This window comes from Miscanthus floridulus, chromosome 13 (genome assembly GCF_019320115.1).
Source record: "Miscanthus floridulus cultivar M001 chromosome 13, ASM1932011v1, whole genome shotgun sequence".
NCBI classification, from domain to species: domain Eukaryota; kingdom Viridiplantae; phylum Streptophyta; class Magnoliopsida; order Poales; family Poaceae; genus Miscanthus; species Miscanthus floridulus.
The window spans coordinates 26,430,732-26,500,620 of record NC_089592.1 but is presented as its reverse complement, the minus strand read 5'-3'; the positions used below and the strand labels follow the sequence as shown (position 1 = coordinate 26,500,620).

General features: G+C 47.4%; 1 protein-coding gene, 1 long non-coding RNA gene and 1 pseudogene across 4 annotated transcripts; all 3 read left to right on the top strand.

Moving 5' to 3' along the window:
* The first annotated feature begins 5,560 nt into the window (after positions 1 to 5,560).
* Positions 5,561 to 9,022, top strand: LOC136498866 (uncharacterized). The gene is made up of 2 exons (XM_066494582.1): positions 5,561 to 6,770; positions 8,551 to 9,022. Exons 1-2 carry the CDS (start codon positions 6,285 to 6,287, stop codon positions 8,557 to 8,559), a joined length of 495 nt encoding a protein of 164 aa, XP_066350679.1. The 5' UTR covers positions 5,561 to 6,284; the 3' UTR covers positions 8,560 to 9,022.
* A 25,023-nt stretch (positions 9,023 to 34,045) lies between these two features.
* Positions 34,046 to 35,161, top strand: LOC136499626 (uncharacterized; annotated as a pseudogene).
* Positions 35,162 to 35,587: 426 nt separating this feature from the next.
* Positions 35,588 to 38,003, top strand: LOC136501579 (uncharacterized). Of its 3 annotated transcripts, XR_010770318.1 has the most exons (4): positions 35,588 to 35,839; positions 36,215 to 36,360; positions 36,598 to 36,754; positions 37,753 to 38,003. It is a non-coding gene; the product is annotated as an uncharacterized lncRNA (long non-coding RNA). The 3 variants fall into 3 exon arrangements; XR_010770319.1 differs by having other exon boundaries at positions 36,629 to 38,003; XR_010770317.1 differs by having other exon boundaries at positions 36,598 to 38,003.
* Positions 38,004 to 69,889: the final 31,886 nt, after the last annotated feature.

Here is a 69,889-nt window from a genome sequence, read left to right as displayed (position 1 = left end):
TCTCGCAAAGTACAACTAAATTGTACAATTAGTTTTTGATTTCGTCAACATTTAGTACTCTATGCATGTAACGCAAATTTGATATGACGGAGAATCTCTTTTTTTTTTGCATAGTGTAGAGTTGGAGGTGAACTAAACATGGCCGAAGTCGGGCGCCGGCCGGATAATGACTGTGTGACGAGTCGCCGACCCGTACGTTGCTGCCGTCGCGTCGCGACCGGATAATCGGACTTCCGCCTGGAGGTCGTCGGTGTAGATCGCCGATGAAGTTTTGGCCAGGATGCGTAGCGTAGGTGTGACGGGCCTGCAGCAAAGCCAAGTGGATGTCGATCGCCGCATTAGTAGTGTAGAGTATGGATTATAGATGAGGAAAAGATTGGGGAGGGTGAAAAATAAATACATGACATAGATTTGGATACGAATTAATGTTGATAACATCCCTAGCGGCATATATAAAAAGAATTCAATTTCAGAGTAAATGGTTAAAAGTGGCAGCAGCAGCAGCTAGGTCATGCTGGACCACAGAGGGAGCCAACAAACCAGGCCGTGCTAGCACAATTGTGCCCAGGTGACAAAGAGAGAGTAGACATTGTAGTAGAGGAGTTCGATTCCCCCTGTTCTTTTATTTGCGTGCATCGTTGTGCTGCGGCGAGGTGGGACTGGCCCAACTGGGCGCGGAAGGCTAGTTGGGCCACGATCTCTCTATGGGCTGGCCCAATTGGGACAAGTTTTTGTTTTTCTCCAAGTTGGTCCAGAGGAGCTCGTGCGGCCGTCAAATGCATGGCGGCTGGCGGGTGCCATGACTCGTGCGAGCGGGACGACTACACGGGGGTGGAGCAGAGACGGGGTAGGCGCGGTGCGGGTTCCTCGGGCTGAGTCGAGGGGCGGGAAGCGCGGTCTCCCGGCCAGAGCGGAGGGGAGAGACGGGAGGAAAGGGATGGAGCTGATGGGTGCAGCCGCTGCGGCAGTGAGGGAGAGTGAGAGCAGCGCGGTGGGCGCTAATGTGGAGGACGCATAGGTCGACCTACTGCACCGTGCGATGGCCTGATTGCCTGATCGCTGTTTCCTTCGTTGTTCCTCCCTGATTGCCTTGCATGCGTGCTCCCGCTGCAGAGGACGACCTTGAACCACCACCTGGTGACTGGAGCGGCGGCCTGCGGACGAGCAGCCTCCAGCGAGTGCGCCAGGGCTGGCGGCGTCAGCGAGCGAGTGCCACCAACAACATCGATAACTATCGCTAGCTGCCACCCCGACTGCAAACAAGTTTTTACATTCGATGCTTCTAGTAACTTGTGAAGTGATATCATGACGTTACAAAGTGTTAGACACAGCGGCGCCGCTCTTGATGCCATTGGTTCCACCGCAGGACACGACGACGCTTCCTTCTAGCTCGCGGCGTCGGGCGTGGCCGGGGGCGGCGACCGGGTTTACGGCCGGCCACACCTTTGCCTCGCCGCTGATGTTGCCGACGAGTTGTGCTGTGATTTCCTCCACGCCGGCGGCAGCCTGGGGCGGAGGTTCAGTGATGACGGCCACCTCGGGGCATCCTCCAGCTCCAGGTCCTCCACCACCCGCTTGCCTTTTCTAGATCTAGATGAGACGAAAGAAGAGGAGGGGGTGGCGTTAGAGGCGATGCCATGCTGGTGGAGGAGGGGGCGTGCCCAGCGTCCGCTCTCCGGATGGCCTGCCTCCTCCCTAGATCTGGCCTCCGTGGTGCCGTCGCGGTTGTGGGGAGGGGGAGGCACGATGGAAGCAGAGGAGGAAGAGATGAGGTGGTGATGGCGGCGGAGGGGAGAGAGAGTGGGAAGGGAGGGGTGGTGGCCAGATTGGAACGCCAGCCTGCAGATCCGGTCGACGCTAGGGTGGATTCGCCCTTCCATGCCAGATCAAAACGGGGGGTCAGGGGAGAGGGGACGGACTAGAGAGAGAGAGAGAGAGAGAGAGAGAGAGAGAGAGAGAGAGAGAGAGAGAGGAGGGAGGCGGCTCCTGGTGCGGGGGGAGAACGGGCCGAGCCGCTGAGGGCTGGAGCGGACGAGCGGACCTGACTCTTCAATTTTACTGGGTTTGATAATTTTTTCAGATCCGTGCTCCTATAGCAGCGACTCCCTTCCCGGAAACGAGTCACAGATAAGGGTCCTTCTTATCAGAGACTCATCTAGCTGAGAAGAGTCCCTGATAAGTTGTCATCAGTGACACATTTTTCTTTTGAGGCAGTGGGCGACACCTAGCAAGTGATGTGTTCTATTTATCCGTGTCACTGATCTCACATCAGTGACGTGTATCAATTCCGAGTCACTGATTAAGGTGTCATGTTTTGGCATAGTGTGACTACTCTACAACGCCGCCGATGACCACTCGGGCCAGCAGGGTGACGCCCATCGGCGCGGGCGTTAGCCCACAGCAGGATGACCACTTGGGCCGCGCCACAGGCTGCCTACTAGCTTGAACTGTCTTCTTCCATGCGATTCAGACATGAAACTAGCCTCAATACAATAGACAATAGCACATTAATTGCAGTTGCCAATGTAGGAGGCGTGAGCTGCTGCTTCTTGGACGCGGTTGGTCATCATCCTAACTCGTCTTGGTGACTTGGTGCTTCATAGTTCAGTAGTTCTGGATGGGAGACACGTAGTCGGCGTGGGCGCCTGTTGATGCCATCCAGAGCTACGTCGACACCACGTTCCTGGATCCGCTCCTCCTCCCCTTCGTCATCCCCCCCGAGCCTCCTCCTCCCAACTCCAATCCTCCCAGATCCGCTTCTTCCACCCCAGCCCCGCCGCATCTGAGCCTGGATCCGGCACCTCCGTCGTCCAGGCTCTCCTCCGATGGGTCCAAGACCCCTACTCCTGCCCAATCCCTAGTGCGCCCGGTCCCCGCACCCCAGGTCGCGAGGGTCGTCCATGGCGTGCCCGGGCTGCCCCCGCGCCGACGCTGCTGGTGGCCGCTAGCCCAGCACCTGCGGCACCTTCCTCCACCTCTCCTCCCTACCCAGCAGCCTCTCTCGTGCCGCCAACAACGCCGGAGGCCTATAGGGGTGGGGGAGCTGGGGAGGCTGAGGCCCAGCGATGGTGAGGTCGGCGACGGGGCGACGGCGTGGCCCGACCCCCACGTTGGTGAGGGCCCGACTCCGTGCCTCGACGTCCTCCTGTAGACCTCCGACACCGCACCGCCGCCGCCGCCACAGCCACCTCGGCCATGCCCCCCGCGGGGCCATGCCCCGTGGGTGCCGGGGCTTGTCCTCCGCGGGCCGCCTCCCCGACACCGCCGACGACTGCGTCGGCGCAAGCGTCCCTGCCTCATCGCATGACGTTGGAGGATGAGTCGCTGGTTATCGTTGAGGACGTTGCGGACTGTGACGAGGATGAAGACGATGACAACGATGCGGCTCCGACGTTGGCTGCGCAGACTCCCTCCCCGTCGCCGGCGCCACAGGTGTTGGGCTCCATGGCCTCCCTCCTCGCGGACGCCGGAGTCGTAAAGGGCGCCTCTTGGATGCGGGCGGTCTCCACGGGCAGGAGCTCCTCCCTGTCCCCACTTGCCTCAGCCTTCTTCCCTGCCATGCAGTTCGCGGGCAGGTCCAAGGCTCTGCGGTGGATGGAGGACTGCAGCGATCCTGATCTCGATTGCACATCCTCTACTGCCCAGTCGCCGTACCTGGAGGCCACTCGTCGAGCTGTCAAGGTGACGACCTCGCCCGTGCCTGAGGGGGCCAGCCCTGCCTCACCTCCGGTCGTCATCACCAAGAAGAGCGGCGCCGCCGTTGTCGAGCTAGGACTAGGGACGCCAACGGTCCTCCAACGTCGCCCCCGCACCCGGCTGCTAGGGTGCCCGCGCATCAGCGGCTCAGCCCACGGCCAGTCGTACGTGTGCCCGTGCACCAGCGACTCGGCCAGCGCTATCAGGCGTCGCCGCTGGATGGCCGCCATCGTCGGTTCATGAAGAACGCCAGGCGACCTCCGACACCTCCGTGTGCTCATCCTCCAGAGTGGCTACCTCGACACCACGTTCCTCGAGTGGCTGCACCTGTTGATGCCGATGGCTTCACGCTTGTCCAAAGCCGTCGGCGTGGGCGCCGCCATGCCCCGCCTCACCCTCGTCGCCAACGGCCTGTGCCGCCTTCGCTCCACGGTCTCTGCTTCAACTGTCTGGCGGGGGACCACATCGCTGCCCGGTGCACCTCCCCGTCCCGCTGCCTCTTCTGCCATAGCACAAAGCACCGGGCAAGGAACTGCAAGCACTGTTGTCCGCCTGGGCGCCTTTCTTTGGACCGTGTGCGGGAGCGTACGCACCCGCGCCAACTCCGACCTGGTCGCTAGGGCGTCGACAACGGCGACGGTGGCCAAGGTGCTCTTAGCGCGCCAGAACCGTGCCAGAACCTATGTTCGCAACAGGCGGCCCCTATCATTGTCAGACAGATTCTTTGCCTGGCCCCTTCAACGCCGGCGGTTGTGGGTGGCGGCTCACGGCCTTCCCCGCACGCGCCACACGGTGGCTCGGATAGAGCCACGCAGGGGTCTGTGGAGGGCGCCAATGGCATCCGTTATCGACGACGGCGTCGCCGGAGCAAGCTGCCGAGGGACATAAACATCGCCGTGACTCCTGACTACGCCGACGCCGCCGCCACCTTAACTGACCCACTCGCGCTGGCGCTGCATGAGGGCGCGAGGCCTCCCGTATGGATCGACCCGATGCTCGATGAGATCGCTGCCAACCTTGTCGCGAGTCGGTCAACAGCCGCTCCAGTGCTGCGCCCATCTACCCCTCTGGAGGCCCAGGCAGCGCTGGCGGACACACGTTCGCCGCCACGTTTGGTCCAGCTCAGCTTCGCAGATGCTGAGGCGCCGGGGATGGATGGTGAGGACGCCGCGGTAGCGGCCACTGACATCATCGATGTCGGGGCACTCTTCATCAACTCCCTTCGCCTGCCGCTACAAGAGAGTCTCCTGCACACACCACCGCGCCCACGCGCCGCACGCTAGCCTGGTCCCTCGCCGCAGTGACAGGCTCGCGGCCAAAGCTCCTTTCCGCGACCCAGTGGCGGAGCCAAGGGGGGGCTGGCAGGGGCCATGGGCGCGGTGGTGCGGGGGGAGAACGGGCCGAGCCGCTGAGGGCTGGAGCGGACGAGCGGACCTGACTCTTCAATTTTACTGGGTTTGATAATTTTTTCAGATCCGTGCTCCTATAGCAGCGACTCCCTTCCCGGAAACGAGTCACAGATAAGGGTCCTTCTTATCAGAGACTCATCTAGCTGAGAAGAGTCCCTGATAAGTTGTCATCAGTGACACATTTTTCTTTTGAGGCAGTGGGCGACACCTAGCAAGTGATGTGTTCTATTTATCCGTGTCACTGATCTCACATCAGTGACGTGTATCAATTCCGAGTCACTGATTAAGGTGTCATGTTTTGGCATAGTGTGACTACTCTACAACGCCGCCGATGACCACTCGGGCCAGCAGGGTGACGCCCATCGGCGCGGGCGTTAGCCCACAGCAGGATGACCACTTGGGCCGCGCCACAGGCTGCCTACTAGCTTGAACTGTCTTCTTCCATGCGATTCAGACATGAAACTAGCCTCAATACAATAGACAATAGCACATTAATTGCAGTTGCCAATGTAGGAGGCGTGAGCTGCTGCTTCTTGGACGCGGTTGGTCATCATCCTAACTCGTCTTGGTGACTTGGTGCTTCATAGTTCAGTAGTTCTGGATGGGAGACACGTAGTCGGCGTGGGCGCCTGTTGATGCCATCCAGAGCTACGTCGACACCACGTTCCTGGATCCGCTCCTCCTCCCCTTCGTCATCCCCCCCGAGCCTCCTCCTCCCAACTCCAATCCTCCCAGATCCGCTTCTTCCACCCCAGCCCCGCCGCATCTGAGCCTGGATCCGGCACCTCCGTCGTCCAGGCTCTCCTCCGATGGGTCCAAGACCCCTACTCCTGCCCAATCCCTAGTGCGCCCGGTCCCCGCACCCCAGGTCGCGAGGGTCGTCCATGGCGTGCCCGGGCTGCCCCCGCGCCGACGCTGCTGGTGGCCGCTAGCCCAGCACCTGCGGCACCTTCCTCCACCTCTCCTCCCTACCCAGCAGCCTCTCTCGTGCCGCCAACAACGCCGGAGGCCTATAGGGGTGGGGGAGCTGGGGAGGCTGAGGCCCAGCGATGGTGAGGTCGGCGACGGGGCGACGGCGTGGCCCGACCCCCACGTTGGTGAGGGCCCGACTCCGTGCCTCGACGTCCTCCTGTAGACCTCCGACACCGCACCGCCGCCGCCGCCACAGCCACCTCGGCCATGCCCCCCGCGGGGCCATGCCCCGTGGGTGCCGGGGCTTGTCCTCCGCGGGCCGCCTCCCCGACACCGCCGACGACTGCGTCGGCGCAAGCGTCCCTGCCTCATCGCATGACGTTGGAGGATGAGTCGCTGGTTATCGTTGAGGACGTTGCGGACTGTGACGAGGATGAAGACGATGACAACGATGCGGCTCCGACGTTGGCTGCGCAGACTCCCTCCCCGTCGCCGGCGCCACAGGTGTTGGGCTCCATGGCCTCCCTCCTCGCGGACGCCGGAGTCGTAAAGGGCGCCTCTTGGATGCGGGCGGTCTCCACGGGCAGGAGCTCCTCCCTGTCCCCACTTGCCTCAGCCTTCTTCCCTGCCATGCAGTTCGCGGGCAGGTCCAAGGCTCTGCGGTGGATGGAGGACTGCAGCGATCCTGATCTCGATTGCACATCCTCTACTGCCCAGTCGCCGTACCTGGAGGCCACTCGTCGAGCTGTCAAGGTGACGACCTCGCCCGTGCCTGAGGGGGCCAGCCCTGCCTCACCTCCGGTCGTCATCACCAAGAAGAGCGGCGCCGCCGTTGTCGAGCTAGGACTAGGGACGCCAACGGTCCTCCAACGTCGCCCCCGCACCCGGCTGCTAGGGTGCCCGCGCATCAGCGGCTCAGCCCACGGCCAGTCGTACGTGTGCCCGTGCACCAGCGACTCGGCCAGCGCTATCAGGCGTCGCCGCTGGATGGCCGCCATCGTCGGTTCATGAAGAACGCCAGGCGACCTCCGACACCTCCGTGTGCTCATCCTCCAGAGTGGCTACCTCGACACCACGTTCCTCGAGTGGCTGCACCTGTTGATGCCGATGGCTTCACGCTTGTCCAAAGCCGTCGGCGTGGGCGCCGCCATGCCCCGCCTCACCCTCGTCGCCAACGGCCTGTGCCGCCTTCGCTCCACGGTCTCTGCTTCAACTGTCTGGCGGGGGACCACATCGCTGCCCGGTGCACCTCCCCGTCCCGCTGCCTCTTCTGCCATAGCACAAAGCACCGGGCAAGGAACTGCAAGCACTGTTGTCCGCCTGGGCGCCTTTCTTTGGACCGTGTGCGGGAGCGTACGCACCCGCGCCAACTCCGACCTGGTCGCTAGGGCGTCGACAACGGCGACGGTGGCCAAGGTGCTCTTAGCGCGCCAGAACCGTGCCAGAACCTATGTTCGCAACAGGCGGCCCCTATCATTGTCAGACAGATTCTTTGCCTGGCCCCTTCAACGCCGGCGGTTGTGGGTGGCGGCTCACGGCCTTCCCCGCACGCGCCACACGGTGGCTCGGATAGAGCCACGCAGGGGTCTGTGGAGGGCGCCAATGGCATCCGTTATCGACGACGGCGTCGCCGGAGCAAGCTGCCGAGGGACATAAACATCGCCGTGACTCCTGACTACGCCGACGCCGCCGCCACCTTAACTGACCCACTCGCGCTGGCGCTGCATGAGGGCGCGAGGCCTCCCGTATGGATCGACCCGATGCTCGATGAGATCGCTGCCAACCTTGTCGCGAGTCGGTCAACAGCCGCTCCAGTGCTGCGCCCATCTACCCCTCTGGAGGCCCAGGCAGCGCTGGCGGACACACGTTCGCCGCCACGTTTGGTCCAGCTCAGCTTCGCAGATGCTGAGGCGCCGGGGATGGATGGTGAGGACGCCGCGGTAGCGGCCACTGACATCATCGATGTCGGGGCACTCTTCATCAACTCCCTTCGCCTGCCGCTACAAGAGAGTCTCCTGCACACACCACCGCGCCCACGCGCCGCACGCTAGCCTGGTCCCTCGCCGCAGTGACAGGCTCGCGGCCAAAGCTCCTTTCCGCGACCCAGTGGCGGAGCCAAGGGGGGGCTGGCAGGGGCCATGGCCCCCCCCCCCCCCCCCCCCAATATTTCACAACAAAAAGAGCCAGGAATTATCCTTAGGGGGGTCGCATGATGAGTGAGCACTCGTGCGCCAGCGTCCTTGCTGTTGCGTCGGTCGCGCTGGCCGCTGCAACGCTGTGCGTACCTTAATCGCTACTCCCTCCATAAAAAAAAGTCACTATGAAAATCAGGCTGGTCAAACTTTTTAACTTTAATTAAATTTATAGAAAATATGTGCAATATTTATATCTCCAAACAAGTTTATTATGAAAGTATATTCAATGGTCTACCTAATGGTATTAATTATGTATCATAAATATTAATATTTTGTTAAATATATTTGATCAAAGTTAAAAAGTTGTTAAGCGAAAATAACTCTTTTTTTTGGAACAGAGGGAGTAAGCGAGAAGTCCGCCTACCTGTGCGAGGAACTCGTGCGACGTCCGTGAGGAGGTCGCATCGGAGGAGCGTGGCGAGCGTGAGCTAGAGGCGCAGCAGCCTACTGGCGGTTCGCCTGCCGCCCCATGGCCACGAGCAGCCCTGACTATGTCGTGCGTGCCGCGGCCCACTTCCTCGATCGAGTCCGAGACAGAAGAGAGAGGACAGGAAGGTGACATATGGGCCTCACGTGTCAGCATGTTTTATGGGTACGGGTTTAGATCCACTTTGTCGACGAAATATGGTCGGCAGTCCATCTAGGGGTATGCCCATAATGGTAGATTGTCAGTAGACGGTGCGCAAGACACGAACCGGATGGTTACAGAGACACAAGACACAAGATTTATATAGGTTCAGGCCGCTAGTGTGGCGTAAAACCCTACGTCATGTGCTCTGTTATTTGTATTGATTGAGTTCTAGATGATCCGTTGTAGATGGATTGTCCTCCCTGAGGGAGACCTCTGCCTCTCCTTATATAGTCTGGAGGAGGAGGGTTACAAGTAAAGTATCCTATTTGGTACTATTACAATATCTAGTACAACTTGTAATCTTGTCGTGCACGCCTCGATCTTACGGGCCGGGCCACCTCGGATGGTGCGGCCCATGTACCATCTTGTGGTACCTGGGGGTATATCCCCCACAGCTAGTCCCCGAGCGCCATGTATTTTGATGCGATACGCCATTTTAACCTTCTCCGAACAGTGAGGCTTGAGTTCTTGACATCTCCGACCATCGTTGTCGCCGGAGAAATAGGTTGTCCGAAGAATGTATGGTGCTCTTAAGAAGAAAAAAAAAGATTTCCGTCCTGGGAAGTGTGCCCACTTGTATTTCTGAAAAGAAATGTAAGTGCGTCTTGAAGCGTAGCGTTCTTGATCATCAGAGGCGTAGGGGTCGAAAAACAAACACATTCACCGCAAGGTGAAGTGTGCCCACTTAGTCCACGAGCCTGGTAGTAGGTGACGTAGGCACGTGGTGCCAGGGTCTAAAAAGAATTCCTAGTTAAGTTGAGAACCCAATCGTCGTACAGGCGATACGAGATGCACCGGCAGGTGCATCGTACCGATGTAGTCCCTGAGCTTGCTGGAAGGCGAGATATGAGCCTTGTAGCAAGGTCTAAGTGAGAAAAAATATCCCAACTATATGCGAGTTGCCAGTCACATGTAGTCGAGACGCAAAGTCCCCGAGCCGTGGTCGGAGAGTGGTCGAGGCAGTCCCCGAGCACAGGTCGAGGAGCGAGCGACGAAGTCCCCGAGCCGTGGTCGGAGAGTGATCGAGGCAGTCCCCGAGCACAGGTCGAGGAGCGAGCGACGAAGTCCCCGAGCCGTGGTCGGAGAGTGATCGAGGCAGTCCCCGAGCGTAGGTCAAGAAGCGAGCGACGAAGTCCCCGAGCCGTGGTCGAAGAGTGATCGAGGCAGTCCTCGAGCGTAGGTCAAGAAGCGAGCGACGAAGTCCTCGAACATAGCTCAAAATTCCTGCAATATAAATATGTAGAATGGTAGTACATGATGTACAAAATAATAATTTATGGAGAAAAAATCAGCGATGAAGAAATGACGCTCAGCAGTCATGAGCATGATGTGATAAAGCAGTTGGTGCTTTGTAAACATCAGTGTTAATGTGAAGTTTGTGTTTATACTTAATATAAATTGCCCGACCAGTTAGTATGCAGCTGAGTCTCCAGCCCTAGCTAGCCCGTTAACCATAACGCGGGGCGTGGAGTCCGTGCACGTGTAGGAGGAACAAAGCGTCGCTAAGGAGCCGCTGCCGACCACCCATAACGCAGAGGGCACACGCTCGTGCATGTGTAGGGAGGAGCTGGAGACAGGGCCTTTTCTAGAGACATCGAGCATCAACATGACTGGTCGAGGATTTACATTAAGTATAGCTGTATGTTATATTTAAGATTGTATACATGGACAAACGTTATTTGAAGAATAATCATGATAAGGACGTTGTGGAGAAACGTCATAATGAAAATTATATTAAATATAAATATTAGAAGTGTACTTATCTTTGGATAGAAATCTGGTCAATGGCAATAAAGTTGTCCGATCCTCGTACTTTTCGGCCTGTTGTGATGGTGGTCGCGGTTGTCATAGCGTCGTTCTTCGTGGCGATCATCATTGCGACGTGGTCTGGTGGTCTGGTGGTCGAAGCTCGGCGGAGCCGCTCGGGACGTGGTTTGGTGGTCGGAGCTCGGCGGAGCCACTCAGGACGTGGTCTGGTGGTCTGATGGTCGGAGCTCGGGTCGCATACAGTTGGGATATTTTTTTCTCACTTAGACCTTGCTACAAGGCTCATACCTCGCCTTCCAGCAAGCTCAGGGACTACATCGGTACGATGCACCTGCCGGTGCATCTCGTATCGCCTGTACGACGATTGGGTTCTCAACTTAACTAGGAATTCTTTTTAGACCCTAGCACAACGTGCCTACGTCACCTACTACCAGGCTCGGGGACTAAGTGGGCACACTTCACCTTGCGGTGAATGTGTTTATTTTTCGACCCCTACGCCTCTGATGATCAAGGACGCTACGCTTCAAGACGCACTTACATTTCTTTTCAGAAATACAAGTGGGCACACTTCCCAGGACGGAAATCTTTTTCTTTCTTCTTAAGAGCACCATACATTCTTCGGACAACCTATTTCTCCGGCGACAACGGTGGTCGGAGATGTTAAGAACTCAAGCCTCACTGTTCGGAGAAGGTTAAAATGACGTATCGCATCAGAATACATGGCGCTCGGGGACTAGCTATAGGGGATATACCCCCAGGTACCACAAGATGGTACATGGGCCGCACCATCTGAGGTGGCCCGGCCCGTAAGATCGAGGCGTGCACGGCAAGATTATAAGTTGTACTAGATATTGTAATAGTACCAAATAGGATACTTTACTTGTAACCCTCCTCCTCCAGACTATATAAGGAGAGGCAGGGGTCTCCCTTAGGGAGGACAATCCATCTACAACAGATCATCTAGATCTCAATCAATACAAATAACATAGCACAGGACGTAGGGTTTTACGCCACACTAGCGGCCTGAACCTGTATAAATCTTGTGTCTCGTGTCTCTGTAACCATCCGGTTCGTGTCTTGCGTACCGTCTACCGACAATCTACCATCATGGGCATACCCCTAGATGGACTGCCGACCATATTTCGTCGACACACTTGGACTAGCTTTAAGACCCGAACTAAGTTTAAAGACCAAAATAACACAACTTTTAGTATAGGGACCGAGATGACACCTTCACAAGTTTAAGGACCAGCCATATACTTTACTCTTTATTAATCCACTAGTTAGCGTGCTCGTGCGTTACTACGGGATTGTCAACATTTTGTACTAAAAACACATGGATCGCATGATAAGATAACAATACTGTAAAAATTAGATACCAACGTTAAAGTGGCGTTTAATCCAAAAAGCAAGGTTTATGAATTTAACACAGTCACGGAGTGCACGCCGTCGCAGGCTCACAAACTCTACTTCATAGACCTTTCCGTGATGCGGCTAAGATAATATTTTATATCGATAGGAAGAAATCTCCGATATCCATTTCTTTTGTGCTCACAAACTAATGACCCTGGTGCAACAAAGAGAAATACAAGGAGCTATCCTCTTGAATGCGCGGAACCAACACCACTATGATCGTGCCATCCTATGACCACTGGTATGGTGTTGTTTAGCACTGTTGTTCATTATTATCGCTAACTTGCTTTATTGGTTTTATTCAAGTAATTTGTGTTTGTAATTATGCATGTGCTAATTTGGTTGATCCCACATTGGCACATGATAAAAGTGAGGGAAGTCGACAAAACTCATGGTTCTGAGAACATACACGTGTAATAGTTATGAATAGTTACAAAACGAAATATTATGAATAAAACACTCAAAGTGTCATTTTTATAACAATAATATAACACATGTTCAATTTTCATTATGCCATCACACAATAACTGTAGAAGGAAACATAATTACAATTAATCATATCACAATCCTACCTCAACTGTTCTTGATTTCTCCTGCATGTATATCTGTCTTTGGACTTTTAGTAGGCACCACAATCTGTATGACAAAGAATATGCAGTTACTAACAAGATGCAGAAACATTTTCAACTTGCAGAACAACTATAAGTATCTCCTGGAATAATAGGTGGATTTTGAAAAGTAATGCAGGTTCATCAGTTGAGCCACATCATAGAAGAGGCATCACAAAATGAGTCTAAATAACAACCAATTTGTTCAGACCCATGTCAGGTTGATTGACAAACAAATAGCAACCTGAAGAGGTCTGAACAAACATGCACACTGGACAAAACTGAAGAAACCGTTTGCTTGTTGAAAGATGGAGCATGACATATGTGACTCTTAACGTTTGATTTATTTTTAGCGTTTTGGAGTATTTTATATTAGCAATGAGAAATAACCATTATATCCCGATTCTCAAGTCAAACTGAAAGAAAATAATGTTGAGGACAACAGTTCACAAGTAGCCACAAGCGAATGCATCCTAAGTAGAAACAGGCAACCAAGAACCCACACCTCATCCCAAGCAGAAGCAAGCCGTTGCAAGGGGGTATATATATATATATATATATATATATATATATATATATATATATATATATATACACACACACACACACACACACACATATACATGTCTATCCTAGTACAAGCCCCAACACAATCTGGTAGCTATATATATACATACACATCTCGGTTTGGCATAGTTTGTTCAGTGTCCTTGCAAGAAAATAAATTCTTTATTAGAGAAAAACCCAGCAAGTATGAATGCTTGCTAATTCGCATACTAACTATATTTGTGGCAGCACCCATTACTACACAAACTTTAATGGAGGCGGGCGTTTTTGATTTTCCACGGCGGGCAAAGCCGTCCGCCGCGGCCTAGAGGCCACGGTAAATCGTGGCTTAACCGCGGCGGGCGGCTTTGCCCGCCGCGGTTAACCGATTTACCACGGCGGGCGGTGTAACGTGCCCGCCGCGGTAAATATACTTTTACCACGGCGGTCACGTTGAACCGCCCGCCGCGGTAAATTATTTTACCGCGGCGGACACGGTACAGCGCCCGCCGCGGTTATGTTCGTTAGCCGTGGCGGGCATTATTATTTGCCCGCCTCGGTAAATTATTTCCTGAATTAAAAAAAATACAGCAGCCATATAATTAAATTCAAATTCAAATTCAAATTCAAATCACATCCAGATTTTACAGATTAAACTTAAAAAGTATGCAGGCATTACACATGAGATAATATACATATATATACATTCATTTAGTCGTTCTTGTCATCGTTAATTCATTACATTTACATATTAAAGTCGTTATACATGCCCTAAGGAGTAATCTTGCGGACGCATCATCGTGGGCCATTTCCTCAGCCTCTCGTACTCCGGTAAAATCGCTAGCTGGCTGTTCTCATTGAAGAACGTGCTCTCTTCAAGCACGCATTTGTCTAAGACAAACTTACATATGTCCGCCTTTGTCTGCTTGAAGGAGTGTTGGGTGCTCTGCACGTCTCTCCACCAGTTCAATCCATTCTTGAGCACCCTCCAACTGCTGCTGTACTGCTTGCACTCCCTCAGGTACTCACAGACGTAGAAGCCACATGTTTGTGATCCTACCGGTTGTTTGGCACACTGCATGATCGATACACAAGCATTAGAATACAGGCATTAGAACGCTTATGAACAGAACGCACAATTAAACCTTTCAAATACTTACCGGAAAGTTGCGTCTGATTTTGATGCGGTTCTTATGCTTAGCCTTAAAATTCTCTGTTCTTCGATCATAGCATTCAGGATCCTTCACGTACTCCTTATAAGCGCTATATGAAATGTACTAGTATTAGGCAGGGCAGTAGACAGTAGAGTGTAGGTAGTAGAGTGCAGGCAGTGGATTAATGGGCATAATGGCAATTGGCAATGCCAAACTGCCAATGACAAGCAAGAGAGGCAAATGCCAAAAAAGTTCATCATTGCATATGCCAAAAAAAGGAACCAGCCCCATTAAACAAAAACTTTCTCAGGTAGAGGAGGAGGGAGTAGAGGAGTAGAGGAGGAGGGAGTAGTAGTAGGCAGTATACTAGTAGTGTTCACAGGCAAAAGCTATAGCGTCAACTGCATATAAGCCTTCATGTATCTCCTAAGCATGCAGATTGACAACAATGAAAACTTTCTCAGGTAACAGCTACAACATACATCTTCGACTATCAAAGCACATATCCAAGGAACTATCAAAGCATGCAGTTTAGGTGACCCTAGACATACAGATCCAAATTCAATAAGCCCAGTTTAGGTGATTATTCAACTGAAAAGATTCTAGAGGGGCAAAGCAACAAAACTGTTTTTTATTTGATACGATTCATATCTAGTACAACTACAAACAGTTGGAATTGGAAATTAAGGAGTAAGACAGGAGAGAAATGTACCAAATTGTAGGTTGCAGCTGTACCAGAGCAGACGAATAGGAGTGCAACCTTGAAGGCCCGACCGCAGGAACGGAGCTTCGGCCACCAGCCTACGCCCTACAAGCCGTGGGTGGTGGCGCAAGACAGCCGGGGCCGGGGGCGGTGCAGCACGCCGCCGCTGCTCTGCCTACACCTTTCCGGCGGTGACGCCGGCCGGGCTACGTGAGCACGGCCGTGGGCGAGAAGGGAGCACTCGAGATGGTGGCGGCGGTAGGATCCAGTCACTGCGAGTGGAGTCGTGGTGGCAGCGTCGGCAGCAGCCGAGTCGAGAGACTCGAGAGCAGGTGCTAGGGTTCCGGTGACGGGGCGCCGGAGGAGCACGGGGGCGGGGCGTGGGCAAGGGAGAGGAGGATGGGGGCGCGGACCGGGCACGGGGAGGAGAACGGGGGCGGGGGTCGGTGCGCGGAGGAGCTCAATCGGCGGTGGAGATGGCGGCGGCGGCGTGAGATTTTGGCAGCCCTTCGGGGTAAAACTGAACCACGCGAAAGACTTAGAATGTTGAGGGTGGGGACGGCTTATATAGGTTGCGATTAACCGCAGCGGGCAACGTAACAGCCCGCCGCGGGAAATGTTTACCGCGGCGGGCGGTTACGTTGCCCGCCGCGGTTAATCTATTAACCGCGGCGGGCTCTGTTATATGCCCGCCGCGGTAAAGATCATCAGTTCAGAATTCATTAGCTATTTTAAGTCTCATGAAGATGAAACTAGTCTATACTAACATAATTCATTAGCTAATTCATTAGCTATATTCATTAGTCTATACTAACATAATGCATTAGAATTCAAAATCGAATACAAATATAAAAATAAATATAATATCAATGATATCCCACCATATCCGATATATTTGCATCCCTAACAAGTAATAGGGACATTCGCACCAACACTCAACAACCACCTATCTAGAAGCGCTGAGTGATAAAAAGAACCCTTGGCTTTTTATTACTTGACTTTTATAGCACACTTAAGAATCTTATCCTCTTTTATAGAGTATGCATATAGAGTATCTGGGATTGTTACATATAGAGTCTCTAGGATACATTATTATATATATGTCTCTTCAGGCGGCTTCTTCTTCTTTCCAAACACCACCTGATCCATGTCCTTGACCATCTCATACACCTTTGTCCCCCAACTAGTCTGTGTCGGTTGATCACGCTGCGGCTCGTCCTGATTGTCAAAGTATTTGTTCATAATACTTCTTCTATACCTGTGATTTTTTGCGAGGAACCGTCTGTGCCTCATGTACACCATCTTATTGGATCCCTTAAGGTAAGTGTAGCAGGTCCCGTCGATGCAAATTACGCAGCCGGTCTTCCCTTTGATCTGCCCCGACAGTGAGAAGAGACCGGGGTAATCGGTGATGGTGACAAAGATGATTGCTTTTAGTGTGAACTTCTCCTTACGGGATGCATCCACCATCTGGACCCCAACATCAAATAGTATCTTCATTTCCTCCATGAACGGCTCCAGGAACACATCTATATCGTTGCCGGGCTGCTTCGGTCCGGAGATAAGCATGGTCAGCATAAGGTACCTACGCTTCTGACATAGATGGGGAGGTAGGTTGTACATGGTGAGCACGACGGGCCAAGTGCTGTGCGAGTTGCTAAGCTCACTGAATGGGTTCATCCCGTCGGTACTTAGCGCGAACCTAACATGCCTGGGCTCCTTGCCAAACTCCGGGTAGGCCTCGTCGAAATCCTTCCACTGCTTGCCATCGGATGGGTGCCGTAGCTTGCCATCGTCGTTCAGGCGGTCAGCAGATGCATGCCAGGACATGAGCTTGGCATCGTCCGGGTTCCCGAATATTGCACGCAGGCGATCGGTCACGGGCAGGTACCACACCGACAGTGCTGGACTTTTCCTGTGCGTGTAACCCTCTTCTTCATCGTCCTGCTGAGCCGAGATCTGTTTGGCCACACTGCTCTTCTTTGCCCCTTCTTGTTCTTCTTCCGACCACCCCGCAAGCCTCCCTCGTCTTCTGCATCCATGCGACAACCAGCATTTTTCTTGTACCGACTAAAGCCGCAGTGCGGACAACTCGTTAAATTCTCATACTCATTGCCCCGATACAGGATGCAGTGGTTAGGGCATGCATCAAACTTTCTAAGCTTCATCGCCACTGGCCGGATCAGCTTCTTGGCCCGATAAGTATTGGCGGGCACCTTGTTAGCCGTTGGGTACGTGGTGGCATGGTAGCTTAACAACTCATTGAAGCTAGTGTCAGACCAACCATGACGAGCCTTCAACATCAACATATGGAGGTTAAAACGGAGCGCCGTGCAGTCCTTTGGACAATCGCCGCCGTCCTTATAGAGAGGATCAACTGCCGCCTGTTTCAACTCTCTGAAATTCTTCAACCACTTTGGGCAACCCAACACAATGTCGTCTTCATCGAAGTGTTTGACTAGATCTTCAACAAGCTGCACATCCTCGGGTTGGCTCACAGTATCCTGACCATCAACACCGTCGCCGGCTTCGTCGGCCATGTCTTGCATTACATCATCTACCGTGATGTAATCACGACAACTGTTGTCACTGTCGGCTGGCGCAGCTGCTGCGGAAGGATCTTTATTCACCGGTGGTGCTGTCGTCGTCGGCGTCGAAGAGGTAACTCCAGATGCAGCGCCACTCGCACCAACTCTTTCGCCGTGAAATGTCCAGACTGTGTAGCCCTCGATGAAACCATACATGATCAAATGAGTTTGCACCTCGCTGTCTCGGTGGGCTTTCAGGTTCTTGCAACGAGAACATGGACATATGGTTGTCATCCGCTTCAGTCTCTCACGGTGAGCTTTACCAGCCGCAATAAACTTCCTTAATTCAAAGAGGTACCGCGGATCATTCACTCTATCGATCCGGTACATCCATTCCGATCTATCCATCGTATCTGCGAACATTATCCATCACAATCAACATTAAATAAAGAAGAATTAGGAGAAATTGATGATTTTTAGGTCCAAAATCATGAAAAAGAGAGGAAATGACGATGTGAAAGATGAAGCATGCATCTATGATGAATCTAAAGTTAAAGAAATACATGACATCATTTTTTCCATTAAAATTGATCTAGATCTAGATCTAGATCTAAAGAGAACTCTAGGTGATGGAAATAAAGAGAGAGGATGAAAGGAGAGAGGGAGAGCCTTTATGAACCTCTTATGATGTCCTCCTCCCTCAAATCCAAGCCCTTCAACTCAAATCAAAAATTTCCTCAAATTTTAGGGCAAAGCCTCCCCCCATGAGTTTTGAGAGAAGAAGACCCGTGGAGAAGAAGGAGGGTCTGAGGTTTGTATATGTACAGGCTTTACCGCGGCGGGCAACATAAAACGCCCGCCTCGGTAAATCAAGTCTTTACCGCGGCGGGCAGTTTAAAGAGCCCGCTATGGTAAACCGTATTAACCGCGGCGGGCTATTCATACCGCCCGCCGCGGTAAATAACGATTTCCTGCGGCGGGCAGGTAAGGTTGCCCGCCGCCCGCCGCGGTAAACCAATTTCCCGCAGCGGGCGCCCCGGTGGCCGGCCTCGCTGGCCGGCCACCGGTTAACCGTGGCGGGCAAAAAAGGTGCCCGCCACGGAGCGTGTTTTGGCCACGCTGCGCAAATTCATTCCTGTAGTAGTGACCTTCTCTGTATATGTGTCCAATCTGCTAAAAAATATACGAGAAGCTGAGTAGTAGGCGTATGAAAATATGCTAAAACCATGTATGCGGATTGAGATTGAAAACGGCATCATATCTCATAAAAAATGTACGAGAAGCATCATATCTAATCTGCTAAAACCAACTTCAGGAATTATGAAAATGAATGCACCTAAATAAAATTGATGTCTGCACCATGGCAATATGGGGTTCATCACTTTACGAATGTAGCAGAAGGAAAAAAAAAAACTACATGCACCACCGAAATCTTCCGTAAAGTATTTATAGGTCAGCACAAATCTCCCCAAATCAAAACAAGCTTACGGATCTTGGAAGATGTTGTGGCTCTGCGCAAACTCGTGGATTTGGATTCGGGATCTTGGTTGACAGGGATTGGGGAGGGTGGCGCTGCATAGATGATGATTGAGCCGGCGTCGCGTGGCTACCGAAGGGATGGTGGCGTGCCGGCGGCGATGGGGCAGCTTGCGTGCCGGCGCCGCCGACGAGGAGCTCGCTTGGTGGTGAACTGGAGGACCCTCTTGCCTTTTTTTGTTTGCCTCTGGAATGACCCAAGCAACCCACGTGCCGCCGCAGCCTCCTCGCGCTCCGCAGCCTGCTGCCCCACAAGAGAGAGGATGGGATGAGCGCGGCGTACCCGTTTTGTTATGGCTTCAACCTCTAGCTCCTTCGGATCCTCGTCCTCGCTGTCGTTGTCAGTGGCGAGAAAGCGGAGGAGGAGTCGCCAAGGATGGCGAAGCCAGCGCGGCAGGTGAGCTCGAGCTCGGAGTCGAGGATGGCCGCGAAGTCGTTGCTCCCGCTCGAAGACGACGAGGAGGACGGCGACGCGGGTGCGACGAACGTGTGCACCTCCGAGAGGGAGTCGGCGCGACACCGGGTCGCGCGGGGCAGAGAGTCCAGCGCGGAGGCCTACGGCACGGAGGGCTGCTACGCTGCGCGTAGGGTTCGCGGTGGGGGAGCGTTGGCGGTCATTATTAGAACCGGCAAATTAAGTTCAAAACAGGAGAAATAAGCAACATTCTAACACATATGCATATACTTCGACCATGCTCCACTTGTTTTCCGGAATAATTATGTTTTACAGGTATAAACACGAAAACAAGTGAAAATGCACAAATGAACAAGAGAAAGCACATTTCTAGAAAGGCGCAAATGAGAAAATAAGGAGGAAGCCCACCTACACAAACATCTGGAACGAGTCACCACCACAAGGGAGGCCCAGGTCCACCAGAGAACCGACCACGCGTAGTCGGTGGCGAGGGGGGCCCACCAGGGTGCGGGCGCACCCCCCTACTGCCTCTCGGGCCCACGCTCCTCTGGCGGTTGCATGCCTCCATGCTATGGCGGTTCTCGGTGGTTACCATAATTATCTACGCCGAAACCGACCTGTTCCTATTATAAATAGATGAGTAGGGCTCTCCTCCAAAACACACAACATTTGGAGATCACCTCACTACCACCTCTTGTAGTTTTTCATAGTTTTTTTAGTCATTTGAGCAAGGCAAAGCTAGCAAGGAGAGCTTGTCTCCTTGGAAGAAGTACTACTCTTGGTATGAATACTACTATGAAGAGTTCTTCCATATTCAAGCTCTCATGTCTTATTTATAGTATTGCTTATGAACTAGAGTATAGTCTTGATCATGTTATAATTATGATATATAAACTAGCATATAGTTTATGTGTTATGATCTTAACATGTTCAACCTTGTTCTTCATTGTTCATAGAATTCATATGAATATAAGAACTAGGGTTAGGGTGATGGTTCGTTGTGCCTTCGGGTTTGCCCATATTCTTGCTTATCAATCCATAGGGTTGGAGTCCCGGGGGGATATGGGTAGTTTCTTTGTACACGGGCGTGGTGCTCGGGTGCACGAGAACCTACGAATATGATGGTGCCCCACGGTTGAGGGGTAGGAGGCAAGTGATGACAGCCCTGTCCGTCCCTTGTAATCCCCCATGTTCGGGTATTGTGTAGGAGTTCGTAAAATCCCTATTGCTTGGCATACCAGGACCGGGGACCTCCCCATTCATCCTAAACTTAGATCTAATTCTAATCATATGACTTGTATGATTATTAACTTTTTCATAGCAAGGCTATTTTTGATCATGCCTGCTCTGTTAGGATTATTCATTTATTCTTTATTTTTCTTTTATCCTTGATGTAGATCCAATTGTGTGTCCACTATCTTTGAAATACTGTTTTACCCCTGTCATGATCTATAGTCTATTATGCAAGTATGGAATCATGTTCATGTCAAAGAATAGAACTTTTAAACCCAACTTGCCCTCCTTTGGGAAAATATAAATACGACACCCTGAATACTTTCGGGTTGAAATGCTGCATCGATAGATCCGTCCGCTTGCGGAATTGTCTATAATCTTAAGGACTATCGTGGTTGGTGGTTCTTAGCTACGTTGTTGGTTAGCGCTCATTAATAACGCTTAATTAGCAACGCTGCTTAAGAATATCAACCGGTGTTTCTAAGTGACATTAACCAGTGATTGTAAACCTCCCGTTAAGACATACTAACGGCGCCGTACTATGAGAGGGAGGAATACATCTCTGGCGTAATGGCATTTACGCAAACACCTTCTGGGGTTCCTAGCGTGGTTGTCATGTGATGGAGTCAAAACCTTCTCACTTGATGGCAACGTCTAGAAGCACTAACAGGTATTTCTAGCGCCGTTGCTGGGGATCTAACCCGTCTCTTGTGGCGACATTCAGAAATGCCAACAAGCATTTTTGGCGCCGTTGCCAGGGAGGGTAAGAAAAAAAATAAGTTCTATTCATTACATGAATCATGATAACATGCATGTCATGGTAGCTATAGTTTATACAGGCTAACTCTGCTTGTTTTCTTTCTCTTTTTGATGAAATGAAAACAGGATAGTGCATGCGTGGTTTTGACTTGCTGAACAATTTCATCGAAGATCCAGAGGCACTCCTAAGGAAGAAAAGGTCCCGTGCCTCTTCTTCTTCTGCAACTCCGTCGGCAACCGCACCACTCGAACCCGTACCATCGCATCAACAGCTATGGCCAAGTCCTTCCGCGACTACTCCACCCCTGTTGTTGCCAACATGCCCGTTGGGCCCACTGTCAACACTGGGAATGGGAACTTTGAGCTGCGCACCGGCCTAATCACGATGGTGCAGGCAAGCTAGTTCTGTGGCTTGCCAAGCAAGGACGCAAGCGCTCATTTGCAGCACTTCCTTGAGCTGTGTGACACCATAGTCATAAAGGATGTCGCACAGGCAAGCATAAGGCTCCGCTTGTTTCCCTTCTCCCTCGCAAGGAAGGTGAAATAGTGGTTTTATCAGAACAAGGAAGCCGTCAACACGTGGGACAAATGTGCCACGGCGTTCCTCGTGAAATTTTTCCCCATGGGCAAAACCACTGCTCTACGGGGAAAGATTTCAAACTTCGAGCAGACTTCACTCGAGTCCATCCCCGAGGCATGGGAAAGGCTTCAGTATTATATCCAAACCTGTCCCCACTACGGGGTGGAAGATTGGCTCGTGCTTCAGAACTTCTACGAGGGCCTCACGACCATGTCGAAAGGCCACATAGATGCCGCTGCTGGAGGAGCATTCCTCTCCCTCACCACCGATGGGGCCAAGGCCCTCATCGAGAAGATGGTGGCGAACCAGAGTTGGGGAGAGGAACAAAAACAACAAAAGGCATACAGTCTGCGAAGGAGGTAGACGTGCTTGTGACAAAAATAGATCTGCAGCAATCAAGATTGAACGAACGAGCCCATGAAAAAGAAGCAATGCGGGCCACCGTTCAAACCCCAGACACGCAAACAACTTGCGAAGTTTGTGGCAATGACGGACACTCGGGGAACAACTGCCCCGAAACCCATGAAGACGCTGCGTATATCAACAACAGGTTCCATCAGCAGCAAGGTAATAACGGATTGAACAACCAATTCCATTCGTAAGGAGGTAATTCGAATCCCAACTCCAATTACAATTTGAATAAACCTTCCTTAAAAGACCTGGTACTAGGCTAGGCAAAAATAAATGAAAATTTAACTAAAAGGCTAACATATAATGATAAAATGCTTGAAAATATAAATACTCAAATAAATGGTTTAACTTCCTCTATTCAAAATCAATTAAGCTTTAATAAAATGATAGAAATAAAATTAGCTCAAATTGCTGCATCAATTCCTATTAACAATGAAGGAAAAATCCCGGGGAAACCCGAGAATTCCCTTGAAAAAGTAAATGCGGTGACCACGAGGGGAGGAAGGTCCACTCGTGATCCACCAAATCCTAACAATAAAACAAGAAAGGCACAAGGGCATCATGAGGAGGAAACCACCCAAACAACAAAAACACAAAAAGATAAGGAAGAAACAGGGGGAACGGCACCCGAAGACTTTGTCGACACCACTTATCTGCCGTTCCCCATAAGAAATAAAAAGCAAGCCGTGGACGGGCAATTTGCTCGTTTTGTTGAAATGATAGAGAAGATTCATGAAAGCGTCCCCTTAATGGACGTCTTACATGTACCTTCTTACGCTAAATACATTAAAGATATCATTAACAACAAACGACCGTTGCCAACCACGGAGGTCGTCAAGCTAACTGAAGAGTGTAGCGCAACTATACTCAACAGTCTACCAAAAAAGAAAAAGGATCCTGGGTGCTCAACAATCACATGCTCTATAGGCACCCAACAATTTAACCATGCCCTATGTGATTTGGGCGCAAGTGTAAGCGTTATGCCTAAATCGGTCTTTGATAAGCTGAATTTCACACACCTTGCACCCACGCCAATGATGCTCCAATTGGCGGACTCCATGGTCCGCTACCCAGCTAGGATCACAGAGGATATCCCGTTGAAAATCCAGGGTTACTTTGTCCTAGTAGATTTTGTAGTACTAGACATGGAAACCACAAAGGAGTCACCCCTCATCGTGGGGAGACCATTCCTTAGCACCACGGGAGCACAAATTGATGTTGGGGCTGGAGAAATCCGCTTCAATATCAATGGCAACGAAGAGAAGTTTGATTTTCGACCTCGGTAGGAGCAATGCTCTGTGATTTGTATTAAGTACGGTTCAAATCCACAAGGAGTAAAAGAGGTTGAAATACAACCTCAACTGGTAGGCGACCTCGTCAAGAAAAACAAAGAAAATAAAAAGAGGCCGGTGCAGAAAAAGAACAACCATAAGGAAAAGGAAGAAAAATCGAATGTTGTTCCCACACCTCAGAAAAAGAATAAAAATATAGAAGAAATACCCCAGGTTATTCCTCCAAAGGTGTGGAAAGAAAAAGTAAAAGCTCCAAAGTCCACTACCACACCACTAAAGAAAAACATAATGGTGTGGAAACCAAAGAAGTTACAACCTACTTCTCCAGGCATAGATATACCTTCATCAAGTAAACAATGAAGTAGGAGAGTCCTGTTCATCGGACTTTAAACAACGAACCCTCGCCAAAGGTAAATTGGTAGTTATCTTATATAAATTGTCTAGAAGTAGGTTTGAAATAAAACCAACATAACCTACCTTTCATAAAATTAGAATAAACAATATTATTCACTAAGTGCACTTTTTAATTGAAAGCATGATTTGTAGTGGTCATACTTTTATAGACTCTTCAAATTAAGCATGGTGCTTAGGTTGATAAGTCTACCTTAATCAAACTAAAGACTAGCTTGATCATTGATTAAAAAGTGTACTAAGTATAAAACATAATAAAATAATGTACCATCTTCGGATCTGTCATCAAGCAAACTCAAGACCTCGGCCATGAGCTAGCTCGGGGAAGGACCCCCGCAGAGGTACCTTGTATCTTAATTTCTGTAATTTAATTTTTGCATCTTTTATTAAGCATATAAAAAAACTAAAAATAAGAAAATCTAAAAAAATAAAATATGATAAAAATACCAACAATTTTTATTCCACTCTCATATGTATTAAAAGAATGTTAGTTTCTCCTACGTTGAAATGATGAATAATTGCTTTGTTTATAATTCATCTGTGCCTAGGTTATAACTTAGTATTCCACAAGATTTAAGTTTGTTGATTATAATGTCTCATCCTAAACTTGAAAACTCGTGGGATTGCAAATGCATGATCCTTTTTCTAAGTAGTTGCGAGTTATGATATGGTACAAATAGAATTTACTATGACTTTGTTCTAAGAGAAACTTGACATCCGGAGATTTTATTTCAAAAATATTAAAATCAAAAGTTTCTCAATGATTATTAAACACCTACCAAGACCATATAATAAAATTCAAATTCAAAACTCTTAAGTCATATGCTGCTTTTTTATCATTGAGCTTTGTCAAATTGTTGTAACCTAAGTTGAGATTCTTATCATGCACCCATGATCGAGACACACGTACACCCACAAATAAACTATCGACTCTCACACTGAGAGTTGCGCACAACATGCACCTTTTCCGTCCACTAAAAATTACTCCATCCATGTTGTCTTGACCTCTCTACATTCAAAAGTCTCATATGCCAAAAAGAAAGATATGGGGCTATGCTAAAAAAAGAAAGAGAAGAAAATCCATGCCAAGGGGCATGCAAAAAAAACATGGACACAAAAAAGTGTTCAAATAAATGAAAACAACAAGTACTTAGATGCCCGCCAAAAAGAAATAAAAGATAGCCCATATTTTTCTAAAAGGCACTTATGTAAGAAGAGAGAGTCATGATACAAAGGAGTACCCAAAAATACTTAGAATTAGGACTTATATTCCACACACTTGCACGTTTCGATCAAAGTGTATGACTTGCATCTTCTAATGGTTTAGTCTTTGACTTAGCAAAATATGTGATGCAAGTATGCCCATTTCATAACTACCCAAAACTCCACTCACAGCCTTAGTGGTAGGATTTGAGGCAATGCCTTTGGTAAGGAATCATACACATATGAGTGATTGAGTGAATCATTCGAGAAACTTGAATTTATTTTATAAAATTTACAAAACCTTTGGATAGATGGTTAATCAAAGAATGAATAACTAGTGATTTTGTTATAACCATTCTATCTTGCAACCACCCAAGAACTTGGAAAAGCGAAAAGCCCCATAAGTACCAAAGAGAAGGGTGGATAAAATGATGACTTATTTAAATTGTGATGGAATTCTTTGTTATAGGCATGTCACTTATGAATTGTATCGGCATTGTAGTAACTCCTGATCAACAACCAAGTACTTAGCTATTTGCTCGGGACGAGCAAAGGTTAAGCTTGAGGGACTTGTTGGCGGTCATTATTGCACATCTAGAACCGCCAAATTAAGTTAAAAAAAGGAGAAATAAGCAACATTTTAACACATATGCATATACTTTGACCTTGCTCCACTTATTTTTTGGAAGAATTGTGTTTTACAGGTATAAACACGAAAACAAGTGAAAATGCACAAATGAACAAGAGAAAGCGCAAAGGAGAAAGCACATTTGCAGAAAGGCGCAAATGAGAAAATAAGGAGGAAGCCCACCTACACAAACATCTGGAACGAGTCACCACCATAGGGGAGGCCCAAGTCCACCAGAGAACCGACCACGTGAAGTCGGTGGCGAGGGGGCCCACCAGGGTGCGGGCGCACCCAGGGTGCGGCCGCACCCCCCTGCCGCCTCTCGGGCCCACACTCCTCTGGCGGTTGCATGCCTCCATGCTATGGCGGTTCTCGATGGTTACAATAATTATCTACGCCGAAACTGACCTATTCCTAGTATAAATAGATGGGTAGGGCTCCCCTCCAAAACACACAACATTTGGAGATCACCTCACTACCACCTCTTGTAGTTTTTCATAGTTTTCTTAGTCATTTGAGCAAGGCAAAGCTAGCAAGGAGAGCTTGTCTCCTTGGAAGAAGTACTACTCTTGGTATGAATACTACTATGAAGAGTTCTATATTCAAGCTCTCATGTCTTATTTATAGTATTGCTTATGAACCAGAGTATAGTCTTGATCATGTTATAATTATGATATATGAACTAGCATATAGTTTATGTGTTATGATCTTAACATGTTCAACCTTGTTCTTCATTGTTCATAGAATTCATATGAATATAAGAACTAGGGTTAGGGTGATGGTTCGTTGTACCTTTGGGTCTGCCCATATTCTTGCTTGTCAATCCGTAGGGTTGAAGTCCCGGGGGGATATGGGTAGTTTCTTTGTACACGGGCGTGGTCCTCGAGTGCAAGGGAACCTGTGAATATGATGGTGCCCCACGGTTGAGGGATAGGCGGTAGGTGGTGATAGCCCTGTCCGTCCCTTGTAATCCCCCACGTTCGGGTATTGTGTAGGAGTTCGTAAAATCCCTATTGCTTGGTAGACCAGGATCGGGGACCTCAACATTCATCCTAAACTTAGATCTAATTCTAATCATGTGACTTGTATGATTATTAACTTGTTCATAACAAGGCTATTTTTGATCATGCCTGCTCTGTTAGGATTATTCATTTAATTTTTATTTTCCTTTTATCCTTGATGTAGATCCAATTGTGTGTCCACTATCCTTGAAATACTGTTTTACCCCTGTCATGATCTATAGTCTATTATGCAAGTATGGAATCATGTTCATGTCAAAGAATAGAACTTTTAAACCCAACTTGCCCTCGTTTGCAAAAATATAAATACGACACCCTAAATACTTCTGGGTTGAAATGCTACATCGATAGATCCATCTGCTTGCGGAATTGTCTGTAATCTTAAGGACTATCATGGTTGGTGGTTCTTGGTTACGTTGTTGGTTAGCGCTCATTAATAACACTTAATTAGCAACGCTGCTTAAGAATATCAACCGGTGTTTCTAAGTGACATTAACCAGTGATTGTAAACCTCTCGTTAAGACATACTAACGGTGCCGTGCTATGAGAGGGAGGAATACATCTCTGGTGTAATGGCATTTACGCAAACTCCTGGGGTTCCTAGCGTGGTTGTCATGTGATGGAGTCAAAACCTTCTCACTTGATGGCAACGTCTAGAAGCACCAACAGACATTTTTAGCGCCGTTGCTGGGGATCTAACCCGTCTCTAGTGGTGACGTTCAGAAATGCCAACATGGAGGGCACGGAGGAAGTTGTCGCATGGGGAAGGCAGGTCGTGTCTTCCACGACTTTCTAATTCGCACCTTTCCACCTAAAGTTACGAAGCGCGCTGCCTGATTAGACGATAATTTTACATCAGGAATCCTTTCTTATTCTTTATTTTCTTTCGCACCCTTCCAACTCCACGTTTATATATTATTTCTCTCTTCTACATTTATATCTAGAAGCCTTTCTTATTCTTTATTTTCTTTTGCATCCTTCCACCAAAAAGTTACAGCGCGCGGTATCGTAGGGAGACAATTTTACGCCAGGAATCCTTTCTTATTTTTTATTTTCTTTCGCACCCTTCCACCTCCACGTTTATGTATTATTTCTCTCTTCTATATTTGCATCTAGAATTCTTTCTTATTCTTTATTTTCTTTTGCACCCTTCCACCTAAAAGTTACACCATGCGGTATCGTAGGGGAGGAACGAACCGACGGAGCGACCATTGTCGCACGAAACGTGGTGTTACTTTCTTTCTTTTTAGTTGTAGGAAACTAGCCAGTTGCGTTGCGTGAGATTGGCATGGCTGAGCTGGTCATGAAAAGGAATGGCTCCCGTGAAGTTGCCTGCGTACCACTGCCCCTACCACATCTCTTTTGCCATCACCATGGTTGCTCACACTACTACATGAATGGTTTCTAGGGGCGGCTAGTGAGGCTTTGTAGAGGTGGCTCGGCCAGCCGCCCCTACCAGGGACGGTTCCCAGATCGCCCCTACAAATCGATTTGTAAAGGCAGATGATGTTATCAGCCACCCCTATAATACCTATTTGTAGGGGCAGTTCAGTCTAAAACCGCTCCTACAGTACTTTTTCTCGTAAAAAAATCAAATTTGACCAGTATATATATATATAAACTGATATTACAAGTCCAATTCACAAGAATATATACAATCCATCATTACATAGACATAATTCACAAGTCTAATTTGGTTCCACAAGTCCAAACCGTTTGACAAGGTAAGATCAATGTCAAATTCCATACACATTGTTATCAACGGCCTAGAGCTAGCCTTTCAGTCTCACGAAGGTGTTGGTACTGAGGATTTCTACCTAAGTTGGAATCTTGGTCATGGTAGGTGCCTTTGACGTGTACAATCTGATCCAATATGAAGTTACAAAGGTTGTCGACGAGCTCTAAGAGTTGGTCATCATTGTATGGGTCTCTTTTCATTCCTTTCTCTTCTTTCCACTACAAGACAACAAGTTTTGGTTTAGTATTTCATAACATATGCGGAGTTTTTATATTATGGGTGAAGAGGTTCAAACTTAACCTAAGGGGTGTCTCCTGCAGGCACCGGTGTTACTCATCAAAGAACATACATAGTATCCATAATGTACGCTCTCAGGCTTCTGCTTGGGGCACTGTGTGTTTTGCATATGGAAATGTTAATTAATGCTTTTGACAGATATGTAATGGTGTACTAAAGTAAGTTACACTTACCACACATAGTGTTTTTATAGCCAGCATTTCCTTTCTTACTAGATCATATCTTCCGTGATGTTATTGACATATAACCTGAATGCCCTTTTCGAATTATTTTAGCAAATTCAACTTGTTAGTATCCAAAATTGAACATTACAAGTATGTATACAAAGATATAAGCTCATGAGGATTGTAGATATGTATACGTCTTGAGAATCGATATGAAGTCTTTGTATGTCACCGGGTCCCTATCTATTGAATCAAAGACCCATGCCATGCTCCTCTCGATATCGACGCCTATACAAATCCAGTGGTTGCTGCATGAATATAATCATAGAACTAGATAAGCTCTTTTGCATCGAATAAAATATATCGAACAAAGCTTTAAGTATAGAGTTGAACTTACTCGAAGTTGTATGGTAGCCATATAGTAGAGTGCATCACCACCTTGTTCATTGCCTAACTCAGGATCCATTTGTGCATCAAGCTCTTCTGAGTATTGGGACATGTATTCTAGGGTTTCGGCATCGTTTTCTTCATCATCGTCGTCATTATCAACAACCGTTGTTTCACCATGATGAATCCACACTATGTAGTCTTCGACAAATCCTCGCACAATTAAATGTTCTCTGATGATACTCACATATGTCCATGCCATAAGGTTCTTGCAATCTTTGCAAGGACAAATAATTATACCCTTATTCTCTGTCAACGTCGCTGCATGCTTCTCTGTGGCTTCAATAAATTTATTCATCTCTTCACGAAAACTTGTCTTAAACCTTAACGAACCATACATCCAAGACTTTCTGTACTCCATCTTTTAGAACACAACAACCAAAAAAAATACATTAAAGGACTACTAATTCATATATATATATATATGTAAAGGAATCAAATTAATAATTAATTACTTGACAATAATTGTATATACTTCAGATATATAAATATAAAATAAAATTACATGAAGCATATCAAACTCACACCATGGTAGAGGGTAATTAATTAATGACCTATTTATTAATAAATAATTATATATATATATATTGATTAAAATAAATAATTTCAAAGACAACAATTAGCAACAATTAATATTTTACCCACTACCTTTCATGCAAACCTTATTCCAATTTCATGAAACATAAATTTACAAAATTAAAATAAAAAAACAAACCCTAGATCTAGATCTAGATCTATATGTACATGAAACATACATGAAACTAGGGTGTAATCTCCACTAAAATTAAGCTAGATTGACTAATAAATGGTGTAATATCATTTCTCTAACTAATTTACACTAATACTCCCTCCATCCCAAATTGTATGACGTTTGATTTTTTTTGACACCAAGTTTGACCACTCGTCTTATTCAAAACATTTGTGCAAACATAGTCAAATTTAAGTCATTCTTGAAGAACTTTTGTTAATAAACCAATCCACGACAAAAGAAGCGATATTTTGCATAAATTTTTGAATAAGACAAGTGGTTAAACTTGGTGTCAAAAAAGTCAAACGTCTTATAATTTGGGATTGATTGAGTAGCTTCAAAACTAGGGTATAGAGAAAAACAAAACTCTAATTACTCACTAACTAACCATTAAAACTTTAAATAAAGGCTTGGAATATTATTTTCTTACATTCTATAATCTCTCCATCAAAGTATTTGAGATCAAAACCTTCCTCTTAGTAGAGTAATTTTTGGAAAGAGCCCAAGGCCTCCAACCTTTTTTTCTCGGTTTGGAGAGAGTGCCCGAGGTGAAAGAAAGTGGTTGGTCCTATATATACAGCGGGCATTTGTAGGGGCGGCTGGTGATTCATCCGCCTCTACAAATAGATACAGCAGGGGCGGCTGATAATAGCCACCTCTATAAATCAAATAGTAGGGACGGCTGGTATAACCAGCCGCCCCTACAAATCAACCATTTTGTAGAGGCGGCTCGTATTACCAGAGCCGCCCCTACTGTGACATTTGTAGGGGCAACTGCTTTGCTGTAGCCTGAGCACATCCACTATAGGGGCTGCTCCAATGCCAGCCGCCCCTTAAAAAAAATCTTTTGCTATAAAGCTTTTTTCACATAGTGTCAATGGTCATCCGAAAGAGACCCCCATGCCCATGGTGCAGGAAAAAAATCCTATGCACTCGTGACATAGATCAAACCCGTCCAGCACCTAATCACTGTCGTTGATGTAACCTGATGGACGCTCGGCAGATCCTTCACAGCGCAACCGTCTGTGGTCCCGCCAGGTGTTTTCGGCCATCACGACTTCACCACGCACCTGATTTGCATGTGGTGCTGCACGGGACTGATCTACACCTAAGTGCATAGATTTTTTTTTTCCCAATGGTGCAGTACACAAAACTGCAAGTACAAGGAATCAGAGCACGGTGCACAAAGTTGTAACCTTATCTGTCTTGCTTAATTTTGTCTTTACCGGGACCTGTACCATGACCATTTTGCATCAACATCGTGTCACATGGTCCATATTCCCATCGTTGATATTGATTTCAACACCTGAAAGGTTTAGCTTACCTTGTGAGATAGTCAGGAACCCGTTGGGAACTGCTGAAATTTCGTTGTCGTTGTAGCCGTATCACTACTACAGATTCAAACATCACAGGCGGTTTAAAACCCACCTTCACTGGCGGATTTTGAACCGCCATAACCAACTTGGCAGTGATGAGCTTATCACATCACTAGCGGTCGTGCCAAACCGGCAGTGATAGCTCATATATCACTGCCGGTTTGTATCACCAACCGACAGTGATATATGACTATCACACTGCCGGTTTGTTTTATAAACCGGCAGTAATATATGAGCTATCACTGCCAGTTGGTTTTACTAACCGGTTATGTTATTAGAGTATCATTGCCGGTTTACTATGAACCGGCAGTGATATATTTTTCACAATTTTCATTTTAATAATTGTTTTATTTTCATTATGAGGGGAGGCGGTGGGGTGTGATGTGGGGGAGGTGGAGGTGGTGATGCTATCGAACAATTTAATATCGATGTGGAGGTGGTTGTGGATCGGCGGCATTACACACCCATCAACATTTATATTACAAAAGATACAAAAAAGTTTAAGTATCGAATTAAGAGTCGCATTACAATAGCCTATCAATGTGGTCTCTTCCGTACTGCGTCTTGTACTTCTTAGTCCTAGCAATGGAGAATGATCCTTTCTTACTCAATATCTCATCAGTCACAAACTTTGCTAGCTCCTCTTGAATTCCTCTTATCTCAAAATCTACCAACCGGCTGTGATTGTGTTCCTTGCGCTGTAATTGAAGCAAGATAATATTGAGATGCACAAATGTAAGACAAAACAATAGAAATGGGAAGCATACATACCATTTTATATCCTTCGTCTGTTCTTGTGCCGAAGTAGACAAGCATTGCCCACATCACATAGAACCCGCATTCGTTGTTCCCCATCGGTTGATCTAGGGTCTTGAGTTCCTCCATATATTGAACATTGAATGGGGCACTCCAGCGCTTTTGCATCTTGCTATCGAGATTTTGCCAATCAGGTAATGCCTTCATTCTGTGTGACATTATAAATAAAGTGTGAAGGATGATGACATTACAATGTGCTATGTGATTAGAAAATGTTGTGATATTGGGTTCACTTATTCAACACTTTGACTAGGGGCTCGATAAGAGAAAGTGGCTTCTTCTTTGAGTCCCACACCTCGATACGTGAATCCGGCAGTGATGGGCCGGCAGTGATGTTTGAATCTATAGTAGTGTATGTTTCAAACATTTTGCTCTTGATTGATCTCTGGCCTCTTTCTAAGTCTACGTCTATCTCTATCTACATATACAACTAAAAAAATATGGAAGAGCTCTACCGGCAGCACTAGGTACGTTGCACGCCTTGGCTCTGCGCCTCTGCCTGGTTTCGCTCACTCCCCCAAGGACACGATAGTCTACCTGGCCCCATGAAATCTTCTCTACAAATACCACTTCCCATGGGCCCTACGAGATCAAGTCTGAGCAAATGCCACCCACGTGCCCAACATAATCGGTCATTAATCACGTATGCACGGCTAATGCAATTTTCTCCCGTAGTCAGAGCAACTCCAAGAGAGTAGACATTTGAACCACACAATCTAATTTTAGGTGCCATTTGGAAGTAGATATTGGCACCCTGGCTTTGGCTTTGGTGTTTGGCGCCCTCAAATTCGATTGTTTGGATGATCCTGGAATTGGTCCGAGGCATTGGCGTCCAATATCACGGACCCTTTCCGCACGAAGGAAAGAGCCCGCCCACAATTTCGAGGTCTCTCGCCCTGAAATCGCTTCCCCTCCCCTCCCCGACCCCCGCGCGTACCCCTTCGACCCGCGGCTCGGGAAAAAGAAAAGAGCGAGCGACTCGCGAAGTCGCAAGAGAGAGGCGACGGGAGGTTGACCCCCCTGCAGCGGATGCACGTCCTCTCCCTCGGCGTCTCCTCTCCAACCTCCGTCGTTCTCCCTCCCTACAGGTTCATCTTCTTGCGACTCTCATCTACTTCCCCTTTCCTAATGATTCGTCCATCTTCGAGCTGCGCCTACCCTCGTCGATTCATTCTTGCTCGCTTTCCCAATCCATCCAGATCGATTGAGGCCTTCTTTTCTTCTCCCTCCATGGGTCCACTCTTTCCAAACCCTAACCCCTTTTCTCTGGATTTAACATGTTACTTTTGTGAAGGGTTCGTTGTTCCTCAGTTGGATTGAAGGTATGTAGTGCCTAAAATATGTGTAGTTGGTGTTCCTGAATGAATCTTTTGTTTCATGTCGTGCTCTTTAAAAATCATGTGTGTGCCTATGTCAGATCTTGAGTTGGTTTCCTTCATTAATGAAGAAAATAAAAGGAGGAAGAGGAGGATTATATTCACAGAACTATACTTTGAGGCAGTTATTCTTAGGCTTGTATATCTTAGTTCACATCGGGGGCCAAGGGATTTGGGTTGCTTTAATGATGATGAGCGCATGCATACTCTTAGGAAGTTTTTGATGAAAGAAATGTATGATGGTTCTGAAGTTACATGCTATGATGAGGTACGTTTAACTAAAAGAAACTTTCATGACTTGTGGATCATGTTGTGTGAGAGATGTGATCCTCGTGATAGTGTTTATGTTGATGTGGAAGAAAATGTTGCTATGTTCTTGCTGGTGGTTGGGCATGGTCTAAAAATGAGGTTGTTGCGTGGCACTTATAAGCGCTCTTTAGAGACTATCAATAGGCACTTTTCTGATGTGTTATCAGCTATTCTATCTTTAAGTGGAGAGTTCATTAAGCTTCCTGATCCTTCAATCCAACCTCCGGATGATTACAAATGGAAGTGGTTTGACAATGCTCTTGGTGCATTAGATGGGTGTCATGTTGATGTGTGTGTTGATGTGGCTGACCAAGGGAGGTATAGAAACAGGAAGCAACACATCACCACTAACATGTTAGGTGTGGTTGACTGGAACATGAAATTTTTGTATGTTTTGTCTGGTTGGGAGGGTTCAACTTCTGATTCAAGAGTTTTGGATGATGCAATGGTCGCCAAGATGCATTTGTTGTACCTTAGGGTATGACCTTTACACTTGGCAATTTATTTCTTTGTTATGGTAGTTATCTAATTTAGTTTTTTCATAATTGGAAAATATTATTTAGTTGATGTTGGTTATACCAATGCACCTGGATTTCTAGCCCCATTCAGATCCACTACGTACCACTTAAAAGAGTGTGTTTCAAGTCAACAATAGCCTAAAACTCCCAAAGAGTTATATAACTTGCGTCACTCTCGTGCTAGAAATATTGTGGAAAGAACTTTTGGTTCGTGGAAGAAAAAATGGACAATCCTGCGTTCTCAAAGTTTCTTAATGAACGTTTATTCCAAGCGCTTATGGAACTGCCTATGGAGATGGGGAAAGAATGACTCCTTACGCTGAATTAGAGAAATGGTGTCTGATTGAAGTATGTAATGTACGCTTGCTGTTACATAATATATTAGCTATGAACCTTTTAAATTAGGTGTCCTAAGATGTCGTGGGGCTTGTAAGAGACTTCGAATATTGATCATGAAGTATTGACTCTGTAATAGATGCTTGTGATCGATCAGCATTAATTTATGGGTTGTCATCAATTATTTTCCATTTTTGTAATATTATTGCAGTATCTACTATTATTTTTGAATATTATCATGTTTTTTATGTGTAAAGTAATATACGTGGTCAGTCTCTGTAAGTCGTGAGCCACCCACCCCCTAAATTACGGACCCGCAATAGTAATTGTTACTACCAATCGGTAGTAGTATAAAAGATTGTCTAATCAAAATCTCTCACTTATTTATCTCTCCTCCCTATCCGGATTTCCCTTCTCTCTGTTTTTTTTACCTCACGCGTGGGCGACGATGACTGACGAATCCCGAGGAAGCGGATCCAGGCGGCCAGGCCAGCGCCCTCGGAGGCCCAGGCGACGGCGTGGCCAGGCCCGCGCGCTCGGCGGCTCCTTCCCCGGCGACGGCGGCGAGCCCTTCTCCCTCCGAGCAGCGGTGACGGCGTCCTCCCCCACTAGTGGCGGCGCCGACAAGCCTCTCCAAAGCGGATCTGACTGCGATGGTAGCAGATGTGAGTGTTGTGAGTAGAATTTAGTCTAATCCAATCCGTTTTGATGCACAGCACATCGCTGGATGCATCCACATCTAGATAGTTACTTGTTTGGAGCTAATTTTGTTCCAATTGACACCAGCATGTAAGCTGTGCACTCCAACATCTACTAGTAGTAGTAATTTTTATCGTTTCTTAGTGGCAATTCTCAATATTTTCTTCTGACTAACCATTTTACTACTACAACTGTTAATTTCTTTGATTGTACAAATTAAACCAGGTGTGTGGGAATGTACACATTTAGAGTGGCAATTTAAAATATGACTATGACTACTACTACGGGTACCACCACCATATATGTATTATCTTATCTAACCAAATCGTCTATGGTTGCAGGTTGAAGTAGTAGTATTTAGCATCATTTAACAATGACTACCATCACGACTGTGACTACTACCACTACTACCATGATCATGTGAGGCACGCAAGCCCTACAAGCAGACTAGAACAGGAGACATTTATTTATTCTCCGGTTTACTCAGGTAGTAAGATTACGTAGTAATATTTTTGGATCCAAGTAGTAATATCTACTACTATACTGGAGGTGTCTGCCATAATAAAATTGCTGTTTTTTAAATCAGATAGATTTTTTTTGAGAAATATTTGAGAAGCAAAGTTATTTAGCTTTTTTTGAGAAATATTTGAGAAGCAAAGTTATTTCATTTAGTGGTACAAATCATTATTTTCTTTTGACTAAAACCTTTTTACTACTGCAACAGCTAATTTCTACAAAACTACAAATCAAACCAGGTGCTGTCGGGATGTACAAATTTGGAGCAGCAATTTAAACTATGACCATGGCTACACATTTGGAAGCCTTCCGACCTCCTGCTCTGTGGATCCGGTGCTTGCAGGTTCTCATCTCCTGTTTTCATTGTGAGTAATATGTTCTTTCATCTACAAGATGAATTACGCTTGGTAGTAATTATTTACTTATATTACACACTCTTGGTAGTAATACTCAATCCCGCAAGCATAATTCATGCCGTAGTATTAGTTCTAATATCATGAGAGCGTAAAAATATCCCAAGCATCACATTTATTATGCCTAGATCTGGATTCTTTGGTCAATGGAGGAGCTTCTTCTGTCAAGGAACTCTCCTGAATAATTTAAACTAGAGATTGACTACTAGCTAGTGTCTCAATTATAAGACAATTACTTGTAGAGAAATGAGCTCTACAAGAAAATTACTAATATTAGAGAAATGAACTCAATAGAAGTAATTTCAGAGTGTTTCTCTTTCTGTCATACATATATAATACTAATAAGAGAAATGAACGCTATTAGAGAAATGAAATTGCTACTATTTAGTCTGCTATTATGGGTACCTCTCTAAAAAAATTACTACTTTGGAGTCTGGTGTTATGGGTAGCATCATTTACTTTTCTAGACTGTATTAGTAGTATTTTGTGCCTCGTCTGTCTGTTTGGTGCAGCCAGTAGTTCATTCTGTTCTGTCAGTTTTTGTAGTAATATGCAACCCAATTAGTACCATCTTACCATGCATTTTAATTCTTGGATAAAGGTAGTAGTACGGGGTAATGTATGGCATGCTGTTAGTTGCAACAGATGCACAGATGCTAATCTTGTATTGCTCAGTAGATGTACTCGTGAGAAACCTAAAGTGATGTAGTATGTTTAGTGTTATATTTATCTCAATTCTGATGGCAAGCAGTAGCAGTATTATTCCTCGTTCCGAGTACATTTCCTTTTTGCTTTCCTTCATTGCATCGTTATTGTTACTAATAAAGTGTCATCGTTATTGTTACTAATAAAGTGTTCCAAGTTAAACCAAAGAATAGGGCAGACCCAGTGCCGGAGGCTCCCACATGAGTGGAGTCTGCCCTATTCAGCAAGTTTATTTTTATTCTCAGAATAATCGATGTGAACATCAATGGCACCCTGGATCACCATCAAGGAAGAGGTCAACAACCAGGCTCCCCTCTCACAGTGGCATAGGTGTAGATGGCGGTGGATGGATGGCTAAATGTTAATTTATTTTGATGGTTTTTGTATGTACATGCTGATTTATATGTGGATTTTGTATGTACAATTTGATTGGATTTATAATATGGATTGCTGATTTGATCTTGAGATTATGTGGTTTTAATTACCTGTTGAGTAACGGCCTGTGTAATATAGTAGAAATGTTGTTGAATTTGCTCAAAGACAATACATGATATGCAATTTTATGATTTTAATTTCTACTCGATTATGTCATGATGTGATTTTAGTTCACCTATTACGGTTTGCCGAAACATGCGTGAAGCAGCGGACAGAAATATTTACGGTTTCAAAGGTGAGCGGACAGAAATATTTACGGTTTCAAAGGTGAGCGGACAGAAATAAACTTGGGTTGAATTTCTACCATTACGGTTGCGAGATTTAGATGTGTGGCGCAAGAGGAAGTAAATTACTATCAGTTCGAACGCATTTATCATTATTAGAAATAAACAAATCACTAATCACTAATTTCCTTAATTATAGGAATTGGTATTTGAAAGGAAGGAAATTTACGGTTGAGAGATTTAGATGTGTGGCACAAGAGGAAGGAAGTTACTACCAGTTCGAAAGCATTTATTATTACTAGAAATAAAGAAATCACTAATTTCTTTAATGATAGGAATTCACAATTGTGGTAAACACCTTAAATAATGTTAGACACATGCATGTGCTAAATACAAGATCACGTGATTATAGGAGAGGACATATATATGGTAACTGATCAAACGTATGGTAATGGTAATATTAAAGTTAGACACGTTACACATGCATGCACAAATAAAAAAATTGGCCTGGGATGATTACGGTTCGGTAAGGGCAGTCCTAATGAAAGAAACTGGTAGTTTCTATAAGGGCAGTCCCAATGGTGCATTGATGATGGTTTCTATCCTCATTAAATGACTTGCCACGTAGGTAAAATGCTGATATGACAACGTAATTAATGAAGAAAGAGAGCAAAAATCATAGAAATGGTTTCTTCATGAAGAAACCAGGTCTACTCTTGACCCAATGCACCAAGAAACCATGAAATCACCATTGGGGAGAAACCACCAATTTTTAGGGAGCTCGTGTTGCACTCCCATAGGAGGAAAAGATAGAGTTGGGAGAGAGAAAGAGAAAATAGTTATTACTTATAGAAACCATGGGTTGGAAAGCAGTACTTTTTTTTGGTGCGGTATCCTATGTTATAGAAACTACTAGTTTCTTTCATTGGGACTGCCCTAATATAGGATATCGCACAAAAAAAAGTACTGCTTTCCAACCCATGGTTTCTATGAGTAATAACTATTTTCTCTTTCTCTCTCCCAACTCTATCTTTTCCTCCTATGGGAGTGCAACACGAGCTCCCTAAAAATTGGTGGTTTCTCCCCAATGGTGATTTCATGGTTTCTTGGTGCATTGGGTCAAGAGTAGACCTGGTTTCTTCATGAAGAAACCATTTCTATGATTTTTGCTCTCTTTCTTCATTAATTACGTTGCCATGTCAGCATTTTGCCTACGTGGCAAGTCATTTAATGAGGATAGAAACCATCATCAATGCACCATTGGGACTGCCCTAACACATGCACGAATAAAAGATTGGCCTCCAACATTTAATTAGCGTTAGTCATTGCCGTTCTTTTAGGAAACACATGCATGAAGATTTAGTTTGGCACATCTCCTATATCTCAAATGCTTGAGATCTGGGCAGACGCTCAGGCCACGTTCTACGCGCCTCCTCCTTCCCTTCACTCCAGCGGCGGCGGTGTCTCCTCCCCGACGCGCCCGCTCGGGCGTCGCGCCCCGTGCCCTGCTCCCACGTGTTCTAGCGGCAGCTCCTCCTCTTCGGTCCCCTCCAGCAAGACGGTCCAGGAAGAAGATGAACAGGGGGCTGCATCAGCTGAGGTGTTGGATCTTGATCCAATGGCTGAGATGGTCACCTGAAAAAAATCCAAATTTCAGGCGCCTGGATTATAGCAATTTTGTTTGGTAACCGACGCCCACCAAAGTATTAACTCACAATTAAAAAATCGGCCTCCATCCGAATATTACGGTTGAGATGGCCTGTACGGATGCGGGATCGCTGGAAGTCGAGACCGACGCCGCTTAATTAATGAGATGCCGGACTTTACGGTTGCGGAACCAAATTAAACGCAACATTATGGTTGAGAGAATCTCGCCAGGTCGCCGCGCGGAGCGAAGCGCCACCGGCGCGCTTCATACTATTTAGAGCGTAGCGCTCCAAATATACACGCGCTATTCAGTATATTCTAGTTATAAAATAAGTTATTCTATAGCTTGAAACTGATTATTTGGGCACGTTAGATTAAATATAGGGGAAACTGATTATCTGGGACAATTAATTAACTACTCAATTCGCCATGTGCCGTCCAACCCACGCAGCCCAACCGGCCGGGAGAATTAATTAATTGGTAGAAACTGATTAATTAAGAGCAAGTATAATAGCAGGCTGTAAGCCGATTAAATACTGAGGTGGAGGAGAGAGGGGAGGAGAGAGAGGATAAGCGGGCTGTAAGCTTACAGCCGGTTTGGGCACAAGAACCAAGAAAGTCTGTGAGAGAGACAAGAGGGCCATGTATTAACTGTAAAGAGCCAACTATTATATGAGTAGGCTGAGAGAAGGCTACAAGGAACCTTACAGCCAGCAAGTCGGCTGTATTATTAGCCTTGCTCTAAGGCCTCGTTCGGTTAGTGGGGATTGGGGGCTGGATTAATCCAGGTGATCATTGCTACTATAAATAGACTTTATTCCAACCGAAACTATACATGACTCCATTCCCATGAAACGAACGGCCCTAAGGGCAGATACATTGCTACACGTCAGCTGTATTGTATGTTGTCTCATGCAGGCGTTTTATTTGTTATACGTGGTCATCCGATCCGCCACGATCATCCGTATGCATGTATACCGACGGTGCGTGGCTGGGGATGAGGCTGATGGACATTATATTGTGCCCGTGTACCGCCCGCGAGTTCAATTCCAAGTCCAACCCACGCAGCTAGCAGCTGGGCCGGCTTGTGTAGTAGTATAGTGTAAGTGTATATATATATATACCCCCATATACTTTGCCGCAGCCCGCAGCGCACCAATCTTCCACTGCTACCGCTCGCCAGCCACCGCTCCCGCTCGCCCGCAGCCATGGCGCTGCTGCTGCTGCTGCTCCTGGCGGCGGTCGCGTCCACCACCGCCGAGCTGGACGAGAGGGATCCGCACGTCGAGCTAGCGTCCATCCACGCCGAGCTGCTCAAGGCGGTGGTCGCGTCCACCTCCACCACCGCCGAGCTGGACGAGAGGGAGCCGCACGTCGAGCCAGCCGACGAAGGCGGCTACAAGACGTACATCATCCTCCTCGAGCCACCGGAAGGAGGCCAAGATGCCGATGATGCTGGCAGAGTAGAGGCCTGGCACCGCTCCTTCCTGCCGTCGACGACGACTGCACAAGGCAAGCCCAGGCTGCTCTACTCCTACCGGACCGTCGTCACCGGCTTTGCCGCGTGGCTGACGGAGGAGGAGCTGAAGGAGCTCTCCGCCAAGCCGGGCTTCGTCTGCTCCTTGCCGAACATCATCTACCGCGCGCAGACGACGCACACGCCGTCGTTCCTCGGCCTGCCGAACCGCATGGGGGAGGCGCCCGACAACTGGCCCGGCAACGACGACTTCCACCCTTCGCTGGAGGACAATGGGTTTGGGAGCATCGACCTGCCGGAGGCTCGTGCCGTCAGGACATGAAGTGCAACGGCCCTGGATACTTCTGGACATGGACAACGGGCACGTCTGTTGTTAAATTATATTTATAGAATTGTGGCCCATATAATTGGCGAAATTATATCTCATTATAAATAAACGGTCTAGCTATGTGTGATGGTTGCCCGAGTAAGGTCTTGTTTGGATGTATTCGTATTCGCATCAATCCACATGTATTGGATTGATGTGAATACGACTACATCCAAACAAGATCTAAAGAAGAATAATTAAGAATATTGTGGGTTGAAACACCCTCCCCACTCCATTCAAAGAAATGTGCTGCCTGCGCATTAAGATTTTGATCCAAAGATCAAAGAACTAGCGCGTGTACTAACTAGTGTGTGTTTTACTCACATGATAAAGGATAAAAGCAAATCTATATCTATCTATATATCTCTTATAGTCTTATAAAGGAAAAGCCTTATAAGTTCTATCTTGCACCAGTGTTCCAGTCATCACTTTTGTTTCATTAAGCAATCAGCTAGATGAGTTTCCGGTTGATTGACGCTTCCTTTTCAGCTCCCACTGCTCACCATCATGCCCCAGAGAGAAACAGGCAAGTAGGATATAACCTGCACCTACCTGAAAACTGACCTCCACCGAGCCGGCTTTTCTCCTTTTTAATGCTCACTCCATATTCTTTACTTAAGCATGCACGTAAGGTTATTACCAAGTTAAAAGTAGTAGAATGCCAAGAAGCAAAGATGTGAAACGTGCACCACCATTACTCCAATCCAGTGCGAATGCAGCTCTAGCGTGTGTGGGCTGTTTGGCTGATGATTTCTGCGAATTATAAATCGGCTAATGTTGTTTTGTTGTGAGAGAAAAACACTATACTGGGTTGGTAGCCGTGCTGATAAGTTCAATTGGTCTGTTTCCGTTGCATGCATGCAAGGCCTATAGATAGATCTACGAATGGATCGTCTCGCCACAGGTTCACCTTGAATACTACTACAGCGATGCAACCTAACGCTTTGTATTAGGATTATGTACGTGTGAAGTGCTGCGTAATTATGATGCACCTCGATGCGCCGGTCCGTCCTAAACCAAAACCACTGCTGCGCCTAAAAAATATATGAAGAAACCAATCCACAATTTAGATTAAATAAATAAATGTTTATATATACGTACCAAAACCATCACAGATTCCTCTCAATAATTTTCCATGCCTCGCGTGCCGTCCAAAGCCCATGTCGTCGTCCACAAAGATTAGGCAAAGGAATTCATTTATGTTTTTTTTCCTTATGTAAGTTCTCCTCTCAATAATTTTCCATGCCTCGCGTGCCGTCCAAAGCCCATGTCGTCGTCCACAAAGATTAGGCAAAGGAATTCATTTATGTTTTTTTTCCTTATGTAAGTTCTCCACATTCACTACTGGAGCGGTTGATAAACATTTGTAGGGACGGTTTTGCCAGTCACTCCTACGGAAGCGTGGCTACAAATGTCAGCCGCCCCATACAAATCGGATTTATAGAGCGGCCGGATACCCTACAAATCTGTTTGAAAAAATTATCAAATCCGTCCCAAAAAAAAGAGGAAACAATTTTTTAATCCGGGGAAGCCGTGGAGAAGAAGGGTGGAAGGCGGTTGAGCGCTGCAATTATAGCCTCAACATAAGGCTAACTGCCTCGGCTAACAGTATGTTAACCGAGGTGGTTGCCTTGTATCAAAAGCGTCGGTTAGGTGGGTGTCGATGTTTGACCACCGATAGCCTGCCACGGGGGTACCTAGGGCAGTATGTTCGGGCTTCAGCGTATGCGGAACTCGACGGTTAACGCAAGAGACAGTCGATTTATCCTGGTTCGGACCCTCGATCTTTGATCGAGTAATAGCCTTACGTCCAGTCGGCGTTAGCCTTTGCGTTGGATTGATTGTAAAGTGTTGTCTCTAACTCTCTTCTAAACTCCCCGATCCAAGGAGCCCTGTCCTCCTTTATATAGTTAGGAGGCCAGAGTCCTAGTCGGTTTACAATATTGAGTCCTAGTAGGATTACAGGGTAGTATTACTACTAGGATTACATGGGAAGAATTCTAGTTAGACTAGATCTTCTCTCTTCCTTGTGGGGTATCCTGTGGGTCCCGCATCAACAAGCCCCCGAGCACTTCATGGTTGAACTCTGGAAGCCTTCGTCTTGTTCCTCTTGTCGAGTAGAAACAAGGGTTGTCCGAGTGCTTTCTTGAGTGAAACTATGTAGTGCTTCTTTGGATCTTCGAGTGGTGTGTGCTTTTTGAAAAAAGTTCATCCATCTGGGTGTAGCCCCCGAGCCTCTTGCTATTTGGAATAAGGAGCCGGAGGATTTTGAAAAAAGTTCATCCATCGGCGGTTTCAGGCATCCGACGTCGCAACTCGCTCGAAACCTTCTCAATTTTTTACCACTGCCTACACATGCGATAACATGACATCTCGCCAAGTTTCGTGATTTTCGGACTTCGTATGGATTTTATATAATTTTAAAACACTTTTCCAGCAAGTCGGTCGTCATGTTACGCGAAGAAGATGCGCGAAATTTGATGCGAGTTCGTGGATAGGGACTCCACATGCACCAATTAACATGAATAACATTTTTTGAAACACTACATTGCAATATTCCATGCACCTGCATTTCAAATTTGACATATTCGAAAAAAATCAAAGAATCAAAATAAATTAAGGAAATATACAAAAAAAAAGTCAAAATTGGCCTAAATTTTAAAATTGAGTTCAAAACAAGTATTGTAGCACCACAAAAAAACTGGGCTAAAAAAAACAAAAAAAATTACCGAGGGATCTTTGCTAAGGGCCTGGCCCGTGGCCCTCGGCAAAGAATTTTTTTAAAAAAAATAAAAAAATCTTTGCCGAGGGCCCTGGATCTGGGCCCTCGGCAAAGGGCCCAAACCTAAATTGGGCCGCAGCCCAAATTCCTGATCGAAATCTTGTCAAAAAAAATCCCGATCGACCACATCTCCCTCCCCACGCGCCCGCTCGCGGCCGGCCCCCGCGCGTCCACCACCGCCACCGCGCACCCCGGCGGCCCTGAGCCCGGCCGCCCCGCGCGCCCCACCGCCGGGCGCGCACCCCGGCCGCCCTGCGCCTCCACCACCGCTGCCGCACACCCCGCCGCCGCGCGCCCGCCGCTGCGCGCCCGGCCGCCCTAAGCCCGGCCGCCCCGCGCGCCCCACGACCCCTCGCTCGGCCGCCCAGCGCGCCCCGCCGCCCCACCACGCCCAGTGGCGGCCGAGGTCGCGCCCTGCCTCCCTTCCCCATCTCCGTCGAGCAAGGGGAGGTCGGCCACCCCGGCCGGCCCTCCGACGGCCCCCCCTCGCCGGCCTTCCCGCCCCGACCCCAGCCCCCAGGCCGCCCCTGTCGCCGGCTGCTGTTGGAGGGGAGGAGGTAGAGGGTGAAGTTGGAGGAAGAAGAGAAGGAGAAGAGGAGAAGGAGGAAGAGGAATAAAATGAGAAGAAGAGGAGAAGGAGGAAGGGGAAGAGAAGGAGAAGAAGAGGAAAAGGAGAGAAGAAAGGGAAGAGGGGGAGAGGAGTACTCCAACGCCGCTCGACCTCGCCAGAGAAGAAAGTGACCCCCGCACCGCGACGCCCGACTCCACCGCAACCCTAGGTAAAACTCTCGTTGTCGGCCTTCGTGCCGTATGTGGTTGTGTGGGCCTTTGTGCCGTAAGTTGATATGAGGGCCTTCGTGCCGTTGTGGTTGTCGGCCTTCGTGCCGTTGTGAATGTCGACCATCGTGTCATTTTTTTGCAGGTTTTGGAATCTGCCGAAATTTTGAACAAACAATAACCTATTGTCTTTTTATGCAGGAGAAGAGTACGTCGGAGGGGACCCAGAGGACCCCGATCATCTTCGTCGACGTCGCGGTTCTGCCTGCACTATGTCACCTCGCCACTGCGTCGATTCGCCACTGCCCCACTAGCCTTACTTCACCGACACCCTAGGTATAAATAACCTCTTTTTCCGCATGTCTGTCGTAGCCCGCGCGTAACCCAGTTAGGCGTCTCCCGTCCGAAAGAGATACGGTCGTAGGTATGCGGATCTTTGCGTATCTACGATCGTATCTGTTTCGGATTGTCCACGTTTTTTGGACAGCCCATGGATGCGTAGATGGGTTAGTTTCCATGATCCGCTAGTTTCGGCAACACCTCCCTGTTGTTCTCCGGATACACACTCTCCCTTACAGGACATGTATCAGGAGAACAGTGGGGAGGTGCTGCCGAAATTCTGTCTCAGAGAGGAGCGAAGCATGGAAACTGACCTTATCTATGTATCCGCGGGTGGGATTAGGACCTATCCTCACCTATTAGACAGTAGGAACACCGTGTAGATGCATCTCCTTTCAATGACATAACGTATTCTTGTTGTTGATAATTCCTGGACACCCAGGCAGTAATATGGGTGTGTTCATGGAGCCTGTGATTGATGAATTGATCCACGCTTGGGAGAAGGAGGTATGGACATACGATCGAGCTACAAAGACAAGCTTCAAAATGCACGTTTGGTACCACTACTCCCTGCATGACTTCCTGGCGTATGGGTTATTCGCCGCCTGGTGTGTTCATGGGAAGTTCCTGATGAGTACAGGCCCGATCTTCCGAGAGGTAGCCGATAAGCTCGATTTCGTGGAGATCTTGACGTTGGCGATCCGGCTTCAAATCAAACACGATTCGAACCCTGCAACCGTTACACCACTGCTCCGTTGGTTATCAACCAAGCACAACTTGATTGACCTCACCAAGAAGGCTTTTCCTGCAAGCGAATCGAAGAGCACAAGCAAGAAGGTAAAACACGCAATCTGAAATTGCAAATATGAATGACGCGAATATCAATAGAGGATTCAAGAACTCGGTTCCAAAGGACTAATCGACACAGTGGAGGAGATCAAGAACGGGGGCCCTGGATCACTGTAAAAGGATTTGTCACCACAGTTACAATGAACAATTCAGTTTCTCGATGGAAAACTAAACTCTAAACAAAAACCTAATTGTGTAGCAGTGGCGGTGGCTGTGTTTATAGTCTAAGACTCGACCTAGGGTTGGGGATGGCCAGGGGTTGGGCGCCCACAACTTGGGCTTAAGGCCCGACACGATACATGGCCAAGTTGGCCTAAATAGGTGACGCAGCACCTTGCCGTGGTCACACAAAATGATCCACAGATCTTCTGGAGCTGGGACCAGATCCAAAACGACGGCGTCGTCGTCCCCTTTCCAACGCATCCAAGAACGGCCCGTTTTGATGTCGTATGAGAAAGTTATGACCGAAACAGTAACGACATGTCTGCTGAATCCGAGGGCGGCGTGGCAGCTGAGTTGGAAATGAATTGCAACTTCGGGAAGACCATGGCGTCGGTGTGTCTAGCGTGGCGATGTCCTCATCATCCTCCCCTTCTCGAATTGGAGTCGTCCTCGACTCCATCTTGGCGATGTCCTCATCATCCCCTCCTTCTAGTATTGGAGTCGTCCTCGACTCCATCCCATCATCAGTGAACTCCTGCAAAAGGTTAGTGACAGCAGGCAATGCACCATACATAAAAGGTTGACAAAACATAGTATAACATGGTGCATCAGGATTATCACATAACTCAGCAGTAGCAGAAGTTGTAGCAAGAAAAGCACCTCCTTTTAACTTAATCCCATCATTTTTAGCAATGTCTGTTGGAGGTTTATTTTTAATCTCATTAGCATGTTTAATAATATCCGTAGGAGACAAAGGCAGCAATGTAATTTTCTTGTCCTTATGTATGATAGTGTATGTATTAGTTCTACCATGGTGTAAAGCATCATTATCAAATTCCCATGGGCGACCTAACAAAATGGAACAAGCTTGCATAGGGACAATATCAAAATCAGCAGTATCATGATAAGAGCCTGTGAAAAAGCTAATGCGTGCTGATTTAGTTACCTTAGTCTTACCACTATTATTGAACCATTGAAGTTTATATGGATACGAATGTTGTCGTGTGGTCAAGCCAATCTTGTCAACCAAATCTGAACTCACCAAGTTGTTGCAACTCCTGCTATCAATGATAGTGAGAACACGACAACCCTGCACAATGAGATATATGTGGAACAAATTGTGGCATTGGATCTTCATCTCTTCTTCATGTCCCACATGTGTACTCAACACACGCTGCACAAGAAGGCTAGGGTAGTCCGCGGCAGCAGCCACGGAGTCAATGGTGATGGCCTCCTTGTCTTGATCGCCCTCGGTGGGATCTGCGTCAATGTTAGCAGCAAGGGCTAAATCATCTTCAACATCACTAGCACTTACATATCCATCCTCGGTAGCAATGAAAGCGCGACGACTGGGGCAATCCTTCATGACATGTCCCATGCCTTTGCATCGGTGGCAAATGATTTTAGAGCTGGATGAGGAGGAGCTAGTAGAAGCACCCGGAGTGCCACCTTTCTTCAGCTGTGGAAACTGCACATTAGACAATTTACTTACCCCGGAAGAAAATGGAGGTGTAGATGGCTGTGGTGCAACAGGAAGCTTGGGCGTCTCCGGCTCGGAACGCTGCTGAAAATTCCTCCCATTGTTATACCTGAAAGGCTGGTGTTGTTTGCGTCCCTGTACTTCGCGTTCTGCCTTAATAGCAAGATGATACAATTGGGAAAAATTGCGCCATTCTTTGTAATCAAGTAAGTTCTGTATATCATGGTTTAAACCACCAAAAAATCTAGCACTAGCATCATGATCATCTTCATTTATACCACAACGTGCTAAACCAATAAGCAATTCTTGATAGTATGCTTCTACTCCTTTATCACCTTGTTTTAAAGTTTGTAGTTTCAAACGTAAATCACGTTGGTAATAAGGAGGAACAAAACGAGATTTCATACGTTGCTTTAAAACATTCCAAGTTTGAGGCATAGCTGCAGCATTATTGGCATTGCAAAGATCACTCCATCAGAACAAAGCAAAATTAGTAAACTCACTAGTAGCAAGTCTAACTCTATGCTCAGCAGGAACATTATGAGAATCAAATTTTTGTTGAACAGCAAGCTTCCAATCTAAATATGCCTCTAGATCAACATTACCAGCAAAAGGAGGTAGACTAAATTTAATTTTAGCAAAAGGATTATTATTACCATGATTATTACCTTCCATACCGCGATGATTGAAGTTGAGGCAGCGACGGGCACCACCATCAGCATGCGCATCTTCATCACCAAAAGCATTCGTATCTTCATCATCAGCATGATAAGGTGGAGGGCGTTGCTCAAGCTGTTCAATGCGGGTGACCAGATTGTTCACGTTGCGCGTCAGCTCGGTCATAAGATTGCGTTGTTCAGTCATGAACGTTGTAAGCTCGCCCTTGGACACGCACTCATTGAAGTCCGTCGGAGTTCCTGCCATGGATAGAAGATAGAAAAAGACAACACCAAAGTATTATCCCTATCCAAAACGACGGCGTCGTCGTCCCCTTTCCAACGCATCCAAGAACGGCCCGTTTCGATGTCGTATGAGAAAGTTATGACCGAAACAGTAACGACATGTCTGCTGAATCCGAGGGCGGCATGGCAGCTGAGTTGGAAATGAATTGCAACTTCGGGAAGACCATGGCGTCGGTGTGTCCAGCGTGGCGATGTCCTCATCATCCTCCCCTTCTCGAATTGGAGTCGTCCTCGACTCCATCTTGGCGATGTCCTCATCATCCCCTCCTTCTAGTATTGGAGTCGTCCTCGACTCCATCCCATCATCAATGAACTCCTGCAAAAGGTTAGTGACAGCAGGCAATGCACCATACATAAAAGGTTGACAAAACATAGTATAATATGGTGCATCAGGATTATCACATAACTCAGCAGTAGCAGAAGTTGTAGCAAGAAAAGCACCTCCTTTTAACTTAATCCCATCATTTTTAGCAATGTCTGTTGGAGGTTTATTTTTAATCTCATTAGCATGTTTAATAATATCCGTAGGAGACAAAGGCAGCAATGTAATTTTCTTGTCCTTATGTATGATAGTGTATGTATTAGTTCTATCATGGTGTAAAGCATCATTATCAAATTCCCATGGGCGACCTAACAAAATGGAACAAGCTTGCATAGGGACAATATCAAAATCAGCAGTATCATGATAAGAGCCTGTGAAAAAGCTAATGCGTGCTGATTTAGTTACCTTAGTCTTACCACTATTATTGAACCATTGAAGTTTATATGGATACGAATGTTGTCGTGTGGTCAAGCCAATCTTGTCAACCAAATCTGAACTCACCAAGTTGTTGCAACTCCTGCTATCAATGATAGTGAGAACACGACAACCCTGCACAATGAGATATATGTGGAACAAATTGTGGCGTTGGATCTTCATCTCTTCTTCATGTCCCACATGTGTACTCAACACACGCTGCACAAGAAGGCTAGGGTAGTCCGCGGCAGCAGCCACGGAGTCAATGGTGATGGCCTCCTTGTCTTGATCGCCCTCGGTGGGATTTGCGTCAATGTTAGCAGCAAGGGCTAAATCATCTTCAACATCACTAGCACTTACATATCCATCCTCGGTAGCAATGAAAGCGCGACGACTGGGGCAATCCTTCATGACATGTCCCATGCCTTTGCATCGGTGGCAAATGATTTTAGAGCTGGATGAGGAGGAGCTAGTAGAAGCACCCAGAGTGCCACCTTTCTTCAGCTGTGGAAACTGCACATTAGACAATTTACTTACCCCGAAAGAAAATGGAGGTGTAGATGGCTGTGGTGCAACAGGAAGCTTGGGCGTCTCTGGCTCGGAACGCTGCTGAAAATTCCTCCCATTGTTATACCTGAAAGGCTGGTGTTGTTTGCGTCCCTGTACTTCACGTTCTGCCTTAATAGCAAGATGATACAATTGGGAAAAATTGCGCCATTCTTTGTAATCAAGTAAGTTCTGTATATCATGGTTTAAACCACCAAAAAATCTAGCACTAGCATCATGATCATCTTCATTTATACCACAACGTGCTAAACCAATAAGCAATTCTTGATAGTATGCTTCTACTCCTTTATCACCTTGTTTTAAAGTTTGTAGTTTCAAACGTAAATCACGTTGGTAATAAGGAGGAACAAAACGAGATTTCATACGTTGCTTTAAAACATTCCAAGTTTGAGGCATAGCTGCAACATTATTGGCATTGCAAAGATCACTCCATCAGAACAAAGCAAAATTAGTAAACTCACTAGTAGCAAGTCTAACTCTATGCTCAGCAGGAACATTATGAGAATCAAATTTTTGTTGAACAGCAAGCTTCCAATCTAAATATGCCTCTGGATCAACATTACCAGCAAAAGGAGGTAGACTAAATTTAATTTTAGCAAAAGGATTATTATTACCATGATTATTACCTTCCATACCGTGATGATTGAAGTTGAGGCGGCGACGGGCACCACCATCAGCATGCGCATCTTCATCACCAAAAGCATTCGTATCTTCATCATCAGCATGATAAGGTGGAGGGCGTTGCTCAAGCTGTTCAATGCGGGTGACCAGATTGTTCACGTTGCGCGTCAGCTCGGTCATAAGATTGCGTTGTTCAGTCATGAACGTTGTAAGCTCGCCCTTGGACACACACTCATTGAAGTCCGTCGGAGTTCCTGCCATGGATAGAAGATAGAAAAAGACAACACCAAAGTATTATCCCTATCAACTAAAAGGAAACAAGTGGTGGTGGTGAAAGTGGAATGCAAAATCACAAGCGGCTTACCACCGTCTTGCCTGTATTCTTACCAACGCCAAACAGGAGCAAAACCAAAGTGGTGAAGCAATCTGTTGTTGAGCGTGGGTAACAGTTGCAAGATGAACCTATGCTGACAGAAGAATATGTGGAGGTATGGGTAGGCACACAATATGACAGCAAGGATTAGCAATTAACGAGTGCAGAGTAACGATTGTTCAATCCGGATCCAAAGTACAAATCATAGGTGTTGGCTAAGACATGTCGAGACGTAGCGCAACAAGGTGAAAACAAAGGACGATCGAAAGAACTCACAGAACAAGCAAATAGCCCGGACTTCTCCTTTTTTCCTGAATTTTTTTCCCGGATTTTTCCAAAAGGCACTAGTAGGAAACAAACTTTTTTTATTTTTTCACTATTTGTTATATACTTTTCTCTGAACAAGGATCACAAAAGATGCAACCACAAAAATTGGCACCTACAACTGAGGTGGAATGTGGTCTATAGAAATTTAGCACGATCTCTGAAAAGCGTGCAAAAACTTTGACAATTTTTTTTTTCTATATTTTCCTGATTTTTTTTGGCAATTCTAATGAAACCAAACAGGGCGGAGCCCAGTTTAGGTCGGCTCCAAATGGTGTCAAGAAGCTGCTATAAAAATTTCAGATTTTTTAGATAAACGAGCGAAAAGTTATGCCTGTTTTACCGAAGGTATCTCAAGGTATGTTTTCCGGGAGGCACAACACGGCACTATGACTAACAGCAGTAGCTATTCGCCTGATGATGTAAGGAGGGCTGCGATGCAGGCAAAATAAGAGCGGCTGGCAACCTATCTAGGGTTTGCGCGGCGGCGAGAAGTTACACAAGGCGACTAGCGGGGCAAGTCGAGTAATGTGGTGGCTTCGACTTGTTGTTTGGGAACGGTGGATGGGATAGCGGCAGAAAACAAAAATCACAGCAACGGGCGATTGAACTACGACCACAAACACAATCCTAAACCAGCAACAAGACTCGACCACGGACACAAACTCAACAACACGAATCTGAAACGAAATTGCAAAGGCACAAAGGGCGATAGGACAGCGGAAATTGAAATATTTTTGGGCTTTTTGTGGACTCTAGGTAATGAACAAATATGAATCTAAGGCAAATGAGATTATACCTCGCGGTAAACCTAAAATATCTGATACCAATTGATGAGTACAGGCCCGATCTTCCAAGAGGTAGCCGATAAGTTCGATTTCGTGGAGATCTCGACGTTGGCGATCCGGCTTCAAATCAGACGCGATTCAAACCCTGCAACCGTTACACCACTGCTCCGTTGGTTATCAACCAAGCACAACTTGATTGACCTCGCCAAGAAGGCTTTTCCTGGAAGCGAATCAAAGAGCACAAGTAAGAAGGTAAAACACGCAATCTGAAATTGCAAATATGAATGACGCGAATATCAATAGAGGATTCAAGAACTTGGTTCTAAAGGACTAATTGACACAGTGGAGGAGATCAAGAACGGGGGCCCTGGATCACTGTAAAAGGATTTGTCACCACAGTTACAATGAACGATTCAGTTTCTCGATGGAAAACTAAACTCTAAACAAAAACCCAATTGTGTAGCAGTGGCGGTGGCTGTGTTTATAGTCTAAGACTCGACCTAGGGTAGGGGACGGCCAGGGGTTGGGCGCCCACAACTTGGGCTTAAGGCCCGACACGATACATGGCCAAGTTGGCCCAAATAGGTGATGCGGCACCTTGCCGTGGTCACACAGAATGATCCACGGACCTTCTGGAGCTGGGACCAGATCCAAAACGACGGTGTCGTTGTCCCCTTTCCAACGCATCCAAGAACGGCCCATTTCGATGTCATATGAGAAAGTTATGACCAAAACAGTGACGACGTATCTGCTGAATCCGAGGGCGATGTGGCAGCTGAGTTGGAAATGAATTGCAACTTGGGGAAGACCATGGCGTCGGTGTGTCCAGCGTGGCGATGTCCTCATTAGTTCCCATGCCCAGTATGCAAGGAAGCCGTGAGGTTCATTTGGTTGAAGAAGGGTGGCAAGTATTCATCGTTCGACCAGCATCGTCAGTTCCTCCCTCTAGACCATGAATTTAGAGAAGACATCAAGAGCTTTACAAAAGGTGTCAAAGTGACAGACCCTAAACCACACTTAAGGACTGGTGCCAAGGTTCGTGTTCAGATAGATGCTCTCGTGCCCAATGAAGAAGGTGGTTTTATGGGATATGGTGAGGAACATATGTGGACTCATAAATCCGGCTTGACGAGGCTCCCCTATTTCGATGGCCTTCTTTTGCCACATAACATTGATATAATGCACACTGAAAAGAATATCACCGAGGCACTTTGGGGAACTCTCATGGACACTGATAAGTCTAAGGACAACGTTAAGGCTAGAGTGGACCTAGCGACGTTGTGCGATAGACCGAATCAAGCGATGTAGCCTCCTAGTGGCCGAAACAAGAACTGGAAAAGGCCTAAGGTCAATTTTGTCTTGCAAATCGATCAAAGGAGGAAGGTACTAAAATGGATCCAGATGTTAATGTTTCCAGATGGATATGCAGCGAATCTTAGTAGGGGAGTGAACTTAGGCACTCTGCGAGTCAACGCGATGAAGAGTCATGACTACCATATATGGATTGAGCGGCTTCTTTCGGCGATGGTCCAAGGCTATGTCCCTGAGCATGTCTAGCAAGTGCTGGCAGAGTTGAGCTTTTTCTTCCGCCAGCTTTGTGCCAAGGAGATATCTCAGACCGTCGCTCGGGACTTGGAAAAAGCGGCACCTGTGTTGCTCTGTAAGCTGGAGAAGATCTTTCCACCTGGCTTCTTGCCGATGCAACATCTAATTGTGCACCTCCCGTCCGAGGCACGTTTAGGGGGGCCCGTGCAGGCCCATTGGTGCTATCCAATCAAGAGATGTCTAAAGACTCTTCGCAAAAAATGTAGAAATAAAGCTAGAATTGAGCGCGTCTTCCTATTTGGGATCCAGGTTGGCCCCGATAAGGGACATTTTGCTAGGATCACCGTCGACCAGCTAGATCACCTTGTGCTCCTTGGACTTGATGTTCTTGCGTGGAGCCTCAAGCTCCGGGATCTCTAGGTGGTTGGTTGAGGTCTTCTTGGCGTCGAGCATGGTTTTGGCCATGCGAATAGAGAGGTCGTGAGCCTCTGCTATTTTGAAACTGTCATCTTCGTAGGTATACGCTGTGTACATGTTGCCACGGAGGGTTAGAACTCCTTTCTCGGTAGGCATCTTGAGCACCAGATACCTGTAATGAGGTATGGCCATGAACTTGGTGAGCGACGGTCGACCAAGAATAGCATGGTAGGTGCCGTCGAAGTCAGCGACCACGAAGTTGACGTAGTCGGTGCGGAAGTGGTCCGGGGTCCCAAACTGCACAGGTAGCGTGATCTGCTCGAGAGGTGTAGAGCTCTATCCGGGGAGAACACCCCAGAACTGTGCCTCGTACGGCTTGAGGTTCGCCTGAGCTATCTTTAAGGCAGGGCAGACTGTTCTTGAATAGTATATTGATGGAGCTGCTGCCGTCGATCAGTACTCTATCGAACTGAACCTTGTTGATACAAGGATCGAGGACCAGGGGAAAATGCCTTGGCTCAGGTATTGTGGCCCATTGGTCCTTTCTGCTGAAGGAGATTTCACGGTGAGACCACGGAGGGAGCCACGGATCGGTGAGGAGGTTGTCGGTGTTGGCCACGTTCAAGCAAGCGCGGGCGAGCAGCTTGCGTTCTTGTTTGGTCTCGATGGACACTTTGCCTCCGATGATGGTGTGTACGCGATCGGTTGGCTTGACGTACTTGTGACGAGGGTCTGCATTGTCGTCGTCGTTATCCTCGTTGTGCTGTTCCCCTGTGTCATTAGGCTTGTCGGATGTATCCGGGGCCTGTTGACGCGTGTAGATAGACTTGAGAACGCGGCAATTCTCCATGGTATGGTTTGACTTAGGACGGAGCTGGCAGGGCCCTTTCAATGCTTTAGCATAGTCGTCTTCGTAGTTACGATGTCCGCCACCCTTTTTAACGGTGTTGACCTCGCCGTCGTCTTCCCGAGCACGCTTGCTCCTGTAATCGTCACAGCGGTTACGCCACTGATTACGTTGGTCACGGTGGTCGCGGGAGTCGTTGCGCTGGTTGCGGCGGTCAAAATTGTCGTTCCGACCACGGTTGCCGCGGTAGTCGTCGCGGTGTGGGGGGTGGTCGGAGCGTGGAACCCTTGCTGCTTCTTCAATAATTATCTTTTAGCGTTGTTGGCGTCCGCATATTTCTTAGCAATGGCCAGGAGCGCTGTGACCGATTCAGGTCTCTTGCGGAGGAGCTTGTCCCTTAGGGCGTCGTGAAAGCGGAGGCCAGTGATGAAAGCCTCGATTGCCTCATTGTTGGAGATTGATGGGACCTTGATGCGTATCTCCGAGAAACACCGGACGTACTCGCGCAATGGCTCATCTTTTCGATCTCGAATCCGTTGCAGATCGTATTTGTTGCCTGGTTGTTCACAAGTAGCAATGAAGTTGTCGATGAAGGCTTGCTTGAGCTCCTGCCAAGAGTCAAAGTAGTTCGCCGACAAGCTAACCAGCCATTGGTGACCTGCATGGCCAACAGCGACTAGGAAATAGTTAGACATGACGTGCTCATCAGCCATGGCTGATCTGCATGCAGTTTCGTAAAGCATGACCCATAATTCGGGGTTTTCCTTACCATCGTACTTCTGAAGTTTCTCGAGCTTGAAATTCTTGGGCCATATGACTTGGCGAAGGTGTGGAGTAAACTGCTTCAAACCTAGCGGGCCGTGGGCAGTGTCATATTCCATACGGCGATAACTTTCGTGGGATGCTCGATCGTTGGCTCTCTAGTTGATGCGAGCGTGCAGATCACGTCCATCGAGGTAATGGCAGAGATCGTTATTGCCATAGCGGCGATCTCGATTGCCATCTGGATTAGCCCTGCGACCGTGGTTATCGTGGTGATTGTCGCGGTTGTCTCGGCGGTTATCGTCCTGGACGTCATGGCGGTTGTCGTCCCGACGACGGTTGTCATCCTGGCCACCATCATGGCCACTGTTTCCGCCTTGACGGTTGTCTAATGGGTCGTTGTTGCGTGAGCCACGTTGGTTGAGTGGCTGTGAGTGACTTGGGTGCTAGCGGTTGTGGCTTGACTCGACTGAGACAGATGGAGCCCAGGCTTGATTTACAATCTCTGCGGTCTGGGCCATAGCAGCCGTCAGATAGGCTTGTATTTCATCGCGAACTGCTTGGGTTTCCGGGGTGTTGGGTAGCCGTTGCATTGTCGCCATGGCGACGGCTACGTTGGCGCTTGGAGTCCTAAAGACCTATTTGTCCCCCACCCTATCGAAAGCATCGTTGAGGTCACGTGGCTGGACCCTTATGCATCGTGCCTCTTGGTCTGCTTCGGCTTTGATTTGTCAGCGATTAAACCGGTCAATATTGCGTGCTTCGCGTGCAGTCCTTTCTTGTTCTATTTCGCCAACTGCTGGCGGTTCGTCATTGCTGACAACATGGATCAAATCCCCTTGTCTTGGCAGGAAAGACGGGAATTGTGAGAACCCCAGGGCATGGTCTAGGATATCCAGATCATATTTGACGCCTTCATCTTCGTGATGCTGAAGCTCGGTGTGGACAGATTCATTAGATGCGATGCCAGACGAGGAGCTGGAGTCGCCCTCTTGGACTGTGTGGACAGATCCTTCTTGATAATCTTCAATCCGGATCATGTTGATGAAGTTGCGTGGCTTCGGCCGAGGTCGGTGCATAAAACATAGATCCAAGCGGCATTGTAGGTTATACGCGTAGCTGGAAGCAACGTTTCACAGGCCGTAGGGCTAGACCTGGTGGTTCTCCATCGAGGCTTTGTACTCGGAGAGCCGGAGACCCGTCGTGAAGGCTGGCCGGTGACGAGCGGAGCGCCCTTCAGGAGTAGATATGACCACGAGATCTGTACCAAGTCATGCAGGATGACTGGTCTGAGCTAGTCGGGTAGATCTATTGTGGGGAGCGGTTACCTGCTCATTAGGTTGACTTTGAATCGTACTTACCAGAGCTAGGGTTTCAGCAAGTTTGGTGCTGACCCGATCGATGGAGTCAAGCAGGTCGGTGTTGTCGATCTGCTTCCCTTCATAGTGGGGAAGCGGATGACGAGTTGTCGGCGTGGCTGAAGATGATGCAGGCATGGTCAGAGCCAGATGTACCGTGGTTGGAGCCAGATCCATCATGGTCGGAGCTGTATCTATCGTGGTTGGAGCTATATCCACCGTGGTCGGAGCCGTATCCACCGTGGTCGGAGCTGTATCTGCCGTGGTCGGAGCCGTAGCCGACGCAGGTGAAGCAGTGGTCGGCGTAGACTGAATCCACACCTCCTCCGGGGTCATGGCGATGAAGTCGTCAGAGCCAGTGGTCCAGGTGATCTGGCCAACGATGAACGTGAGGCCGTTCGGCGTAGCCATGGAGCCAGAGATGATGACCATCTTGTTTGCTTGGAGAGCAGTACACACACCCCCTACCTAGCACGCCACTGTCGACGAAATATCGTCGGCAGTCTACCTAGGGGTATGCCCAAGGTAGTAGATTGTCAGCAGACAGATGCGCAAGCCACAAACAAGATGGTGACGCAAGACAGACACGAGGTTTTATCCAGGTTCGGCCGCCAAGAAGGCGTAATACCTATGTCCTGCGTCTGATTTGTATTGCTGTATGTTAATGAGAGATGTTTTTTAGAGGGGTCCCCTGCCTGCCTTATATAGTCCGGGGGGCAGGGTTACAGATCTGGAAACTAATCCTAGCTAGTTACAATTACCATATGTGGCCGGATAAGGATTCCTATTCTAACCGACCAGGATCTTGCTTGATCGCCAAATCTGCCTTGACTCCTTGCGCGGGACTCCTATCAGGTTGGCCGGGCCGCGCGTCATCTTTTGGTGGACCGGACCCACTGATCCGGGCTGGCCCAAGCCTAGCCGTAAGGGTATAGGGGTTAATACCCCCACACATTGCAGAGGCATGCCTTCGGGAGGAGGTGGCAAACTTCACAACGCTATACTACAAGCCGAACCTTCCTAGCAATCATAACCCACCCTCTCGTTACAATACTGGCGAAAATGAATCGACCCTGAGCCTTTTCCAAGGCCAACTCAGCAGCGCAAGTGGATCAACCCCAAAGCTATTGGGAAATGAAGAGTGGCGCAGTATCATGCTATATGTGTTGAATAACCTTACCGAGGTGCAGCCGTTCATCAAGTAAGTTCTCAATGAACTTATTTCAATATGCCGTCACTATTTTGCATCCAACCCCATTGATTCTTGTTCGGATAGGGAATTTGTTCGTGAATTCTGACATCAATCAAGGGATCCTACCTCGCATGAACAAGACACCCTTGTTTCGTGGGGTGTGGGAGCAGGGAGGCCTAATTTCATTTCTTGGTTCAAACAAAAGGTAATGTCCAATTTAGCTCGTACATTCGATCATCCAAGGTGATCGTACGTTTGATTAATATAACGATCTATCATGCTTCACCTTGCAGGCCCAGACGGATTCGTCCATGAGTGACGAGTTGAAACAGGTTGCAAACGGCTGTGACGTTAGGGTGAAGTCATTTACCGGCTATGACATGAACCGATATCGCTTACACACAACAAGTTACGAGCAGATTTGGCCCAAATGAAAAACCACAAATATCGGAGTTTGTACGCCCGGCACTGATGGCCTCGACTATCATGGTAGAGTTGAGGAAATCTATGAACTCTCATTTCATGGAGACAAACCTCTTAAACCTGTCATGTTCAAATGCCACTGGTTTAATCCTCGATCAACGAGACGAACCCCTCATCTTGGGCTAGTCGAGATTCGAGAAGATTCCATCTATCTTGGAAAAGATGTCTACATTGTGGCTCAACAGGCCGTGCCGGTGTATTATACTTGATACGCCAACCAAGACAAAGAGGATCTTAAGGGTTGGGCTATTGTGCACCAGGTATCTCCACATGGTAAACTACCTGCCCCAAACGATGATGATTACAACTTCAACGCAAACACATATGATGGATAGTTCTATCAAGAAGATGGGCTACCAGGCATGTTTGAGATAGTCTTACCCGAAGCAATCGAAATGGAAGTAGACAACGAAACGGTTGATGACGAGGTCGATGGAGATGTGGTGGTAAATGCCAAGGACATAGCAATGCTTGAGCGATTACTTCTAGGCAATGACGACGATGACAACATAGAACCTTCGGATAGTGTTGCCCATTTGGACAATTTTGACAATGATGATGAGACCTATGATCCCAATCATGAAGATTATTCCTAATACATGTAATACTATGGTTTTTTAATTTGTGTTTTGTTTATATATTTTGAATCTATTTCTAATATACGTACTAATTAGTCTTGTTCATTCTTTGTGATTGTAGGTGATTGGACAAAGATAGCGAGCAGATGTCCACGCTGTGACACGCCCTCGGTTTACGGGAGAGACCGCCCTCTCCTTTGAGGTGAGGGGTCGTTGTCCAGGGCAGCGTCCGCAGGAGGTGACGAGAGGAGGACCAGGGGCAGCCTCCACAGGAGGCAGCGGTCTCCTCCCTCAACACGTGACGAGGTGTTGGAGGAGGAGCACATGACGGCCATGGCCACGTCCTCGTCAGAGGATGAGAGGGGTCAGCAGACGGGCGAGGGAGACAAGGCGCTCGAGGGCGAGGGAGACGAGGCGCTCGAGGGCGAGGGAGGCAAGGCGCTCGAGGGCGAGGGAGGCGAGGTGCTCGAGGGCGAGGGAGAGGGTACCGCTACCCGGACTCTCTACGAGCAAGGTCCCGCGAGCCTCCCTCCGGTTCCGCTTCCTCACAACCACCCAGTGATTCGGCCTATGGCAAAGAGGTAAGTAACTATGGATGTTATCACAACTACTTCATAAGATATGTTGGAAATCTTAAGAGAAACTGATAAATTTTCTTAATCACTTGTGCAGGGCCTGGTTGGTTTTGTCGGGTACTCTAGCACGCACCCCCGTGAGCATCCTTGGTGTTTTGTGCAGGAAATGGTACCCCGACATTGTGCAACTGTCCGAAGAGCCGGTGGTGTGGGAGCCGGCCTCCAACTGGGACAGGTACGTGCTGGTCACGGATGACACTTACCGCAACAAGCAGGAGCGAGTATTGGCGGAGTTTTGGGTAAGTCTCTCTCGCACAACATTGCTTAATACATCGCATTCATTGGTTAAATCTTTTATTGAAATAATGAATGGATACATCGGTTTTGTATGCAGAAATATTTCAAGGCCGAAGAAGGACTTGAGGCCCAGGCGGATCGGGTGGCTGCCGCAGCTTGTAGGAAGTACATCATCGAGATGCACCACCATGGGCGCGTCCAGGCCCACATAGACTACTACAGGTCGGTACTTAGGCAGTCCCTCCCCAAGCCTCAAGCAAGATGGATTACGCTGACCCAGGACCAGTATCTTGAAGTAGGCAAATAACATTCATAATGATTCATTTTGATATTAAGTAGGTTCAATTTCATCTTCTTATATGTCAAATACTCGATGACTTGTAGGTGATTTCCTAGTGGTGCCGATCGTATCCCGAGTGCTGGGCCATGATCGTGGACAAGTGGTTATCACAGGACTTTGTTGACACGCACGAGAGGCAGCGGGAACAGCGTCTAATGAGGTAAGGTCCAACTCACCATCAAGGCAGCCGTAGCCTCCCCGGATACAAACAAGCATACGTAAGTGATTTCTTTCATTTATTTTGACACTCAATTCTGCTTGATTTCTCACCATCTTCCCGTCTTTCTCGCAGGAGGCTGCGCACCCGGGCGAGGAGGTCTCGGAGTTCTCTGCATGGGCTATGTCCCACATGGGCAGGGCGTCATCCTCTGTCTCCTTCGACCCGGCTTCCCCGCCCCAGGCGTACTCCGACCCGAACATGTACACTAAAGACCAAGAGTACACATCAACAGTAAGGGAGATCTATGGGGAAGATTACAATATGCGCACTGAGCCCATTGATGCAGAGGCAATCATGAGGCTCGGAGGAGGCAATAAGCACGGGCGGCTGTGGATTGCAGACGACGCCATCGACTCCACCACTGTTCCCTCCCTCGACGCTATCCGAGCACGGAGCACGAGCTCCAGCCAGCCCATACGTCCACGGCCTTCTCCAGCACTGCAGTAGGTCCAAGCACTCCAGGTAATTCCTATTTTACTCGTCGTACGTAGATATTTACACACCTAAATTAGATTTGCATTACTGATACATTGGAGTGAAATATTGTAGGCCGAGCTACAAGAAACAAGAAGGCAAAGTCAAGAGCAGAACGCGGAGCTGACCGCACAGCTGCAGGCCCAGAAGGTCGTGTTCGAGGCCGCGCAGAAGCAGATGGCGGAGATGATGGTCATCATGCAAAGTCTTAGGCAAGCATCGGGTGTACCTGTGCAGTTTTCAGCTCCTCCACCTCCTACTCCTGCAGCTACTCCCGTAAGTATGAAAGTTCACTTTTCGCTTGTGCTTTGCATGTATGTCGGCCTTCGTGCCGTTGTGGATGTCGGCGTTCGTGCCGTTGTGGATGTCGGCGTTCGTGCCGTTGTGGCGTTCGTGCCGTTGTGGATGTCGGCGTTCATGCCGTTGTGGATGTCGGTGTTTGTGCCGTCGTTTCTTGCAGGTTTTGGAAACCTCCCCGTGCAGGGGAGGTGTTGCCGAAATTTTCAATTGAGTCTAATCTTTTTGTATTCCTAGATTACTAGATGCAATCTCTAAGTTCCAAAACTATTTTCCCGGATTACTCACACATGCAATCTCTGCTCCTTTGTGCAGCTTCTGTCCGCGGGTTCCAATCAACCCGCTAGTGCATCACCGGGTGATCCTGCTTTTCCTTCACCATCGTCTCATAGGCTAGCTTGATGAGGACTTGTGCTTGGTGATGTGGTTGGACTTTAGCGTGATTTGTGATTTATGGTTGTGACTTGTGCTTGGATTTTATTAACTTGTCGTAATAAACATGTGAATGATGATGAACATGTGACTTGTCGTTGTAATATATTGTGATTTGTGGTTCACAATTATGGTTGTGATATATTGTGAGAAAATGGGTTCTGTGTGATATATATATATGTATATATATGAAATGCTTGTGTCGATGGAATGCAAAAAACAAAAAAAAAATTGTCTCTTTGTCGAGGGCAATGACCAAGGCCCTCGGCAAAGAAGGGTCCTTTGTCGAGGGCTCTAGCAATAGCCCTCGGCAAAGATTTTTTTGGAAAAATCCTGAAAATTTCTTTACCGAGGGCCAGGTAGCAGGCCCTCGGCAAAGGTTTTTTTTTAATTTAAAAAAAAAACTATTTCTTTGCTGAGGGCTAGCCCTCAGTAAATAATTTTTTATTTAAAAAACCTTTGCCGAGGGCCCTGGCAATAGCTCTCGACAAAGATTTTTTTGGGAAAATCCTGAAAATTTCTTTGCCAAGGGCCAGGGAGAAGGCCCTCAGCAAAGGTTTTTTTTTAAAAAAAATTATTTGCCGAGGGCCGGCCCTCGGCAAAAAAAAATTCAAAAAAAAACCATTTCTTTACCGAGGGTCGGCCCTCGGCAAAGAAACCGCCAACGGCGCCGGCGCGTGACGGCTTCTTTTCTGTGCCAAGGGGGCCCTCGGCAAAGGCTTTGCCGAGTGTCCGATAAAGGGCCCTCGGCAAAGACCCCTTCGCCGTCTAAAAATTCCCCCAGGGGTCTTTGCCGAGGACAGCCCTCGGCAAAGCATGCGAGTCCAGTAGTGGCGGCTCTACTTCTGTGATATATTATGTTATTTCGTCGATGTTATATAAATTTATGATGGATGATGAATTATAGAGTTTTTCTAGTGAAATGATGCCAAATTTGTTTAAAACTCAATTTAAATTTATTTAAATTTGAACCGATATTTCCGAAATTTTCAAAATTTCGTATTTATCGCTGGGACCGAAATTTTTTTCAAACCGGTATTGTAAACCTTGCCCCCATATATTGCCGCAGCCCGCAGCGCACCAATCTTCCACTGCTACCGCTCGCCAGCCACCGCTCCCGCTCGCCCACAGCCATGGCGTTGCTACTGCTGCTGCTCCTGGCGGCGGTCGCGTCCACCACCGCCGAGCTGGACGAGAGGGATCCGCACGTCGAGCTAGCGTCCATCAACGCCGAGCTGCTCAAGGCGGTGGTCGCGTCCACCTCCACCACCGCCGAGCTGGACGAGAGGGAGCCGCACGTCGAGCCAGCCGACAAAGGCGGCTACAAGACGTACATCATCCTCCTCGAGCCACCAGAAGGAGGCCAAGATGCCGATGCTGATGCTGCCAGAGTAGAGGCCTGGCACCGCTCCTTCCTGCCGTCGACGACGACTGCACAAGGCAAGCCCAGGCTGCTCTACTCCTACCGGACCGTCGTCACCGGCTTCGCCGCGTGGCTGACGGAGGAGGAGCTGAAGGAGCTCTCCGCCAAGCCGGGCTTCGTCCGCTCCTTGCCGAACATCATCTACCGCGCGCAGACGACGCACACGCCGTCGTTCCTCGGCCAGCCGAACCGCATGGGGGAGGCGCCCGACAACTGGCCCGGCAACGACGACTTCCACCCTTCGCTGGAGGACAATGGGTTTGGGAGCATCGACCTGCCGGAGGCTCGTGCCGTCAGGACATGAAGTGCAACGGCCCTGGATACTTCTGGACATGGACAACGGGCACGTCTGTTGTTAAATTATATTTATAGAATTGTGGCCCATATAATTGGGGAAATTATATCTCATTATAAATAAACGGTCTAGCTATGTGTGATGGTTGCCCGAGTAAGGCCTTGTTTGGATGTATTCGTATTCGCATCAATCCACATGTATTAGATTGACGTGAATACGACTACATCCAAACAAGATCTAAAGGAGAATAATTAAGAATATTGTGGGTTGAAATACCCTCCCCACTCCATTCAAAGAAATGTGCTGCCTGCGCATTAAGCTTTTGATCCAAAGATCAAAGAACTAGCGCGTGTACTAGTGTGTGTTTTACTCACATGATAAAGGATAAAAGCAACCTAACGCTTTGTATTAGGATTATGTACGTGTGAAGTGCTGCGTAATTATGATGCACCTCGATGCGCCGGTCCGTCCTAAACCAAAACCACTGCTGCGCCTAAAAACTATATGAAGAAACCAATCCACAATTTAGATTAAATAAATAAATGTTTATATATACGTACCAAAACCATCACAGATTCCTCTCAATAATTTTCCATGCCTCGCGTGCCGTCCATAGCCCATGTCGTCGTCCACAAAGATTAGGCAAAGGAATTCATTTATGTTTTTTTTCCCTTATGTAAGTTCTCCACATTCACTACTACACCCATGCTTTCTAGGGGGCGGCTGATAAATATTTGTAGGGACGGTTTTGCCGGCCACTCCTACGGAAGTGTGTCTACAAATGTCAGCCGCCCCCTACAAATCGGATTTATGGAGCGGCCGGATACCGTACAAATCTGTTTCAAAAATTATCAAATCCGTCCCAAAAAAAAGAGGAAACATTTTTTTAATCCGGGGAAGCCGTGGAGAAGAAGGGTGGGGGGCGGTTGAGCGCTGCAATTATAGCCTCAACATAAGGCTAACTGCCTCGGCTAACAGTATGTTAACCGAGGTGGTTGCCTTGTATCAAAAGCGTCGGTTAGGTGGGTGTCGATGTTTGATCACCGATAGCCTGCCACGGGGGTACCCAGGACAGTATGTTCGGGCTTAAGCGTATGCGGAACTCGACGGTTAACGCAAGAGACAGTCGATTTATCCTGGTTCGGACCCTCGATCTTTGATCGAGTAATAGCCCTACGTCCAGTCGGCGTTAACCTTTGCGTTGGATTGATTATAAAGTGTTGTCTCTAACTCTCTTCTAAACTCCCCGATCCAAGGAGCCCTGCCCTCCTTTATATAGTCAGGAGCCCAGAGTCCTAGTCGGTTTACAATGTAGAGTCCTAGTAGGATTACAGGGTAGTATTACTACTTGGATTACATGGGAAGAATCCTAGTTAGACTAGATCTTCTCTCTTCCTTGCGGGGTATCCTGTGGGTCCCGCATCGACAAGCCCCCGAGCACTTCATGGTTGAACTCTGGAAGCCTCGTCTTGTTTCTCTTGTTGAGTAGAAACAAGGGTCGTCCGAGTGCTTTCTTGAGTGAAACTATGTAGTGCTTCTTTGGATCTTCGAGTGGTGTGTGCTTTTTGAAAAAAGTTCATCCATCTGGGTGTAGCCCCCGAGCCTCTTGCTATTTGGAACAAGGAGCTGGAGGATCTTGTCTTGAAATTGCTCTGTTTCTTCGTTGATGGTCAAAAAGAACTTGGATATGGCTCGGTCCGGGTTCTTTTTGTCGTAAGGTCTTGAAGTGATCTGCCTTGAAGAAGTCTTTTCTGTGACGTGCGCTTTTTTGAAGAAAAAGTGCACTCATTGAGTGTAGTCCCCGAGCCTCTTGCTATTTGGAACAAAAAGTTGGAGGGTCCTGAATCTTTATGTTGTTTGAAAATTCCTGTTCTGAAGAACTCACTGAGTGTAGCCCCCGAGCCTCTTGCTATTTGGAACAAAAAGTTGGGGGGTCTTGAACCGCTGTCTTGAAGAATTTGAGTGATGTGCGCTTTTTTGGAAGAAAAAAGTGCACTCGCTGAGTGTAGCCCCGAGCCTCTTGCTATTTGGAACAAAAAGTTGGAGGGTCTTAATTCTAGGTTTTTTGAAGAATTGAAAACCTTTCCTGTTGCAACCCCCGAGCACATTTCCGGGTTCTTTTATTCAAAAATAACTCGGATACAGGGTCTTGTAAGATGTGTAATCTTGTATTTTTGGAGCCCTTTGTAATGAAAAGAATCTTGTCTTCTGATTTGTCATACTTTTTCCTGCTGTATTGTCCTGGTTGTTTATGAGATTCCCGTGTTCTTTATGTAAGTATCGGGTTCTTTGTGTTCCTTGTGAGGTAACCCTTTGTTGCTTCATGGTTGATGGGTTCTTTTGTAGCAAATATGATAGCTCTGCCGTGGTGCTGGATGGATAAGTCTGAAATCTGCTCGTTGAACTGTACCATTGTGTGGAGATGTGCCGTCCGTTCTTTCAGCTGTGTCAATTGTGGTGAGAGATGGACCGTTGTATTCTCATGCGTTGCTTAAATGGGCCTTGTGGGCCACTTTTTTATTGCTGTAAAATCTATTTAAAGTCCTTTCTCCTCCTTTTCTTTGGTACCCTGCCTTTGCCTTGAAACCCTAGCCTTCGAAACTCCACCGTCGCCATTGCCGCCATCATCTGAGCGCTGTCGTCTGAGCCTTTCTGCTCCTGGTGAGATCGTTCTTTTCATCTCCTTTATTCGTGCTGGGTTCTGCCTTCCCGCTTCTGCTTTTCTTCATCGATTCCTTGGTTATTTTGGGATTAGCTTGAATCATCTTACTCCCAATGATGTCCTTCATCTTTCTGTTTTTGTTCATCTTTGTGAAACTTTCCTTGGAATTCCTCCTTCTCTTTCTCTCTTTTGTTTCTTCTTCCGTCTAAAACCACAACCCCACCGTGATGACACCCACGTTCTTGGTGGCTGCAGTATTCAGTTTCGTCAGGGTCTTAAAAGTAGATTCTTTGATTATGACTTGGTTGATTCTGTGAGGGATTGTCGTTCCGAGTGGTTTTATTCCGCCAACATGATTCCTCCTCTTGCTGTTCATTCTTGTTCTGGTCCCATTGTTAACGACTGATGGGGAAAGAACCCTCTGACGAAGGATGAGCTCCAGGCGATCAAGCCGTTTCTTGAAAGGATATGTACTCTGAAACAGCAAGGCTTGACCGGCTTCGAGATCATTTGTAGTTTTCTTCTCTGCCGTGTTCAGCCTCTGAAGGAGCGGGAAAATTTCGGTTTTGAGTACTCTGGGGCAGAGGATCCTTCTTGTATGGTCCCTGCACTTGAGTTGAACGATGAGGAGGTGCTCGAGCGCCTTTAGAAGATGCTGAAAGGAGTGAGCGTCGTCCCGCACGCTGTCCTTGAGTATAGTGCTAAAAATCCGCCTCCTGCTGTGAGTTGTTTTTTCTTATGCGGGTACTTTTTGTATTTCTTTTGCTGTCTCCACTTTTTGCTTAGTCTTCCTTGTCTTGTTGTTTTACTCTTTTATAGGAATTGAGGCGTAATTTTGCTGATCTGATTCCCCTTGATGATTGCCCTGCAAATGTGGAGGCTGGGGATAGTCTTGCTGGGGCATCCTTGACCAGTAAGTTTCAAACCGCCATAATATTTCCTGGTGTTTCTTCCGCAAACCTTGATGTATATGTAGAGTATGTTCCTCGTCCAGTTCCTCGAGCTCCTCGTACTGTCGAAAAGAGGGGGCGAGCGGATAGTTCTTCTTCTACTCTATTTGCTACCAAGAAGTCTCGCCAGTCGAGTACTCGTCCAGGTACTCCAGTTGTAGCTAGCATGCTCTTAGGTGAGCATATTAATACGCTTTGTCCTTTTGTTGTTTGTTTTTATCCTTGGTCGAGTACTTTTGTCCTTTTTCAGCTGGTGCTATGGTGGCCTTGGTCAAGAGTGAGGAAGAAGAGGATGATGATGCCGCCCTTGTTACTCGTCGGTGAGTTGTTTTCTTGTTTTCTTGTTGTTGAACCCCTCTTTTTGTTTTGACTTTGGTCTTGTTCTCTTGTAGTAAGCGGTCATCGGGTTTGAGTTCTTCTGGGGCTCCAGTACCAGCCACGCCGCTCCTGTCATAGGGTGGCGGTGATGTTTTTGCCGCTATAGTTCCCCCTCTTAGGTCCTCTGTTGGTCTTCTGAAGAAGAGGGTAGCTGAGTGAGTGATTCCTTGTTATGCTTCTTTGCTTCTATTTTCTTTTTCCTGACTCATATTCTTATCGTTGAGTTTTCTTATCATCTTGTAGACCCTCGCCTTCTCTTACTCCTCAGCTGCCCTCTTGTCAATCCTCAGGTGCGCCCCCGCGTACTGAGTCAAAGGACTCGGAAAGTACGGTCGGTGAGGTGGCTGTGAGGGAGACAGGGCCCCCTGGTGATCATGCTGCTTCGGGTCTGCTAACCTTTCTTGACAAACTTTCTTGTTTCGTCGAGTGCTTGTCTGGCTTTCATCTGCGCCATGTAAACAACTCGGTATATGTAGATTGTTGTGTTGACAACCTTTCTTGATCTTGTTGGTACTGGAAAGTCTTAGGACTAGTGGGTGTTAGCTTATTAGCTACCCTCATCGGCGGGCCCAAGCATCTTTTGAGCTCTTTTGCTCTTGGTCATAATGCTCAGGCATACTATTAGCCATTTTTCTTTTTGGTTCGGGTGTTAGCTTATTAGCTACCCTCATCGATGGGCTCAAGCATCTTTTCAGCACTTTTGCTCTTGGCCGGTATGCTCAGGCATATTATTAGCCATGTTGCTTTTTGGTCCGGGTGTTAGCTTGTTAGCTACCCACATCGGCAGGCTCAAGCATCTTTTCAGCTTTTTTGCTCTCGGTCAGTATGCTCAGGCATATTATTAGCTGTGTTGCTTTTTGGTTTGGGTGTTAGCTTGTTAGCTACCCTCATCAGCGGGCTCAAGCATCTTTTCAGCTTTTTTGCTCTCGGCCGGTATGCTCAGGCATATTATTAGCCGTGTTGCTTTTTGGTTCGGGTGTTAGCTTGTTGGTTACCCTCATCGGCGGGCTCAAGCATCTTTTCAGCTTTTTTGCTCTCGGCCGGTATGCTCAGGCATATTATTAGCCATGTTGCTTTTTGGTTTGTGAAATCAACTTAGGGAAAGCCATAATAGGACATGTTGTCGATGAACACCATCTTTATTGATCTTGAATGAAAACCATAATAATACACATGTTGTCAAGGAACATCATCTCTATTGATCTTGAATGCTGATCTCTTGTGGCTTGTACATATATTCTTCCTTGAGTTGTTTTCATGCGTAGAATCTTCTTAGTTGGCTGATGTGCCATGTATTGTTGACTTCTTTTTCATCTTCGGTTATCAGCTTGTACGTACCCGGTCCGGTGACTTTTGTGACAATAAAAGGTCCTTCCCATGGACTGAGTAATTTATGGCGTCTGTTAGTTTTTTGTATTCTTCTTAGTACTAAGTCTCCGATTTGGAGTGATCAAGGCTGGGTACTCTTGTTGTAGTGGCGTCTTAAACCTTGGAGGTATCTTGCTGATTGAAGGGTAGCGTTTACTCTGACTTCTTCTGTACTGTCGAGTTCTAATCTTCGGGTATGTTCTGCTTCTCCTTCATCATATTGTTCTATCCTTGGTGATGTCCAGATCAAGTCAGCAGGTAATACAGCTTCTAATCCGTAAACCAGGAAGAAAGGTGAATATCCGGTGGCTCTGCTTACTTGAGTTTGTAGCCCCCATACTACTTTGGGTAATTCTTCAATCCATTTGGATCCATAGTCCACTAGTTCTTCATACAATCTTGGTTTTAATCTGGCTAGTATGAGTCCATTAGCCCTTTCTACCTGTCCGTTGGCTTCTAGATGTGCAACTAATGCGTAATCTATGCCAAAACCACAATCCTGTGCCCAACTTTGGAATTCTGTAGCTGTGAAGGGAGAACCCAAATCTGTGATGATTCGATTGGGCATGCTGAAGCGGT

What these genes read in the sequence shown, in the direction of transcription:
- LOC136498866 (XM_066494582.1), top strand. Translation starts at nt 6,285, where the DNA reads ATGCCCCCCGCGGGGCCATGCCCCGTGGGTGCCGGGGCTTGTCCTCCG.